This window comes from Dicentrarchus labrax, unplaced genomic scaffold (genome assembly GCF_905237075.1).
Source record: "Dicentrarchus labrax unplaced genomic scaffold, dlabrax2021, whole genome shotgun sequence".
NCBI lineage: Eukaryota > Metazoa > Chordata > Actinopteri > Moronidae > Dicentrarchus > Dicentrarchus labrax.
The window spans coordinates 3,936,221-3,997,168 of NW_026136721.1; the positions used below are offsets into that span (position 1 = coordinate 3,936,221).

Here is a 60,948-nt window from a genome sequence, read left to right on the forward strand (position 1 = left end):
TAAATTTAAGTGCGGCTGATTTGACCACGGAGATCGGACTCACGGCTGGATTGACCGCAGTCTACTAGCCTACTGTTTCTTCTACACAGCACCGTCCTGTAAATGACAACATCCGGTCTCAGAATATGAAAAAACAGGCCTTTTTTCCGTTTCTGTTTTCTAGTGATTTTAATTTTTGTTATATGAAATAGAAAATGAAAACCGAATATTTTTTTTAATTTCGCTCATCCCTTTTTGACTATGAAAAAGAAAATCGCCTTGTATTTCGATTTTAATTTTTGTATTTTAAAACGAAAATCAAATAACCACTCGTTTTCAGTTTTTTAATACCCGTTTCTGAAAGGAAAATCCAATGACCAAAACATACACGGACCCGCCTTTCTAGTCTTCTGACTCACATTACGTGCCACATTCACCCTTTCATACACATTCACACACCGATGCATATCTTGCTCAAGGATACTTCGACGTGTGGCACCAGGAGCCGGGGATCGAACCCACAAATTTCTGATTAAGGAAGCTGCCTCTAAGCCACAGCCACCTCTTGTGCTTTCTGGTCTTGCAGGTTCTCATGGATCCTGGTGGAGCCTCCTGCAATGGTCGTGCTTGACTCCCACTGCTAATATTACTGATATTATTAGGGCCTGAGCACTGACAAGTGCGAAGACCCTATTGTAATTGAAGGAATTGTCTTTTTCCTCCCAAATGAACGCATATTTGGAGGCCTTCCCATGCTAGAAAACACGGCGCACATGTCATTCGTGACGAAAAATTCCGTAATTTCTAACACCCGGGGCCCTTTTCACCGATATGCATAAAAATCGGTACACGCGTAGATCTTATCCAGACGAACAAAAAAGCCAGTGGGCGCCATATACCAAACCCAACAGGAAGTCGGCCATTTTGGATTTAGCGGCCATTTTTGGTGATTTGCACACGTTGTATTTGAACAGACTCCTCCTAGGAAATTTATCGGATCGACTTCAGATTTTGGACACATCTAACGACAGCAATTGTGGCAGTTCATCGAATCAACTTCAAAATTGATCAGTCCAGTCAAAAAATATTGCTGATTAAAAGTTGGGCTGTTCGTGCATGTATGTTGAAGGGCGTGTCTGTGGCGTGGCGTCAAAGTTGGCCATTTTGAATTTCGTGGTCATTTTCAATGATTTTTTGCGTTGTATTTGAACAAACATTTATTGGATCAACTTCAAATTTAGTCAGTGCAATCTAAAGACATTCATGATCAAAAGTTGTGCTATTTACAATATTCGGTCGAACAGCGTGCCCGTGGCATTGCGTTGAATTTCAACAATTCGCCATTAAACAGATAGTACTTATAACCTCAGTGTACATGGTCCAATCTCAATTAAACTTCATGTTTGCTATAGCCAACAGGAAGTAAGCGCTGCATGGCGATTCTGATCTGATTTATGTTGTGGGCTGCATGTGTTACGACGGCACGTGACACAGCTGCAGCACACCCCGACACGCGTCGAGTATTGATACTATTGTATCTCTAGGAATTATTATTTGCTGCACTTTGACTGCATATTTGGCAGCCGCAACATGCTCAAAAGCTCATGGAAATTTGCACAAAATTCTAACGTGGCAAAACTCACATATGCAATTGTTCCTGTGCACAGGCGGCGCCAAATGGCAGAGCCCTCCCCCGAATCAGCCCCTAACACGCGTAAGGCCGACATGTACGAAAATCTGTAAAATTTGGTCAGTATGATTTTAACACCATTACGATTAAAATGTGTGCCATTTGTGACTGTGCGTCAAACTGTGGTGTGGCGTCCAATTTAAATGACTCGCCATGAAAATGGAAGTTATAACTTCAGCGTTCATGTTCCGATCTCAAAGAAACTTCACATGTTTGATAAGAGTCCCGGCCTGAACACGTGATAATGTTCAGTAATAATGAGAGCACCACCTAGTGGCAACAGGAGGTATCACGTTTTATACTTTCATGTTCTACTCCTAGCAGGAGGATCAGATCCAGCTGAAATTTATTTATGAAATGCAAAACACATTGTTGATGATATGGGATGAATGTGTGAGTGGGAGTGTCTGTGGTGTGGTGTCAAATTTTGATTTACTGCCACAAAACATGAGTTTGCTATAACTTGAGTGTACATTGTCCATTCGGCTCTAAACTTCACTGGTCTGATAAGAGTCCCGCCCTGAACTCTTCTATGTGATAATATTCAGTAATAGTGAGAGCACCACCTAGTGGTGAAAGGACATTATTATTTTTTATTTTATGTATATCTCCTAGAAGATTGACCAGATCCAGCTGAAATTGTCTGTCAGCGGTCCCTTAGGATGATGAGGATGACATCTTATGAATCTTAGCAATTTGCGTGGCGACGTGGTAAAAATCTGCTTTTTTTGTTAACATTTTAACACTTTTTGGGGGACCAAACATGCCCAAAACTTCATGAAACTTTTCTCAAAATTCAGCCGTGGCGAAGGCTAAGGTATTGTCTTGGTCCCGCAGATGGTCGTCGCTAAATGGCTTAGCCATGCCCCCAGAATCAGCGCCCAAGACACGTAAGACTGACATGTACGTAAATTGGCATGCATGTCTATCATGATCCAACAAGCAAAAAAGCCTCTTGGATCCATGACCCAAACACAACAGGAAGTCGGCCATTTTGAATTTCGTGGTCATTTTCCGCGATTTGCACACGTTGTATTTGAACAAACTCCTCCTAGGGAATTTATTGGATCAACTTCAAATTTAATCAGCACAATCTAAAGAAAGTCATGAATAAAAGTTGTGCTATTTATGACATTCCGTCGAACGGCGTACATGATCCGATCTCAATGAAACTTCACATTTGATAAGAGTCCCGCCCTGAACACATCTACATGACAATATTCAGGTAAAGTGATAGCGCCACCTACTGGCAACAGGAAGTAAGCACTGCGTGGCGATTTTGATCTGATTTACGTGAAATGTTCATGTTGTGGTCTGCATGTGTTACGCTGGCACATGACGCAGCACACCCCGAGTTGCGTGGAGTGGGAGGGCCAGTTCATCGCTGCTTGCAGCTTTAATAGTTATTATTATTATTACTATTATAATTACTACAGTTACTATTATACTATAATCACTGCTCATTGTCCCCCATTGTTGTGTCGTCGTCGCCATGCAGCTTGCGTGCTGGTATGTTAAGTGCATGTCTGCTCTTCCTTCATAGGGGTATACACCTGGTATTCAGTCATAATGAAATCTGTATGGGCTGTGAGCTCATTAAAGGTTGTCAAATACAGATGCTTTAGGAGTAAAACAAAACAATCACCAGCCACCAACCCAAAGCATCTTTCAATCCTTCTTGGCTCTGATTGGTGTTTTTTGTTAAGGCCCGGTTGATTCTTGCAAATACCATTAGGAGCACTAGGAGGAGCCAGAGGAACCTGTTTTTTTCACAGATTATCTGTCTCATGTACTACTGTCAGGATATAGTGAAGGTTCCAGCAAATATAACAGAATATGAACGTCCCTATAGAGCCAGTGTTTGGTTTGTCCATTCTGGGCTACTGTAGAAACATGGTAGTTCAACATGGCAGACTCCAGCTCATTCTAAGGTAATGAAAACACATATTATAATAGGTATTAGGTAATTACACACTAATGAAAACATATCTATGAATATTATATTTCATTTCTGACAAAATGACTAAATGTTACACTCTGGACCTTTAAATGAAGCTTCTCTGACCAGCAGACACTCGCATTATTTAAAAGGATATTGTCTGTTACTCTTTCCAAGAGTTGTCCCCTTCAGACATGTTGTGTACTTAATAGCTCCCATGTTTTTGTACAGCAAAATATGTAAAAGGAAGCAGGCTCTCCAACGACCTTGGAGGGACTGTAGCTGTTGTGCTTGCTGTCTTTTTTCAGCTGTTGGCAGCCAGGTGCACGTCAATATTCAATCCATAACGTTACTCGATGGGATGAGACAATTCCATATAGTCAAGGAGCTGCATCAGCACTTCTGAGTCAGGTCCTCCCTCATTGGCCAAGTGCACTCTGGACACACACACACACAGAACACAATTTCTCCGGTTCAATTTTACTCTACTGAGGTTCCCAACAAAATCAATGTGCTGTAATTGTTCTCTGGAAGGAGCTGTGCTAAGGATAAGAAAGACCAAGATGGAGGGATCTGGTTACTGTTGTTATGAATACTGTTTTTGATGAAACACCCAAAATTCATGGTCCCTAATTTTGTCAGTTTTTGTCATTTTCCAGTTCGGGGGAAGGGGCTTATTGCATCCGGAATTAAAACGAATATGGGCCAGGGGTGTATAGAGTGCATTTCATTTTGATCTCAACTACACACTTTTGAAGCTTTGTGAATGCATCTTGCAAAATCTTGATATCACAGACAGACAGACAGACAGACAGAGATATAAATATAGTATAATATATAGTATTTAAAACTGCTTTTCCTGCTACAGTAGGTGTCTCCAGGACCACACACACAGACTCACAACGTGATAACTATACAGCCACACACTGGTAACCATGAAACAACACTTCTGAAAAACAAGGGAAAAAAAGAAAAAGGTTAGAAAGGAGACAAGGATGTTCAGGGTTCATGGATCCTGGTGGACCCCTCCTGCCATGGTCCTGCTTGACTGCCATTGCTAATATTACTAATATTATTGTTGTTGTTATTATTACTATTATATCTACTACAGTTACTATAATGACTATAATCACTGCTCATTGTCCCCCATTGTTGTTGTCATCTTCTTCTTCTTCATGTTCATCATCAGTCACTACTATTAGTGTCTCTCTCTCTCTCTCTCTCTCTCTCTCCCTCCATTTCTCTCCCTCTCCAATTCAAATGGCTTTATTGGCATGACGTAACACTGTACATATTGCCAAAGCAATTAAAAATAATAATAGTAACAATAAAGGAAAATAATATTTACAATAAATTAATTATAATCTATACTGTTGGTAATACTGTAACTATGATTGACTCAATCACATCACAATCAATCAATCTCAGTCCATAAGTAATTAATTACAATGAATCAATCAATCAATCAGTTTGTGTTAACTAAAAAATGTCATTAAAACAGTGGTAAAGTAACTACAGTTAAAACAAGTAGTCTGTTGTCAATATAACAGTAATAACAAATTATTAAATATAATATATATAATATTAAAATATATTAAAATTAAATATTTTTTTCTCTTAAAGTTTTGAATTCAGGGCATGAGGTTAGAAAGTGCAGCTCTGTCTCTACCTGTCCTCTGTCACACTGGGAGCAGAGTCTCTCCTCTTCTGGTAGCCAGTTCTGTCTGTGGCGACCCGTTTCTATGGCCAGGCTGTGTTCACTCAGTCTGCACATTGTCAACATTTTTCTTAATTTAGGACATTTTATTGTGCTCAGGTAATTTGCCAGTGTGAATTCTCTTTTTAGGGTCAGATAACATTGTAATTTACTTTGTGTTTTGGTATTTTTTATATATTTTTTTTTTTTATTGTTTGGTTGGGGGGGGTTTGTTGGGGGGGGGTTTTTTTTTTTATTTTTTAAAAATTTAATTAATTTTTTTTTTTTTTAAGAGGGGGGGGGGGGTTTTTTTTCTCTGCTCACCCGCAGGAGCTCTTACGAACTCGGTGTCTATGATTGTTTTGTCCCTTTTATTTTTTTTTCCAGATCCCACCTAGAGCCAATAGAATTATGGTGTAAATGGAAATTTAGGATTATTGGATATGATTTTATTTTTTTTTGTAAGTGTCCCGATCTCTCACAGCCATTTGAGGTTTCCTGCCTCTGTAATGTTGAGGCAAGGTCAGTTTTTTTTTATTGTAATTTTGGGGGGTGTGAAAAAAAAAATTGTGTGAAACTTTTTTTTTTTTTTTAGAATCATTTTGTCTTTGCTGTTTGGGCCCGTAAATATATTCTCTCTCTTCTCTCCCTCCCTCCCCCCCCCCCCCCCCTCCCCCCTCTGCCTGAGTTTCTGCCTCTTAAAGGCAGTTTTTCTTCCAGTGCTTGCTCATGGTGGTACTGTTGGGTCTCTGTAAATAATATTATAAGGAGTTTGGTCTAGACCTGCTCTATTTGAAAAGTGCCCTGAGATAACTTCTGTTATGAATTGGCGCTATACAAATGGAATTGAATTTATCAACACGTGTCCTGCTGCCTTCAGATGCTGCAATGATTTCATGCACTGAAGGAGAAGCCTCTCATACAGTATGAAACCGCTTCTTACATATACTTTAAGAATTCAGTTTTATTTTTTGATGCCGAAATAAACACATCTCAAATTTGACTTTTTACATTTTCAGCATTATTCCATTATTGCTCCATTCCATTAGTTTGCTCCTGTTTACAAAGTCACCAAATTGATTGGTTGACTTGGCTTGAAACAGACTTGGTTCTGAGATGTCTCAACACTGTTGATGTTTAATGTTGATGTCTCTCAACAAATTACTTTGTGCCAGGAGATGTTGCTTTGCAGATTTTAGAGCAAGGAAAATGCTTGTGCTGGTTGTTGCACTGCCACACAAATTGGGCCCGTAATAGACCTTTTTCACAGCAGCCATCTTGGCATGAAACAGTAGGATAAACACAGATGTTACCCATTATACTAATTAAAGGACCAGTGTGTAGGAGGTCATCTAGTGGTGAGACTGCAGATGCAACCAACTGAATACCACTGGCCTTCTAATCATGTAGGATAAACTACAGTGGCCCCGAAACCTGCAAAAAAATCTGGGTTTGCTTATTCCAGTCTAGACTACTGTAGAAACATGCCAGTTCAACATGGCGGACTCTGTAGAAGCATTTTTTCTTCTCATGCATTTGGTCTCGGTGCTGAACAAAACTTATGTTGTTACTAATTATGTTTTGGGGAGTTAACTGTAATATTATTACTGAAATGTATTAGTAATGAGTTACACTAGTAGTTACTGGGGACAGTAATATTATTACTGTTATACTAATGTAATGCCTATGAACACTTCTCATGAACATGATGAACACAACCCAAATTACATCACCTAAAATGCAGGGGTTTGTCTGACTTTGCCACGTTTTACACACCACAAAGGGCCAAAAGAGGAAGATCAAAAATATGTGATGAAGGAATTCAGTCCAACAGAATATTCTACAAGATGACACAGACAGATAATAATGTTAGGGCTGTTACCATCAGCCTGCAAGAGGCAACAATAAGCGCATTTTGCATTAACATTTGACTGATGGATTTTTCCATCTATTAAGCAGTGTCAGATGTCTCCTTATAATGAGAAGGCTCAACTAGAGCTGCAGCTTAAAATGTCTGTACTTCCAGACGCACTGTCCCCTCTCGTTAGGCCTTTGTCATGTACAGTGTCTGACCTTGTGAGTGTGTCAGTGCTGAGCCTGAGCTGTAAGGCCTGCACTGTGCGTCACTCTCTTCCCTAACTTTGAGAAGAGCAGCGACAGCTAGAGAACGAGGTGAGCCGGGGGCAGCGCGTGTGTCATGCTTTTGAATGATTCATGGCACGTCCTAGGAATCAGGATGTCAACAGAGAGGAAAACAGGACAGCTTCACGTACTGGATGTTCATCTGAACTTAATCATTTAGGAAACTCACTAAAGTCTAATTTATATTGCACATCAGAGTCGGTCTGTAACAGGTTTCTGACTTAAAGGACCAGTGTGTAGCATTTAATGGAATCTCACACTGAACTGAACATTGCTCACATTTGTATTTGACGACCTGGGAATGAGAACAAGCTGTTCAGTGTGTAGGAGAAACTATGGTGGCTGCAAAACTTACAAAAAACACAGAAGACCCTGTCAGTGTTTGGTTTGTCCCATCTGGGCTACAGTAGAAACAGGGCAGACTCCATGGACTCTATTGGCATCTGGAGATATAAAAGGCTCATTCTAAGGTAAGGAAAAACACAATGTTTGCCTTCTAATCATGTAGGAGATTCAGGTAATTATACACTATTGCATTTCTGACATTAGAAATACAATATTATACACTGGACCTTTAAATTAGAAAATTAAATGAAAGGTTCTCAGAAAAATCTTAAACATGTCATCAACATTTTCATTAGGTCAGCTTGTTTCTCTGGTCACTTATGATCCAGACGTTCCGGAGGTTTCTACCGGGAGCCCAATTATCTGCAAAGGTCTCTCTAAAACAAACAGACCAATTGATTAAAACCGCTAAAAACAATCTTCTCATAACTAAAGATCCAGATGCCAATGACTAAAATCCTCAAAAAATAGAGTTAAAACCCACGAGATCTAAACAGTGGATGGTTAAAATGTGGCTTCAAACTGGAAAAAAAGTCAATGTATTTAGTCATTTATCATTTATATTATGCACTACAGGTTTTATATAGTATAAATAATATAATATCAAGAGTTATGATCTTCAAGACCACCCCCACTCCCCTCAACCTTCTGCCATTTGCTGTAAATGAACATTGATCAAGAACAGGAGCAAAACAGAATGGACTCCACTAGACCAATGAAGTTGTGCTGTGGTATCTTGCACTAACATGTTAGCAGTAGATCCTTTAAGTCCTGTAAGTTGTGAGGTGGCGCCTTCATGGATCGTACTTATTTGTCCATCACATCGCAGAGATGCTCGATTGGATTGAGATCTGGGGAATTTGGAGCATTGGCAGTGGACAGGGGTCAGCATGGCCACCTTGAACCAGCATTAACTTTATGCAGTTTGAGCTACAGTACCTCATCTGTTGTATGGGATACACAGGCCAGCTTTCGCTCCCCACATGCATTAATGGTAAATGGTAAATCAGTCCTTCCAGAAAAATGCGGAGTTTTTTTTTGATTGTTGCGGGCAAAAATACTTGATTATGTGGCACGTTTTCTTAAAAAATGCGAATGAATATGCGGGATATTGCATAGTCAATTTTATGCGATTAAATTGCAGGAACTTGCAAAAATTGCGGTTTGATGAAAAAGAGAAAAAAAAGTGATTCCCCCAACACCCTGTTCTCACTAGTCTACTACCTTAATGTAAAGAGTCATTTCTTATTACTTCCTATGATAAGCAAGCATACTACATCACAGAAAGTGCTGGGAATATTTAAGTTCTCATCTTGTTTTATTTCAGACCTTAATAAACACATGGCTCAAACTTACAAAACATTGATGAGTCAAACATGTTCTGTAGCTTTACAAAAGGAATATGTTACAACTTCTGTAAAAATGAATAAATAAAATATTGTTATACAGATAGTGTTTTACAGAGGTAGCTATACAAAACAGACATCTTCTGTTAAAATAAGTCCTTCCAATGCACAAAGTGCAATCTTTTACTGTAATGTAAATTTACATACTACTAATATCATCGTGGGGTTTGCAGCTTTTCGATGATGTTCATGTTGCGTAATTACGTCACTTCATAACGTTCCCATGGCAACGGGAAAATGGCTGCTCTTGTGTTAAATAAACGAAACATTTTTCAACTTTCTGCTAAGATATATGTGACTTTTTTGCAATGAAAATGCAGGGATTATGAAATCATGCAAGCCCCGCATATTTTGCGCAGAAATCGGCAATTTATGCGGTGAAAGTGCGGCGTATTTGAAAAAACTAGTGCAGTGCCCGTAGGAAGTATGTATTGCTATAGAAAAGTGTGAGGTTAAGTAGCTTTTTAATGGATGGCTAAATGAGGTTGTGTTTGAAGGTGGGACGTCAGGGACATTGAGGACATATTATTTAGTCCTGTAATATAGGCCAGCATACATCAGAGAGAGAGAGAGAGAGAGAGAGAGAGATATTCGGGGATCCAGCACCAATTCTCCACACCCTCCTCTGTGTGAAAGTTTCAGATGCGGCGAGGGGGGAAATGTCGCTCCGTCCCTGATCCTCGTATTAGTATCAGGGACGCATTATTTTTGAACTGACTACAGTGTGAACGGATAAGCCAACGGCGCAGAGCGAGAGCGTGTCGGTCAGACAGTCTGATAACTGCACAGGGGTCTCATTTATATCCGTTGGGTACGCACAAAACTCGGCTGAAAGTGGCGTACGTGACTTTCCACGCCAAGGTTGTGATCTATAAAAAACAAACTTGACGGGAGAATGTGTGCAGCCCTTAGCAAACTCTGACCCATGCGTATGCATGGTTTAGAGGAAAAGGAGAATTGGCGACACAGACGGTGTGGTGGTGAACTGAAGTCAGACTGAAGAAATGTAGAGTGAGAACGATTATGTTTTATCATCGCCCTTCATAAGTTTAATTTCAACCCGTATCATGCGTTAAATCTATGTAATCAGAATGATTTAAGTTAACTGCGTTATTTCTCAGTTATTACTCCAGAAACATCTCCTTAGAATCGAAATGAAAATTCAAAATCAAAATTCTCTATATTTAATCCTGTCACTCCATAGCCCAGGAGGTGGAGAGGACGGCGCGACTGCATGGAATAAAGCATCTGTCCAACATGTGTCAATAAGTGTAAACACATAATCAAATGTCAATTAAATCCCAAGTGTGGAAAACCAAGCCACATACTCCTCAGCACAATCGTTATATTATTGTCCGTTCCTCCTGATGCTTTTCATGACAAATCAGACATTAAAAAGGGGTTACGTTCAAGAACATTTTACGTGGGTGATTACAAACTGATTATCCAACGTGTTCTCGGTCAGTCTGATTACCGTAAACCTATAAATACAGCGGTGAGCCCTGTGCGTAATGCTGCACCATGGCACTGCTGCCACTGCTGGAGGACCATGCAAATGGCAGGATTCGGAGGGAGAGGGTCTTCAGGGACCATAACGATTTATTGGCCCATGATGATGACTGGCTAATGAGCCGTTTTAGATTCCCTAGAGATATGTTCTTGGATCTATGTGCTGAACTGGGTCCAGTGTTTCATATAGCTACATCTTAGAACCTGATTTCACATTTAAGCATAATTGGCTCAATTCTGTTTTTTTTGTTTTCCACCCTGTAGATCCGGTATATCACAGCCATCTCTCAGTGCCATAATGCCTAGCGTTTTGAATGGCATCATACATATGGGCAGTCGATACATAAGGTTTCCCTACACAGTGGAAGAACAGGCCAAGATTAAAAGGCAATTTGTAGCAATGTCCGGTTTCCCAAACGTAATCGGCGCAATTGACTGCACTCATATTGCTATATGGGCTCCATCTGAAAATTAGTTTGTTTATGTCAACCGAAAGCACGTGCACACTATTAATGTTCAAGTTATATGTGATGCCCATATGATCTTAACAAACATAGTGGCACGTTGGCCTGGTGCAACACATGATTCCTTTATTCTGACACACAGTAGTGTAGGGAACAGACTACAGGCAGGCGCGGGGCGGGATGGCTGGCTTCTAGGTAAGTTTTAAAGAGAGGAAAAATGTAACATTGTGGTTCTTGACATAACTAATGATTTTCTGCCTTGCAGGTGACAGTGGATACCCCCTGAGACGCTGGCTCCTCACCCCGGTTTTGAACGTGCACAGCGCAGAGGAACATAGGTACAATGACGTCCATGCCCGTGCTCGATCAGTGGTGGAGCGCGCCATCGGCCTCCTGAAGTGTCGGTGGCGCGCTCTGGATGCATCGGGGGGAGGCTTTTATACCAGCCTGCCAGAGTGTGCCGCATTATAAGAGGCTGTGGCGTGCTGGATGACCTGCGGCTGAGGGCCCCTCGCCGGCATCATCGCAAAATAGCTTGCACTATACATGATCAATAATAATAATAAAAAATCTATAAAAAACAGAAATCAGCTTTACTTTGTTCTTCTGTGTTGTCAGTGTCTCCTTCCCTTTCAGACACGATGCCACTCACGCTTGCAGTGCCAATTATGGATGCTACTTTTGCGTCAATTGGTGTTAGGTCAGGAGTACTGGGTCCCCCCCCAGTTGCAGTCACGCTCTGGCGGTGTGAGGACAGCCTCCGCTTTGCATCCACCTGTAATTAACAATCTTCACTATACGATCAGTAACATTTGAGCAATAAATTATAAATGTGCAGTGCGTGAGGAAATAAAAATATGTACCTTTATGTCAGACCACTTCTTTTTTAATTCTGGGACTGTGCGCTCTGTGCCACTGACAGAGTTCACTGCTGCAGCAACATGTTGCCACTCACTCTGCTTTTTGTTGTTAGTGATCCCAGTCCCGTGATCGCCGAACAAAACTACTTTTCGGGCCTCCACCACAAGTGTCTCCACTTCAACCTCCGTGAAATTTTGCTTTTTTGCTTTTCTCAGTCCTTCTGCCATTGTTTCCGACAAGACATAATACTTGCATCTGAGTCTGTTTTATATGCAGATCGCATTCATGAGATCGTTTGCATTGACCATTTATGGTTAAAAAGGGGCGTGTACAGGGCGGGACGTGAAGCTGATTCAGCTGCACACACTTGTAGGCACTCTGTGATTTATAAAGCAAAGATTGCTTACAGGTGTGCGTACGCAGGGTTTTATAAGTCTGAATATTTTTTGGCGCACGCAAAACTTGGCTTTTGGGCGTACGTACACTTTTAGTAACGATCCCACGCACAGTTTTATAAATGAGACCCCAGGTCTCTCACTCAACTTAATAAAGAGAAATGTCCCACAAAGCAACGTTACAGGACCAAACAACAGTAACGTAGTAACTGTAACTGTCTTTGGAAACTTATATGAGGAAAAAAAATACCACAGCTGTACGTGGAGGAGCGTCTGTCCTCCTGTCTGTCCTCCCGCCTGTCCTACCGACTCTTCGTCACATTTCTGCCCGAAAAACAGCATCTGTCACCAGCGAAAGTGTTTGTGATCAAAAATCAAAAATCACCGCGACCGCCAGCCCTCCGGACCGAGACATCAGTTTACTTTCATTTTCCAGGATGTTTGGGCTCTGCAGTGATTGGCTCTGGTGTGCATGTGGCTACGGTGGCTGTAGTTGACAATGCTAGTGGAATTCGGAAATAATTTATGAAATAATTTATGAAATAATTTATGAAATAATTTATTAACGGTATCTTTATATCGCATAATCGCGTTTTTCTGAAGGGACTGGTAAATGGACTGTACTTATATAGCACCTTTCAAGTCTTTAGACCACTCAATGCGCTGTACACTACATGCCACATTCACCCCATTCATACACTGCAATGCAAGGTGCCAACTGCTCACCAGAACGGAAACTAATCATTCATATATGCACAGCATCGGGAGCAATTTGGGGTTCAGTGTCTTGCTCACAGACACTTCGACATGCAGCGAGAGGAGCCAGGGATCGAATCTCCAACCTGCCGATTAGTGGACGACCCTCTCTACCTCTGAGCTGAGCCTGCTAACCTACCAAAAAATTGCAGATAGTTAAACACAGACCAAATTAGATGACACAAGATAAAAACACAAGCTGCTCATTCATCATCCACATGTGAGATTTAACAGTTATTTCTAATTCTTCTTAATTTGGAGACATTTTCTTCCAGGAATAACTCTTCCCCTCCGTGCCTCCCTCTCCACTCTCGACTCCAGTAGATCAATGGAAGTGCCCAGCACAGGAATGTTGCTCAGGCTGACTGCATGACTGCATGACTCTAGTCTTGAGTTGCAGTTTGAACAAAACCTTCTGTGAGGCCTGTCACCTTCATATGCAGTGTACCGTACAGTAACATCCATTTGGGAGGAAACATCAGGCAACCTAGATTATCTTTTCCTTGGTGTAAAAAATATGGCTTTCAATCTCTGTGTCAAATAATGTATGCTTACGGTAATAGCAACACATCATTCTTGTTTTAACTTAAAAATACGAGTGAAAGGGCTACCTTCAAAGTTAAGTGAAAAAATACAATTTGTTCTTCCACCTTAACCAAATGTTATCTTGATTGATTGAAAAGGGAATGCTCATTTGAATTAAATTCATGAATTCATAAAAAATTATTCAGCAGTTGTTTGAATTTAAAAAACATCAATTTCAACATAACTAACACAACCTGTTGTGTTTGGGCCATTTCATTTAAATCTTTACCTTTACTTAACTCCATTCTGAGTTGTTTAAACTTCAAAATCCATTTGTACTAATCATTTAAAATCATGCTTAGCCAAATCTAATTAATATAATTACAATTTTATTTAATAAAATAAGTGTTAGTGACCTACAATAAATGTCTGAAGCATGTTTGTTTCAAAGAGAGACTTGAATGAAAATTCAGAATGGAAACTTGTCTGGTCCTTCCATGAAGTCCACCATGTTGAACCTTACCTTTCTACAGCAGCCCAGAATGGACAAACCAAACACTTGCTGTAGAAAGGGCCATTACTCTTATGTAACATGGCACTAAACCATACATACACAGAGAGAGAGAGAGAGAGAGAGAGAGAGAGAGAGAGAGAGAGAACCAACAAGATGCTGCAAATTCAGATGATTGGCCAGTGTGGGAAAGCCGAACACATACATTTTTTAAAAACAATATCAGAATAATGCTTTGAAATGTTGTTGAAAACACTTTGAATAAAATTTCTTATATTTTTCTTATATGTCTTATCTTTCACCCCCTGTACTCAAGATGATCAGTAGCGAAGCCCATTAGGGAGCGTAGCATGTACCAAATAGACATTGTATTCCTGTTGCTGAGTGAAAATGGGAGATGGCCAGTAGAACTGCATGATATGGTAAAAACATATTGAAAATATTCTGACTCATATCACAATCGCATTGTGATATGATTCATGATCAGCGGGAATGATCATTTTCACTCACAATCTACAAGAAGGGCCTGAGCCGGCTTTCCTTCCTGAGGAGGCTCAGGTCTTTCAATGTCTGCAACAGGATGTTGCAGATGTTTTATCAGTCTGTTTATCTGAGGTGTCCTGTGGTGCGGGCATCAAGGTAAAGGACACCAACAGACTGAACAAACTCATTAAAAAGGCCAAGTCTGTTGTTGGCTCTAAGCTTGTCACCCTGGAGGAGGTGGTGGAGGAGAGGATGCTGGCAAAACTGCTGGCAATCATGTACAATCCCTCTGTGATGGCCACAGCCATCTTAAAAGCGGTAACCTCATACACTTACACTTTCCTTAGTTCATGCTGTTTTTCCTTAAGATTGGTTTATGGACCTTTTCAGACACATCATACATTTTGTTGTAAACATTTATTTAGTTTAAATAACGTACAGGACACTATATACTTTATTTAGTTGACCATGCAAGGGTATCTTTTTGGAGTGCGCACAATTAGTTGTTTTTGGATTGTTTTCCTGTTATAACGGTTATCTTTTGAGCTTACCAGTGCTGCGGATTCCACACCCTGGAAAGGATGCATGCAGTCTGCTGGGTCAAAGGGGTGGGGCCTGGAACAAGAGCAGCTTTATAGGAGAGGTGGCCAAATTGGACACTGCCACTATTTGTTATGTCCGGGGGGTAGCTTTATTTTCTCCCAAGATATTTGAGTTTTGATTTATATTATATTAAGTATATTTATTCGGTTAATGTTAATTAAGATTACATTTCTTTTGGAATAAGTGTTTAGTTGTTTTTTTTTGTTATTTGTAGTTTATGTACTAGTGTTATTGTTAGTCTCCCTCTGTGTGTCAAACCTGGTCTGATCAGCCAGTATAAAAGTCCCCTTTGTTTCTCTTATGTGAGGTCCGTTGTATTTTTGAGTTTGTTATGTTCAGAGCTTAAGTATGGTCTGTTTGTCTGACCTCTTTTAAAGGGCCCAAACTTTATCTTTATTTTGTTGTAATGATTTTTTTTGGTAAAATAAAAAACCCTTCTTGAAATTGTCTTGTGACTCCTCTTGCCTAAATGCTTGGTCCCTCACACCCTCTCACCCCCTCCACACAACACAATAAAGAGCAGTTTCAGCAACAGACTCATTCAACCCCGCTGCTCTAAGGAACGATACAGAAAATCGTTCCTCCCCCACTGCAATAAGTCATCTGCCTCTGTCAGATCCACAATCACAGAACTGGACTAAATCTACCTGTGGAACATATACTTCATATCATATGTGATATGTGTTAATATATACCATGTTGATATTATATATCATATTTATACGATATTGTAACGGGCTGTGTATTGACTGTTGTTGTTTGTGTTCAGTTAGGTTGTACTGCAGTGTATGGGTTGCGGGAGGTCTGAGGGGTGGCGCTGTCAGAGGCTGTGAAGCCTGTCAGTCAGTACGGTTGCCATGGCAACAGGATGTGTGCGAGAGCGCCTGTGATTGGTGCATTGTTCGGGCGGCTGTGGATCAGAGGCAGAGCGGGTCGTTCCTTAATCGGAAGGTTGTGGGTTCGATCCCAGGCTCCTGGTGCCACATGTCGAAGTATCCTTGAGCAAGATACTGCTGAACCCCAAATTGCTCCTGATGCCGTGCATCGGTGTGTGAATGTGTATCAATGAGTTAGTTTCTGTTCGATGGACTTTGCCACCACTGAGTGAATGTGGAGTGGAGTGTGTGGAAGGGTGAATGTGGCACGTAGTGTAAAAGCGCTTTGAGTGGTTGGAAGACTAGAAAGGCGCTATACAAGTACAGGTCCATTTACCATTGTTGGGGGGCTCTGAGTGAGAGTTGGGAGAGACGTGGAGTGTTAATGTTGATAGCGATATTTGCCTGTTTTTATTGTTTTGGCGTTGGCTGCGGCCTACAGTAGCCTGTGTTCAAGCTGTGGAGAATAAAGACCAGCTAAACCAGCTCCTGCTTCGTAGCTCATTATTCCGGGTCGCTACAATATATTATTATTAATTACTCATTATAATATATAATATATTATTTATTATATGTATATCTTTCTTGTATAGTCAAGTTTCTATTATACATATGCTATATATCATATCATATCTCGTATATATATGTGTGTACATATTATATATACATATTATTATTATTATAATATATTATTATTAACAATAACACTACCTTCATATCATCAGTACTATTGCCACCATCTTGCACTTACAACTTCTGTCATCCCCTTTCTCTCTTAGTCACATTTCATGTTTTACTTTGATGTTTTTAGTTTAAAGCTTTGGGATGTTCAGTGTAAAACAAGCCATCAAGAGCAAGGAAAGTCTACATTATCCCTATCACATGCTGTTATGTTGCTAGCAGTGAATTAGTGGTGAATAAACCAGCTGTGGAGTGCCCTGGTAGTTCACTTGGTAGAACTGGCGCCACATGTACCAAGGCGAAGTCCTTGTCTCAAGCATATCCTGCTTTATCTTCTATTTTACTTTAAATGGATCCATAATTTACTAAATGAACATCATGCTGTGCGAAAGAAGACTTGAAACTACAGATTGAGACCATAAACTCATTAGGAAACTGTTCACTGAGATAATAAAATCATTTCTCCATAAGACTCAATATATATGACTTCTCTTTTCAGCCCATTGAGCTGTCCCCAACTGGCCATTAGAAAGAATGCAAGTTTAAGACACTCCACAGACCAGGAAGCTCAGTCCACTAATTATATACTGTCAACCCCATAGTGTATGAAGGTGCAGTATAAAAGGTGATTTTCATTCAGGAGACTGCTGTTCAAGTCTTGTGAGAAACCAGTCACTGTTGACTTTTTTAAGCTAAGCATGTTACCATAACATTCTTAACATGTCAGGTACATAACATATCCTAGAGTCTTCTTAAATTCAGTAAGTAAGTAATTTTTGCCAAAAGTAACCAAAATTGGTTACTCAGCAAGCTTCATTTGAAAGTGTAACCGGATGTTGCATATTTATTATTGTTAACTTCACAGAATGACAGAGAACATGTTGAAAATGTGACACTGGCACAGTGGACTGGTGTGTGTATTAGGGTTTGGCAGGTTGAGTATTTACTATATTGAACTGATGCATTTTATTTTAAAGCCTCTAACCGCTCAGATACCTATAGATGTTGGAATCTTCTTACATGGTGTTTAATCATAAAGATTACTCAGCCTTTAAAAGTGTTCATGTTGCCCTACAAACAGCAACAGGTATGGAAGTAAATCTGTGCCATCGAATTTGGAATTAGAATTTTTAGGACTGAATTTTTTTTGCCAATGACATTTTTTTCAATGTTTAAAAACATTCAATGTAAAAAAATTCAACGTCTCAAAAAATTCAGTGTAAAAAAATTCAGTCAACATCCGGGTAACCAAGGAGAAGCAATCGATCCCTGTATCAAATCATCCAACGTCCAGCCAATCAAGTTACGCTCCATTGGTCATGTGATGCCGAAACAGGAATGCGATGAAGTTCAGGTGAGCTCCGGTCAGAGCTCTGGTCGGAGCTCAGCATGGCTCAGAACACAAATGATGGCGCTTCGGTGAGTGTACTCTTTATTTACCTTTTGTGTTTGTAAAAGTCAATATTAGTTACAGACACGTTGCACATTAACACAATTTGTTGAACAATGTCTACATTAGCCAGCGTTATGTTAGCTAGCTATCGTTATGTTAGCTATTAGCTAACGTTATGTTAGCATGGTTTACTGTTGGTAACATTACTTACTGACAAGAAATGTCTGACTACAGTACATTTAACAGCTGGTCAGTTACGAGCCGCTTCACTTTACTCAAAACAGTTTTAAAAATAGTACAAATGGACAGCCAATAATATAACTGTCACCAAACTCCTATACTGCTTATTAAAGTCTAGTAACATTTAGATGTTTAAAACATAATTTTTGCGCTGCTGGTTTGTAATATCTTTTGTCCTGTATTTGTGATGACAGGATAGTCAGGCTGATGAAATTGTGCAGTCAGCCAGGCGCTTATTGCATTTAATCAGTTCGTCTGAAAGACAACGGGGCGCAGCCAGTGGTGGAGTAACAGATCAAGTCCTGAGGTTTAGTATTAAACTTTAGTTCATGTACATATGGCTTATTTTACCTATACATTGCAGATAAATTGATGATTAATACATATTCTTGGATACAATCCTGCAGAGAACAGAGGCAGACGGTGAGACAATCACTTCAAATGGAAATGACCAGGTAAAGACTTAAGGGAGATGTTTGCTATTTTAAATGCAAGCCCTATGTATACACATTTTGACATGCTGCTGATTTGTACAGGCAAAATTCCACTTAAGCGTTCAAAAAGTTAGTAAACTCTGGAAGAAAGTATCTGATGTTTTGTGACTATTCAGTAAAATATATAAAGGCCTGTTTCACTTAAGGCTAATGTGAAATTTGTTTATGAAAAGAAAAAAATATAAAATGGGATATGAAGGTCTACACGGTCTACAAGGATTTGCTAGTTTTTCATGCAGTGTGATGATGCTATTTCTGATTTGAATGATCTCTCTTTGGAGAGGCTTACACTTGTATCCATTTTTTTGCTTACAGTTATGTGATGCCCTCAAAGTTTTATTTCCAAAATTGGGGGCCGTGACTGGTGGGTGGCTGCTATACAAACATGCAGGTAGGCCAACACAGGTTTGTGTATTAGTGTTGCCCAGTCATAAAAAAGTAAATTTGCAGCAGCTAACTTACCATTATGCAATGCAAAACACTGTTACTTATTGAACAGATGGTACCTAAATAAAACTTCAAAAGATTTCCTCAAACTCATCTCTGTACATTTATTATTAAGCCTGTTCAATTTAAGACATTTTGTTAACCTTAGGTCATGCCTAACTGCAAATTAGCAACTAATTGTTTGATTGTAATATTTGTATTTGTAAAAGTTAAGTAAAAAAAAAAGCTGGACTTGTTGTTTTAGGTGACTCCATCAGCCTGGTCTGTTGTCAGACAAGGAGTCTAGTTGCTTTGACTTAACTTCTAGATATAATCTATATTTAATATACTGTTTAGTCCTAATTTTCCTCTCCTCTTTTCTATAGGTGGATGGGGTAGCCAAAAACTCTCTCTTGTGGCCCCTGATGAGACTGGCTATACAGGCATGATCTTGAAGTCTGTAAGTCGTGGGGGTAAAAATCTATTCATAGCCCCAATTCAAGAGGAACACAGCACAAATCCCCTACCACTAACTGATGAAGCATTCAGTAGCATGCCAAAAGCCACATGTCAGAAGTGTGGAGTTGCAGTTCCTCTTCCATTCCTCACAGAACACATCAAGTCTTGTGATGTCATGTATGTATGGCAGTGATGGTAACCTGGCTAATGTGGAAAGCAGTGAGCCTGAAGACAGAAAATGTAAGAATTCTTCATTTTAAGCTTTTGTGAGCATATTGTATAGTTTTAAACAGAAAAACTTTTTTGAAATTGACACTGCTCTTGCTTGTAATTTCTCAACAGCAGATATGGAGGAATGTCCTGTCTGCACAAAAATGTTTCCTACTGACTTTATTGAGGTACACGCTTCTTCGTGTGTGGAAAGGTATCCATTTACTTTCTATTGTTAATGGTTTTTCTCTTGTCAGCAATTCCCACACAATATCAAGTAAACACAAATAATTTTATGTGGGTAGGGCAGGAAAAGAGGTGATGCATGAAAGCATTGTAATTGAGGAAGAGGAAGCAGCAATGCCTGGACCATCCGGAACTTGTGCAACTGTTACAGATGGTACGTGCTGTTCAGGGTTAGCAGTGGCATAGGAAAGTTAAGTCATAGTGAAGGAAAATTGGCATTTATAAAGCATGGCCTACTCTTGATGTAAACCATGAATTGATTACCTTGCCGTTAATAATATGAATACTTTGACCAGGAATATCTATATTTTGACTCAAGTAATGGTGTTGTGTTGTGAACTTTGTCATTTGATATTACGCATTTTTGAAGTATAATACTTTATTAATGTTCATATATATATAAAAAAAACCTTCCCTCTCTTGGGGTGGTATCTGTGTCATCCTCAAGCTCGGGTCCTCTACCAGAGTCCTGGAGTTGCCTGAGACATTAACTTAGTTCATCCTTTGTGGCCATTTTTCTGATGTACATCTGATGCTCACTAGTCCTCGGCCTCCCTCTTTCCACTTAGCGTACAGTCTCAGGGTGCTGGATTTGGGGTGAAACCCTCCATGCATGGTGAGGAGCTTTCTTGTCTTGATATCTGTGGCTTCTATCTCCTCCTTTGGCCAGCTTATGATCCCAGCAGGGTATCTGATGACTGGTAGTGCGTACATGTTGATGGCTTGGATCTTGTTCCTGCCATTCAGCTGACTTTTCAGGACCTGCCTTACTCTCTGGAGGTATTTGGTTGTGGTTGACTTCCTTGCGGCTTCCTCATGGTTTCCAATAGCCTGTGGGATACCAAGGTACTTGTAGCTGTCTTGGATATCACCTATGTTGACCTCTGGTAGGTCAACCCCTTCAGTTCTGATCATCTTGCCTCTCTTTGAGACCATCTGGCCGCACTTGTCCAATCCGAATAACATTCCTATGTCGTTTCTGTAGATCCTGGTGGTGTGGATCAGTGAGTCAATTTCTCGCTCATTCCTGGCGTACAGCTTGATGTCATCCATGTAGAGCAGGTGGCTAATTGTTGCTCCACTTCAAAATTGGTACCCGTAACCACTCTTTGTGATGATCTGGCTGAGGGTGTTCAGGCCTATGCAGAACAGCAGTGGTGATAGCGCATCTCCTTGGTATATGCCGCATTTGATGTTGACTTGGGCAATTGGCTTTGAGTCGGCTTCTAGGGTTGTCTTCCACATTCCCATCGAGTTCTGGATGAAAGCCCTTAGGTTCCTGTTGATCTTATACAGTTCCAGACATTCCAGTATCCACGTGTGGGGCATTGAGTCGTAAGCTTTCTTGTAGTCGATCCAGGCGGTGCACAGGTTGGTCTTCCTGCTCTTACAGTCTCGGGAGACTGCTCTATCGACCAGTAGCTGGTGCTTGGCTCCTCTGGTGTTGCTACCAATTCCCTTCTGAGCCCCGCTCATGTATTGAGCTACGTGCTTACTCATCTTAGCCGTGATGATGCCTGATAGGGCCTTCCATGTTGTGGAGAGACAGGTTATTGGCTGGGATGGGTCCCTTCTGGGGGTCCTTCAGGATTAGGACCGTCCTGCCCTGGGTTAGCCACTCTGGGTGGGACCCATCCCTTAGCAGCTGGTTCATCTGTGCTGCTAGGCGTTCATGGAGTGCTGTTAGCTTCTTCAGCCAGTAGGCATGGATCATATTCTCCTGGCCTCTGCCTCCTTGGTGTATCTCTTCAACCGGGTGGCCAGTGCTGTTAGTCTCTGTTTGGCAGTTTCGAGTGCTTCAGGTATGGAGAGCTTGGTGTATTTCCTGGGTGCCCCTTTATTCACCATGTTGCCCTTCTGTAGCTCTGCTAGCTGGCTAACTTCTCTCCGTGTTGCCCTTATCTTGGCCTCTAATCGTATTCTCCACGGTGGATGCTGCCTGTTATGGTTTGAGCCCATCCTGTATCCAAGCATTTCTAGGATTACTGTTGCTGTACTGTGTATCAGCTTATTGGTCTCAGTGATGGTTCCCATAGGGATTGTTCTTAGTGCAGCATTCACATCCACAAGCAGATCTTCTGAAGGTACTTTACAAGTCCGCTTCGGTATTCGTCGGGTGTTCCAGGTTTCTAATTGGGCCATGATTTTCATTCTCAGGTCAGCAGCTGTTGTACTTAGGCTGTTGGTATTTGTTGGGGCTTGGTACCCAATCTCTGATTGTCGGGTTTTAGTGGCTTCCCCCCCGCTGACCTGTCGTCCTGGTGCCCCCTTGCCGTAGCATTGTTGTTGTATCTCATCGATCTCTAGTTGTGATAAGAGTTTTCGATTGCGGATGTTGGAACACTGGGCTAACAGCTGTTTCGTTGTTAGCCTTGATTGTGGGTTTCGAAGTAACCATTGGTCCCACATTCGCTGCATGTATCCCTTCTCTCTGGGGTTGCTCATATAGTGGCATTCCAACAGTATATATATGTATATATATCTATATATATACAGTCAATGATTATTAAGTTGCTTTGTTTATTCCTGAGTAAGGCTTGATGGCTTTTACTTGTGATTTGAATCTACATGTTAAAGTTTTTTGTTATCTTAAACTTAAAACTTAAGTCATTCTGATCAGTTCTTTCACAGACCAAGAAACTGCTCACAAAACTGAACAGTAGCAATGTAAGTATCGCAGCCAAAGGACTGGGATGCAGCTCTTGGGTTAACTGCATCTCTTAAAGCTGTCATTTGTCCATCGGTCAGGGGGCATGGTGTGTCTAAATGATGCTTGACTGGTCATCAAATGGAAGACGGCTGTTTTCCCACTCAATGTCAAGAATATCCATGCCCTACAAATGGAGAGCATTTTGAGTTGTATGCAGTAAAAGTAGGCACACTTTCAAATACTACAGAATGTGCTCTTGGCTTCTAATTAAATTTCTTAAGTATGTGAACCACACTATTCATTCAAATCACATTATATTTGTATGTACCTCTGTGTTATCTGGCCCTGGAATTGGGTAATGTGTACGACCCAGCTCCCACAGCTGGTTAGGGGTCATGTGGCTTCTGTTCTCAGCGGATGATTGTCCCAACCATTGCAAAAAGTATCTAGGTCATCCTGCAGGCGTGGGAGAAACACGAAGTGACAGCAGAAGAGGTGTGTTTCATTGACGATGCTGAGGAAGCCCTCTTCTTCCAGGTAGTGGAGAACATCATAGTAGATGCATGTTACAGCTGCCCACAGGTCCCTTCACAGCCGCTCAAGCCTGGACAAATTTTAATTGAAAAAAATTTATTTTATGAAAAAGGTTTTTATCCACAAATGCACAAAAATAAAAATTTAAGATATCAAACTGATTTAATAGTTGAAACCGTGTCTTTGAATTTCTTCTTTATTTTGTGTTTATGCATAACCCACTATATTTGGAATTAGATCTTGTCACATACTATACTGCATGTCATTACACCTTTGCAAATTATGGTACTCCTGCTAGCAGTTGTATGTTAACATACTACCACTACATGGCATCAGTGAGGTGGCAGCTTTAATTAGCAGTATCTATTCCATCGAAGAAACCTTTGGTTGTGAACACTCTTCCCAGATACATATATTCTCTGCACTGGCTCCCTGTAAAATTTAGAATAGAATTCTGTCTCTCTCTCTCTCTCTCACCCGAACTGGTCGAGACAGACGCCAATTCATAACAGAAGTTATCTCAGGACACTTTTCAAATAGAGCAGGTCTAGACTGAACTCTTTATAACATTATTTACAGAGACCCAACAGTACCACCATGAGCACTTGGCGACAAGGGCAAGGAAAAACTGCCTGTTAAAAGGCAGAAACCTAGGACAGATCCTCCGGCTCTAGGTGGGTGGTCGTCTGTCTCGACCAGTTGGGGTGTGAGAGAGAGAGAGAGAGAGAGAGAGAGAGAGAGAGAGAGAGAGAGAGCGACAGACAGACAGACAGGTGCACAGCAACAACAGTATTGGCAATGGCAGTCAAGCAGGACCATGGCAGGAGGCTCCACCAGGATCCATGAGAACCTGCGAGACGAGAAAGCACAAGAACTCCGGGGAAGAAGTGGAGTTAGTAACATGCATTAAAGGGACATGAATGAGTGCAGAAAGAGAGAGGAAGAGAGTAGCTCAGTGCACCATGGGAAATCCCCCGATAGTCTAGGCCTATAGCAGCATAACTAAGGGATGGTTCAGGACTCACCTGATCCAGCCCTAACTATAAGCTTTATCAAAGAGGAATGTCTTAAGCCTACTCTTGAAAGTGGTGAGGGTGTCTGCCTCCCGAACCACAACTGGAAGCCGGTTCCACAGGAGAGGAGCTTGGTAACTGAAGGCTCTGGCTCCTGTTCTACTTTTTAGAGACTATAGGAACCACAAGTAGCCCAGCATTCAGAGAACGTAGTGTTCTAGTGGGGTAATAGGGTACTATGAGCTCTTTAAGATATGAAGGGGCCTGACCATGAAGAGCTTTATAGGTGAGGAGGAGTATTTTAAATTCAATTCTACATTTTATAGGGAGCCAATGCAGAGTAGCTAGTACAGGAGAGATGTGATCTCTTTTTCTAGTTCCTGTCAGTACTCGTGCTGCAGCGTTCTGAATTAATTGGAGCGTTTTAATGGACTTATTGGGGCAACCTGATAATAAAGAGTTGCAGTAATCCAGCCTTGAAGTAACAAATGCATGCAATATGCAATATGCATTTACCTGAGAGGAAAACCAAACTTCTCAACAGATTCTAGGAAGAAAGCCAGGGTGGTTGATGCAAGGTTGTTGGAGGCTGCACCAAGATACATTATCTGCAGCACAAATGCAATTACATGTCTATGAGACACTCAAGTATTTAATGATTACATAAATGTGTACTCTAAGTCCAAACAACTGTGCTTACCTTACGGGAAAAACCGTCAATACCACCAAAGACAACAATGTTGTAGCTGAAAGAGAAAAAAATAATTTGTTAGCTGTATATAACATACTGCAAGAAAGAAAAAAAGTGTTCTACATACAGTTGCTAAATGTAATAGACTAAGTGTATACAATTTTAAGAGGTTAGCTGTGATGGTGCATATACCTAACATGAAAGAAGCAGTATAAAAAATGTGTTATGGTGCATACTGATAACTACCACATACTTTACAAACACACTTTGAATGTATGCATTTTGTAAAAAAGATTGCTTAATAAGAATTTACCGAATCAATTCATGGTTTGTATCTATGTGCATCAAAGACTGGGGTCCTGGAACCGAGTAGGTCCGTCAAGCAATACATCCTACATGGACCATACGGCTTATGACACCAGTGGTGTTAACACGGTGCATGGAGGCTCTGACACGGTTATACTGCACCCTGAGTCCTCTAGCTTGCAGAAGGGCCTTCATCATTCAATATCCCGAGTGAGGCTGCCTCGACTTAATCTCTCTCACACACTGATCTAACTCTTCATCTGTCATAGTGCTGTATATATAATGCCTTCACTGAGAGATCAGTCTCAGCCATGCGTCGGTATACTGTGCGCCTGGACATCCCCAAAAGTTTAGCTATACATGAAACAGACAGATTAAGTTCCAGAAGTTTGCTAAGGTACTCTGGGGATATGACCATTTGTTGTTGCCCAGCTGGTCCTTGCTCAAACTGCACAACTGCAATGTGTTGCTCCCTTTTGTCTTTTTCCAAATTGATAAGACTGTGTAGCTGTGTCAGTGAATCTAAAATAGCTGGACAAACAGTTACTTGACTGGATACAGCATTTAAAAACACAAGTTCTTGTGTGCAAGTGAACTCTAAGAAGTCCAGATCCAGAGGCATGCGTCCCAGAATATGCTCCAATCGAGAGCGAAGTCTTTCTAAAAGATGATTAAACAGGAGTTCCTAGGAGAGAAAAACAAAATCACTGTGTGAGCACATTTTATTGAAAAATAAAGATAACCATGATATTCTTAAATTAAACATTTTTATGTTATCTTTTTATTGTTTCAAGTAAGTTAACATCTCTTGAATATCTGAGTGAGTTTTAAGAGCTGAGCTTATTTATGAGGAAAAATGCTAATTTATAAATGTCCTCTGAAGTGGACGTCAGGACTTTGTACTTTCCCCCAGAAAACAGCCTCTGTCCCTGCGAGTGAGGGAGTCAGACAGCGTCCAGTTTACTGATGGCGATTATGTAATTATGTAATTACGTAATTTAGCGCGAAAAACCTAACTTTTCAAATGGCAGTGTGAATGGGGCTACTAACTTATGAGCAACCACGACCCAAGCTGTTACCAGTTAACACTGTAATGAAATAATTTGTGCCTTCTTTTAATGTTTTGGGTAAAGTGAAACAGCTAGTAACTTAATATGCAGCTGTTAAACAAACTGTCAGTCAGATATTTCTTGCCAGCCACATCATAAACCATGCTAACATAGCGTTAGCTAGCTAATATAACGCTGGCTAATAGCTAACACACTTTTAACTAACGCCACCTCATTAAAAGTTCCCTGTAGACATTGTTCAACAAATTCTGTTAATGTGCAACGTGTCTGTAACTAATACTGACTTTTACAAACACAAAAGGTAAATAAAGAGTACACTCACCGAAGCGCCATCATTTGTGTTCTGAGCCATGCTGAGCTCCGACCAGAGCTCTGACCGGAGCTCACCTGAACTTCATCGCATTCCTGTTTCGGCGTTACATGACCAATGGAGCGTAACTTGATTGGCTGGACGTTGGATGATTTGATACAGGGATCGATTGCTTCTCCTTGGTTACCCGGATGTTGACACTGAATATTTTTACACTGAATTTTTTGAGACGTTGAATTTTTTAACATTGAACGTTTAAACATTGAAAAAAAATGTCATAGGCAAAAAAAAATTCAGGCTAGAAATTCGATGGTTTTTAAAATTCAAAGTCTGATTTAGATGCAAAAAAAAATTCTGTGTTAAAAATTCGATGTAAAAAAATTCAGTGCTAAAAATTCGAATTCAAAATCCGATGGCACAGATTTACTTCCATACAACAGTACACAGATACTCGGAGCTGACCTGGGTTTACCCAGCACTATACATCCCTGTTTTCCCAGTGAATATTTGTTGAGGGTGTAGAAACGTGATCTCTTCATTTTTTTTCCTTCATAATGAGGTCAATTTGAAAAAAACTGCCACATGTTTTACATCAGACAGGTGTCAAACTATTCTCAACAGAGCAAGCACAATAATGATGAGGCAGGAAGAGGCAGGGATTGAACCATGAACCTTCCAATTAGGGGACAACCCGCTCTGCCTTTGCACCATAGCAGCAGAACTGCCCCTCACTAAACTTGAATACCACCATCATTGAGTCAATCCTCATCTCCTCGATCACTTGGTACACTGTTGCCACAGCCAAGGACTAAGCAGACTGCCCTTCCAGGACGCTGAGATTGTGGCTGACCCCTCCCACCCTGGATAAAACATTTTTGAGATACATGTATGCATGTATTCTTTATACTTAAAACGCACTCCTGCACAAACTGTACAATTTCTATTAAAAATAACAATCATATTGAATATATTGTCTATTAAGAATTATTTTTTATATTTTTGCTTCTTGACTTGCAGCCCTTGTTTTCTTTATTTTTCTTGTTTTATGTTTAATTGTTATGCACCAATATACTATGGACCAATATACTATGGAGAGAGAGAGAGAGAGAGAGAGAGAGAGAGCCCTCAAAAACACATCTCTGCTGACCACCAGCCTAACAACGGAATCAACAAATCCACATACAAAGAAATCACATGACCGTCTGTTCCTGGCAAAAAAATCTATCAAACTCCCCACCACAGAGAAGGCCATGGAACACCTATCCAGTGGAGAGTCTGTAGGTGTAGAACATATCATCATCCATACCAAATTAAATTACCTCACCAGGAGAAATGGTGATATCCCCACAGCACTATGGCAGCTGGCAAAAACAGCAACCAAGGACTTCCCAATGGCAAAAGTAACAATATTCACACTACTTCCTCGATCAGACATTCCCCAAAACATTTACCCAGGAGCACCCAACGTACCCTTATACACTACAGGACCACCAGAGAACCAGCAGAGTTATGATAGTACAGTGAATAAGAGTGGAAAATCAATTTTACAAATGTGCAAAGCCCTGGGATTATACATTGTTAATAGTAGGACACGAGGAGACTCCCTTTACGTATTCCTCTGTGTTTGGAAATAGTGTCATTGATTATGCAATTGTAGATGTATGTCCAGGAAACATTAATGCATTCACAGTTTTACCACAACGTCCCATATCAGACCACAACCAGATTACACTCTACTTGAAAAAAATAGACCCAAATCCAAACACATAAACCTTATGACAACCTGTTATCTCTCCCAAAACACTACAAATGGACAGACAAAAGTCTCACTGATTACACCAATGCATTTAAGAACACTAAAATCCAAAACATGCTCAATAACTTTCTAAGTAACCAATACCTGGAAAACAAAGCTAACAGAAATCTGGCCACAAAAGATTAAAATCATATATTTATGAAACTGGCAAAAGATGAAGAGACTAAACTCCAAGCAGAAAACAAGCAAAAGAACAATGGTTTGACAATGAATGTTCCATTCTCAGTCCAATTACACTGGAGGAGTGTGGTATCTGAAGGCTTATAAATTTAAATTACATTCTGTTATAAGTTCAAAGGATATTTTGTCAACATATGCAGTGTTAGTAGTGCAGGAGGTTAAATGACTAATTCTTACTATGGAATGTTTATGGCTTAATGGCCTCTACTGTTTTTGGTTGAATGGCCTCTGACCTCTACCCTGATAACCCCCATCTCCCCTTATCACCTTAAACATCTGGACTGAGTAAAAACCAACCTATATAAACCTGTGTTCAAGGTGAAATAGACAGAGCTGTTCATTTGGCAGGATGCTCTCCAAGCTCCCTGGGCTTGAAATGATGCTGTATCTTTTTTGTAATAAACCTTTTTTATATACAATCTGACGGTGTCAGCAGACTTCTCTTCAACACATCTTCACGTCATTCACTTAATATGCAACAGGAGCAACAAGAAAACTGCCTGATCTTAAAAATGGAAAGGCTTGTGGTACTAATGGTATCAGGACAAAAGTGTTGAAATATGGTAGCAATAAACTTAAAATGGCAAAATTAAAATGATTAAATTTGGTATTAAAAAGTGGTATATATCCTGAAATTTGGAACAAGGGACTGATAACTCCTATTTTTAAAACCGGAGACAATCTAAATCCCAATAATTTCTGTCTGTGTGAATTCTTATTTGGGGAAACTATTTGTAGTATGTTAAATTTATAAATACTGTCCTATTTGAGTGAGAGCAATATACTAAGTATATCCCAGATTGGCTTTATACCCAAACATAGAACAACAGTCGTAAATAGCACAACTTTTAATCATGAATGACTTTAGATTGCGCTGATTAAATTTGAAGTTGATCCGATAAATTCCCTAGGAGAAGTTAATTCAAATACAAAACGTAAAATCACAGAAAAGTAGCACGGAATTCAAAATGGCTGATTTTGATGCCACGCCACGGACACGCAGTTTGACGGAATGTCGTAAATAGCACAACTTTTAATCATGAATGTCTTTAGATTGCGCTGATTAAATTTGACGTTGATCCGATAAATTCCCTAGGAGGAGTTCGTTCAAATACAGGGTGACAAATCACAGAAAAAGAGCACAGAATTCAAAATGGCTGAATTTGATGCCACGCCACGCACGTTTGACAGAATGTCGAAATAGCACAACTGTTAATCATAAATGACTTAAGATTGCGCTGATTCAATTTGAAGTTGAACCGATAAATTCCCTAGGAGGAGTTTGTTCTGATACAGGGCAACAAATCACAGAAAATGAGCACGGAATTCAAAATGGCTGACTTTGATGCCATGCCACGGACACGCCGTTTGACGGAATGTCGTAAATAGCACAACCTTTAATCAGCACCATTTTTTGACTGTACTCATAAATTTTGAAACATATCCAATAAATTCCCAAGGGGGTGTTCGTTCAAATACAATGCGAAAAGTTGGCCAAAAGTGAAAATCAAAATCAAAATGGCCGACTTCCTGTGGGGTTTCGGGTATGGGTCCAAGAGGCTTTTTTGTACATCCCGGCATGTTATACGTGCCTACCGAGTTTCGTACATATCGGGGAAACGTGGCGCCGGGGCTGCTTTTTTTTATTACTGTAGGGGGCACTACAAACACGACAAACACGATTTTTGGTATGTGAGCTTCAGGCACAACTCTACAATTGCCCTGTGAATTTCATTACAGTCTCCGCACAGTGATTTACCATGCCACCAGACTTGTTGACACATTTTTTAGTGAGCCTCAGGGAGCCATGGGGAAGCATCGTACCAAGTTTCATCTTAATCACACATACCGTTGTAGAGATATAAACTTCTTCATTTTAAAGAGCGTCATCTTGTGGCGATGGCCTGAGATTGTGCATGATGCTTAAGGAAGACAAGTGGAATTATGGACCCCAGTTTGGTGTCAATGGGACATACCAATGTGGAGAAATGGTCCACTTCCTTTTTTGACGAAAATCCACAGGAAGTGCTAATTTTATAAAGTGCTGGTTTTTTAAAATATCAAAATTCTGTTAATCACTTTTTTATTATGAGGGTCCTCAGATGCTACGTGACAAATTTTGTGCGAATCGGACAAAGCGCATGGGGGGAACATGGAAAAGTAGTTTATGGACATTTCACACTCTAGCAGAGAAAAATTACAGGCAGAAGTGGGGGTGGCCTATATGGGGAGATTCAGCTCTATTCACCGAACGAGTGGATACAGGGTTTTTGAATGTGCGACAAACTACGCAGAAGTTATTAGCCTAAACGCATTTTTTATGATACTATCGCCACCTAGTGGTCAACCCGAAAGCGACCCATAGAATATCCCCATTTTCACCAGGCCTGACAGCTTTGCCAAATAAAATTGACTTCTCGGTGTTGTTATATGTTCAGGGGGGCAAAAATGCAGTCAAAGGGGGCTAAAAATAATAATAGGTAAGAAGAAGAAACATAGCAAATACAATAGGGACCTCCAACGGTCGCTGGCTCGGTCCCTAAATATATGCTTGTTTTGTTGATTACAAGAAAGCTTTTGATTCGATTTGGAACAATATCTTTTCTATCAGTTACTCCAAAATGGGATTGGAGTTGATGAGATGAGAGTTCATGACTTGATTAAATGTAAATAAATAGAAAATAATAGAAAATGAGTGCAGTGTAAAAATTGGACAAAAAAGAACAGAATCAGTGTTGTTGGGTCCATCAAGGTTGCAATATATCCCCAGCACTTTCAACATATACATTCACTAGTTATTAAAACTTCTTGAAAACTCTCAAACTCTAAGACTTGACTAAGAAGGAAAAGAGTGTTTTTTATGCAGATGACTTATTACTACTATCACAAACAGAACAAGGAATGCAAGACCATTTGAACATACTCCATGATTACTGTGAAAATTGGGCAATCAATTGCTCAAAAAGTATATCTAGATAAAACAAATATTTATATATAAAACAAAAGCAAAATCACAAACTAAAAAGCCTCACTATCACTGCTTCAGGACATTTTACCAAGGCTGTAAGTGCATTGGCAGATAAAGCTCGTAGAGCTTATTACAGTATAGGGAAATTCCTATTTAAATTAAACCCCCAAATAAAGATTTGGCTTAAAATGTTCCAAAATGTTATTGAACCACTCCTTTTATATGGAAGTGAAGTTTGGGGCCCATTAATAAAAGTATAAAAAGACAAAACCTAACCAAATATAGACTCAGTGACCACAAACTTGCAATTGACACTGGGCGCCCTAAAAAAGAATACCTAGAAAGCACAAAACAAATTTGTACCCATTGTAAAACAGGAGAAGTTGAAACTGAAATTCATTGTCTCAAAAGTTGTCCAAAATACAAAGAAATTAGAGAAAACATCTTCCTCAAATTCAAACAAAAGATCCCCAAAAGAGTGACTGATTAAAACCCTTGTGGGCGAAGACAACATGACATTAGAACTGGAAGGAGAATATGTCACTGCATGTTACACAGCAATTCCAATGTTCAATGGTTGTTTTTGTTTTGTTTTTATTTATTATTAGGGCCCGAGCACTGACCAGTGCAAGGACCTGTTGCAGTCTTAATTAAAATTTTTTTATCTATTTTCTTCTCTTCTCTTTTCTTTAATTTCATTGTTTTAATAGTATTCATATTTGCTTTGGCAACATGTTTGATTTAAATGCCAATAAAGCCAATTAAATTGAAATTGAATTAACAGGTCATTCTCAGTGAGTCCTCCAATGCACCAAAACGCTCAACGCACCAAACTCAGATGAAACTGTCAAACTTGGCAGTGCTGACCAAATATGAATTAAGATTCTGTTACTGCGTTGTCTATTTCGAAGCCAGGGAGGCTGGGTGACTAAACGGGAGCATAGCCGCAAACTGAAGAAGCCCACAGTTCACCACCAACAGGTTTATGTGTCCAACAGATTTTCCCTACTCAGTGATACACATAGTGAGGAACCAACTTTGGTTATTGGCAGCTCGATAGTTAGGAACGTGAATTTAGCGAAGCCAGCTACCACAGTTAAATGTATCCCTGGGGCCAGAGCGGGCGATATTGAATCATTAAAACTGCTGGCTAAAGATAAGCGTAAATATAATAAAATAGTTATTCATGTCGGCGGTAATGACACCCAATTACGCCAATCAGAAGTCACTAAAATTAATGTGGAGTTGGTGTGTAGATGGAAAGACAATGTCGGACCAGAAAAACTAGTTCATGCATTTGTTACTTCTAGACTGGACTACAGCAATTCCTTATTATCAGGCTTCCCCAATAAGTCAATTTAGACGCTACAATTATTCCTCACCTACAAAGCTCTTCATGGTCAGACACTTTCTTAAAGAGCTCATAGTACCCTATTACCCCTCTAGAACACTGTGTTCTCTGAATGCAGGGCTACTTGTGGTTCCTATAGTCTCTAAAAGTAGAACAGGAGCCAGAGCCTTCAGTTACCAAGCTCCTCTCCTGTGGAATCAGCTTCAGTCACTAGCTTATTATTATTATTATTATTACCATTATTATAGTTACTATTATTATTGTCCATCGTTCCCCATCGTTGTGGCTGTTGTCGTCATCATCGTTATCAGTATAGTTGTTGTGGTGCTCCTTTGTCTCTGTCTTTTCTCTTTACCCCCTTGATAGCTGATTGTTAAACTTCCACAATAACCTTTAAAAAAATAAAAATCTCTCTTTGCTCTGGTTGTTTTTGTTCAAGGCCGGTGGCTTCTTGCAAATACCCCTAGGAGCGCTAGGAGGAGCCAGAGAAACCTGATTTTATTATCTGTCTCATGTACTACTGTCAGGATATAGTGAAATCTGGTTCCATTATATTGTAGACCTTACAACAAAACTTAGCAACTCACACCAAAACAATCTAGACAGATAAACATTACTACAGGGAAGAGGAAAAATACGTATCTTTCATTGGGTGTGAATTCTCCGTAAAAAATATTTTTTCTGTATGGTGGCAGAGACAGACTTCACCATGGCTGAGGTTTTAATGAACTGAGATCCTTGTTAACATATAGTGTAAGCAAATGCCTCGACTTGTCTGTTGAAGAAAAAAAAAAGAAAGGAACAAAGATTTTACTGACAGCTTGGCTGCACGTCAGGGGTCAGGAAACGGCCACTAAATTTTCACACAACAGCATGAATGCACACAGTCCAGGTCAGAAGCTGTCTATCCATCTCCACATCCTCTCCCTCACTTTGAAGTTGGGTTAGCAGAGGCTTTTCGTCTTCCCTTTCATGACCTGCCTTGTCAGATTAACTCAAATCTGGGAGGCTGAGATTGAGTCTGAGGGCTGTCACATGTTCACGCAGAGTGCGGCTATATGTGTGTGTAAAAAGCACAAGTTGTCTGCTACCCCATCTATTTAGATTTCAGAATAAAAGAGAATAGGCCGTGGTGGGTGGCGGAGGTGAAATAATGATTAGAGAATTTGGGCTGAGTCAGCAATTAAATGAAATTTCAATGCCATGTACAGAGACTACACCCAAACAGCGTTTTTTTCACTAAAATCCCTATTTCAATTAAATCCAGTCCAGGAGTGTGTTTATTCAGCTCATTTGGCCTCATTCACTAATAAGGGCATGTAAATGTTTTTACATAATGCACAAAATCAGTGTGTACACAAAACCACACTGATTTATAATCGTATCACTGTGTGTATGTTAGTGAATCAGAATCATTCTATATTTGTCACTAAGTCAGTATACTATATGATAGAAAAGTGGTCACTAAAAGAAAAAGGTTGGGAACAACTGATATAGCACCTTTTAAGCTAATCTAATGCAAATCAATGTGACAAGCAACTGACAAGATGTACTGTTCAGAAAAAAAGGATTCAGTGCAAGACTAATGCACGGCAAAACGATAGCAATACATATAATATTACAAAATAAAATTATTATACTAAAACAGTAAAATGTAGATAAAAAACATGATACAATAAATGATGATAATAAATAATCATAAATATTAAAGCCATAAAATCATAAAACACTACATAAAAGTCAGACTGAATAGTTTTTTGTTTTGTTTAAAAAAACTATTATTTTCAGCTCCCGAAGTTGTTGGAAGAGAGAAACATGGTCATAAAGGATGATGAGGATGACAGTTATGTTATTTCATGTTATTTAATACATCAGGCCAATGCATTAGTAAATTAACTGTTTTAAATATTGTTGACTATTAAAGTCTTTTTTTTTACTGATTGAAAGTTCAAGACATTATCATTTGTGTGTATACAGGGTCTGAGGCAGTTCTGAATTTGATCACAGAGCATGTATTTATGCATGAAACATTGGTACATACAGTTTGAGCACAGATTTGTGCATACGCACGAGAAGGAGGCCCACTGATCCCAAACATTTGTTTGCTCTGTATGAGCCCTCTGTATTTCTCTATTTGAATTTATGTTCTGTGTGACACTATAATGAAGCCTCATAATGTACAGAAGCACTCACATCAAGGTTATAAATATTGCGCTGACCAAAGCGGGGGGGGCTTTCTCTCTCTCTCTCTCTCTCTCTCTCTCTCTCTCTCTCTCTCTCTCTCACACACACACACACACACACACACGCCATGATGTTCATTTGTTTAATAGATACAGGAACAACTCCAGGGACAGAGGCCTTTCTATAAGTCAGCAAAACACTTCAACCTGGACACCAAACCTTGGGAAATGCCACATCAGTGTGTAAGTAATTTATTTATGAGAAATATCAACAAACAAAAAACTGCTTATGTCCACCTCAACCTTGCATTGCTTTTTAAATAAGCCCAATATTATGACAGATATGACGTAAGTTCTAACATTTTAACAGTTCCATCATTAAACATCAGTTAACAGATATTTAAAAACAAATTAGGCTTTGAAGATAACATAAGATGTTCCGTTATTTGATTCCTCATAGGAGAAATGTGTGGTGCAAAGAGCAGAAAAAGGATAGAAATATAGAGAAAAAATATAGCAATATAAAACATATATACACTATATACAATAAGTGGAACATGGTCCAGATGGATAACTGGAATGGATAACTACATGTTAAATGTTACAAGGTATTGGGCGCCCGGATTGGTCAGTTGGCAGAGCTGGCGACCAAGGCTGAGTCCCAAAAAAAAAAAAAAAATGTTACAAGGTATTGTGCAAAGAAAGAAAGAGTTTGTGTTTAGCAGGTTAATAGTTCAAATGGATGGAAAGGTTGAGTAAAATCTGTAAAAATGATCAGTGTGAACTGAGCTCTTGAATTGGATCCTTGTAACACCAAACAATGGCTTTGATGAGCAATTTGATGTTAATAATGAGTTCTGAATCATCTATCCACATTGTGATTTCATGTAACTCTCAGCTCATTTGTCATCACCTGTCTTCATCCATTTGGCATTTCCCTACTTCTACCTCACTGTCAAACAGGACAAGACACTGTTCCGCAATTAAGATTTTTCCAAGCTGCACACTGCCATCTAGTGTTGCTCCTAGAGCACTGGTGGTTCTAAAGGAGGGCAAGGGGGGCCAGTACCCCTGTAAAATCAAGCTTAACTGCTGCAAATATTTTCATAAAGCAGAATAAAAATGAAATAAATGTAGAATATATGGTAAAGTCAGACAAACATCAAACACTGATTATCTGGCTATGATGGCACCTGTCAGTGGGTGTGATATATCAGGCAGCAAGTGAATGTGTTAGAAGCAGAAAAATAGACAGTTGTTGGTTCTGATAGAAAGGTGTCAGAACACACAGTGCATCACAGTCAGTCAGTCAGGGTGCCCATGCTGTCCACTGCCGAAAGCGCCTACACAGTAAATTCTCCAGTGTCAAATATGAGTGTCAAAGTTTGTGGACTCTTTCAGAGTTATTACAACAACAGGAAGTGTAAGAAGCCGCCCCATTTTGCCCAGTGTTGGTGTCAATTTCAAGTTAAAATACATAGTGTAAAAACTACTCTGTGTTTGACACTGGTGTGCAGTGTCAAAGTACAAGTACTCATCTAGAGTTATTACAACACCTGAGAGTAAAAAGTCTGCTAGTGCTGGTGACATCACGTGGAAAGCCCCGCCCCCCGTTTCAAATCAAGCCGAGCAGAAGACAACCAGACGCCATTTTCTGTCATCGAAAAACTCCGGTAAGTTTTTGCTCCTAAGTCTATATTAACCCATTTTTTAACTTTAAATTGCTGTTCCCCATACACCCTAGCTGGTTTTGTGCCTTAAAATACAGAATTACAAAGGGCTAACATGACCTAGTTGAAAGCTAGCTTAGATGTGCAAGCAATTTTAGGCTAAATAACGACATTATTTAATGTCAAACTATACAATGTTGGGGTAAACTTTGTTGAGGTGTTCCTTTTTAATGTCCATAGATTTCAGTCAAATAGTGAAGATTGCACACACACGTGGAGAGTTGACTTTAGGGCTGCAGCTATCGAATATTTTGGTAATCGAGTATTCTATAGAATATTCCATCAATTCATCGAGTAATCGGATAAAACATACTTTTGCTTCATTAAAGCCCGATTATAAATATACAATAGAAAACAAGACAGATCACTGTTTTCAGTTTTCACTCCCGGCGTCTGCCGTTCTGTACAGCAAAGCTGTCCACACACGTTACAGAGCCCGCTTCCGTCTTCTTCCGCGTTGTAGGGGACACACAGCCTGTGACGTAAGCACGTTGTGTCACACTAAAAAGAATCCGTGCAAAACGTGAGCTTTACGAGGCTTCGAGGCAGACGAAATTCCTCGATCATTCTTTGTAATCGAGTTACTCGAGGTACTCGAGGAATCGTTGCAGCCCTAGTTGACTTTACTAGCTAATGTTGGTGACTAGCTGTGTGTGGCTAACGTGAAGTTTATTTGAGCGGGCAATTCTGCATGGATTAAAGTCAACCCTGAATAAAAACTCTAATGCTAATGTCGTGTTGTCATATTAGTAAATTTGTCACTGTGTTTATTTGTTTGTTTTGTCTATTTTTGGCTCGTTACCGTTACACAGGCGCTATCGTTTGTTTTATCTGTACACCTCCACGCACGCACGCACGCACGCACGCACGCATGTGGCAAACATTGGTGCCTTTTCAAACATGGAACATTGGAGACATCAGGCAAAGCAAATAAAAATACTGATTTCTTCCTGTGAAGCCGACACAAAAATACTTCGGATCAGTTGAGTTAGCATTTTGCTAGGAATGGTTGGATAGTGAATTTATTGATGTGTCCTTTGGATAAAAGTCTAAATTACAAACTGGGCGTGGGGTGGGCGATATGGGCAAAAATAATATCTCGTTATTTTTGGGAATTTTGGCGATAACGATAATCAGTCGATATCCTTTAAAATGTGATTGGAATTGTCTGAGTTAGGGCTTGTGTCCACCAAACGCGTTTTTAGTGCTGAGCGCTCAAAAACTCATTTTCCGAGCGCCCAACGGTGTTAAAAGTTGAACAGATTTCAACTTGAAGCTGAGCGCTGCGCTAAAAAAGTATTTTTCGAAACTAAACCATTTCCATGCCAGAGAGGTAGACCCACGTCTCGGCACTAAATCATCTGAAGTACCGGTAGCTTCAGGGACTGGAGGTGCTTGCATTTTCTCTCTACCATCATAACGCGCTGCTAAACTGTTGCAAGGAGGATGCTAGCGAGAGGTCATGTGATCACGTCATGTGATCATGTAGGCCCACTAGTCGTGTGACGGAATCCTGCCATGCTGTAGAGAGCGTTGCTGCAATGTGTATTAAGTGGATGTGAGGAGTTTCCGCGGGCGTTTCAATATTTTTGGCGAAGTCATTTAAATACTCGATAATGGAAATTTGCACATCGTCAAAACAACAATGACGATGTTATCGCAAACGATATATATCGCCCACCTCTATGTTAAACAGATTGAATGTCAAATTGTTGTGAAGTGATGGCGATGCATGGTGTTCGGAACGTATTTATTTTTCTACTTTTCTCAGATTTGTCCATTTTGTGCTGTGGTCCAGAGATGGTAGGTAATATTTCATATATGTTAATATTTATAGTCTTTGTTTATACACATGACCGAATGGGTTTTGCATGCAAAACTAAGAGAGTGCACAGTCCAAAGGCTCTAAATTTAAAGTGAGACAAATTGTGATAGTGTTTTTTATTTTTTAGGCTCAAATTGACCAGTATGATTTCACTATTTAAAATATTATGTTAACAGACACTGATGCTACTGTCAGAGTAGGTTTGGGTTGTAGATCATAATGCTCATTAGGTTTTACTGTATTTACAGATTCCATCATGTTGATTAAAACAAAAACCAATAATGAACAGAAATATGTCAAGATCAGTGAACCAAGTCTGGATGAATTCTTGAATTCTGGTAAGCCACCAGTCACACACCACTATAAAAACAAAATTAAAGTAATTGTCAGTTTATGACTTTTACAAATGCATATCATTGTTCAGGGTTATTTTGTGCATAAAGATGGAAATTGAAGTTTTACAACTTTTTTTTACTTTTTTGGGTGTGGGATGCCTCGTGATGTTTTTTTTTTTTTTTTTACCTAATGCATGTTTGTATTGTATTTTTTTCCCCCCAAGCTTTTGTGAAGTTCTCCATCCCACCCGTCAATGAAGGCATCAGAGTTTATGATGAAACAGGAACTGAGGTGGATGCAGATGTCTTTGCAGAAGTGGCACAGCTGCCCAATGCTGGTGTATTTACTATTCAGTTTGACAATGGTAAACTTGTTCTCTCAATTTCTTTCAGCAAAATGCATTAAGACTCGGTTACACTTAGGTCGTGAAAAACTGACAAATGGTTCTTGTTTATCTTTTTCTGTCCTCCCTTCTTCTCACTTAGGTTCACAGGGGAACGCTTCATCTGCCAGTCCACCAGTCCAAACCAATTCAGCATTGGCCCTTTCATCATCAACCAGCTCTGATGATACAATCATCCTGGATTTGGACAGCGGTCCTTCCAGAAAACGGCAGAAGGTAAATCAAGATGCCAAACAAGTAAGTCAGTGTAGAACATATTTTGTGCCAGCTTCAATTTGTGCATTGCATACTTTTTTTTATTATTTTTAAATGTATTGACTGTCAATTGTTCAAGGTTATTTAATTTTAGTGAATAATGGCTTGTCTTTTATTCTGTCCTTTCACAGGTGGTTGAATCAGCGTTGACCAAGAAACCCGGTGGAGATCGTATTACTAAGGAATACAACCGGACAAAAGGCCTGACTGATTCCTCGCGGCGACAGATGGTTAACATCCTTGCAGCAGATATGACTGAAACTTATGGGTAATATGGATATTTGTGTTTCAAGCAGAACATTTCTTCCATGTTTTTTTATTGGGAAAACAAGTGTCATTATTTAATTCTTGACATTTATTATAAGCATTGAAATAAATTGTATTCACTTTCTTTACTTCACTCTCATTTTACAGAGAAATGTCCATTAGGCCAAACAAATGTAAAAAAAGAAAAAGAGAATGCTGTAGTTATGTCTTAACTTGTGGTATGTGATTTATCTTTTGCAGATTGAGCAAGACTTCATCTTGCAGTTTGGAGAAGATGTAGCTGCCAAGTTTTTGGAGAGGTTAGTCCTAACTATATTTGTCTTTACCCAAAAACCCTGTTATAGATTTATGAGGTGATCATCTGTAAGGCACTTGTTTTACTCTCATTGTCTGTATAACATCTACACATTTACCTCTTATTGGAATACTTGAGGATGTAGCTGTTTTTAGAACTTGTATACAAGTTGGTGCCTTTTTAGCATGTAAATAACATAGTTACCTGATGGAAACATTTAGTTTTGTTATTCTGATCTTTGATACATTTTATCTGCTTTTTCTTATGTCAGCTGGTGGTGTATGAATTTTTCCATGTTGTATTAATAAAATATTTCTCTATCTAGGTGGCCTACAACATTCAAGAAAAGGGTCATCCAGCAGAGTAAGGCTCTCCCTTCCTCAGGCGACCTTGAAGATCTGATCTATTGTGCAAAAGTTACATCAAATGAAGAGGAAATGGATAATGACATTATTGCCTCTGGTACTTTATTTTCCTAATTATTTTCTTCAAGGTTTTTGACTTTGACCAGCTTTTTCTTTAGTCAGCTTTAACTTTAAAGGAATGGTGTTTTTAAATTGTAAAATAATTGTACAATCATATAACATTTAGCTCTTTTGTTTCTGTGTACAGGATGGGACAGTGATCTATCTTCAATCATTCTCCTCCACCTGATTCCTCCAACAGCCCAGGGGCAGAAAAGGCCAGGCAAGGTGTCTGCATCCCAAGCTGAGAAGCACCTTGTCGTGTTCAAGAAGGTTTGTATTATAGCTTATATGGGTGTTTTTCTTTTTCTTTTTCTTTTTTTATTTACTTTTTCAGACAGCTGGGGTTCTTGTAAAGTTGGAAGAAAACACAATATTTTCCCCTCATTGTGTCTGGGGGCAGCAGTAGTTCAGTCTGTAGGGATTTAGCTTGGGAACCGGAGGGTGACTGGTTCAAGTCCAGCATGGACCAAAGTATGGAGGGTAGACTGGTAGCTGGAGAGGTGCCAGTTCACTTCCTGGGCACTACCGAGGTACTGAAGGTACCGAACCCCCTAACTGCTCCCAGGGTGCCGCTACGTGGCTGTCCATCACTCCACCATCTCTCCACATTTGCATGTCTATGAGCCCTTTGTGTGTGTTGTATTTTGGGCCAATGAATGTAAAAACTTGAGTGAAAAAAGAATTTCCTCTTGAGGGATCAATAAAGTATTTATTCTTTTCTGTTCCTGTGTATAGTATAGTGTAAGTAAATTAACTAAATGTTTTATTGTTTTGTTTTTTTTTAGAGTGGAACAAGCATCCAGGAATACATTGATATCATCAACAGCACCACTCAACCCTATCTACTTGCTGTTGGCATGAAGAGGAGCGCAATCCATGAGTTCTTCATCGTTCTGGACAAGCAGGTCATACCATGCAACTCAACCACTTCACTTGGAGCTTTTGATGAACTTGTGAAGGCACACTTTGTATTTGGGACTCATACAATCAGATGCTCCACAACATGTACTAGGGGTGTAAAGATTCACCAAATCCACGGTTCGGTTCAGACCTTGATTTTTGAGCCACGGTTTGGTTCATACCGCGGTTTTCCCCGTTTCCCCATTTTGCAGAGAAACAGAGAGAGAGAGATGTTATCTGATATTACATTAAGCGGATACGGCAGAACTCTTACATTACGGACTGTCACTGAACACAACACTGCAGATGTCACTCACTAACGTTAGTTTCGGTTTGGACCCACATGCACTTGAAAACTGAATCACGGGTGAGTTTATGAAATGTACTGCTGATGGAGAAAGTCAGCAGAGACACACACAGGGAGAGAGAGACAGAAAGAGGCGGAGCAAGCGGGCGTGTTTGCCGTGAGTGACCAGAGGTCCAGGCTAGGTGTGTGTGCTGTGTGTAAGTGTGGGGAGAAGAGAAAGGGAGCAGATTAAAATAGTAAATAAACACTAAAATAAGGTGGAAAATGACCTAGAATAACCTACTGTCAATACAAATACAATATAGGCCTAATACCCCATGGGCCGCCGCCACCGCCGCAGTTGTCTGCACTGTCTTAACGAGAGCTCAACAGTCCAGGGAGCGAGTGTGTCGCAGTTCTGTCTCTCGGATCCGTGACACGAGACCGTGGACTTTTGTGTCACCATTTCGGTCTCGGTTTCAGAACCGTTACAGCCCTAACATGTACACCTTCATACAGACAACTGTCTACGACATTGATTTGGGCCAAGTCCAGGAGAGCCCACGTGTTGCTGAGATGAGGGCTAGACTTCTGCATTCTACAGGCTAGTTCATGCATACACTGACATATGGAACAGGCAACATATTTTCTGTTAATTTATCAATAATGTTGTCTTGAGTTTTGGATATTGTGAGATTTTCTTTGACCCATTTCACCCATTTTTATATCACACTTTAACATCTTACTTGATATCATGGAGGTTATTTGTTTTGTTTGCCAGATTCATTTTGTGAGCACCAACAGTCTTGTGAGGCATATGCGATTAATACATGGTTTATATCAGGGCAAATCACTTCGCTTAAAATGTGCTCAGGCAGGATGCTGCCAGGTTTTTGGCACATTTTCAGGCTTTAGGAAGCATCTAAATACAAAGCATGCTGATCAAATTGAACTTGAAGTTGAAACTGACATTGTAGACACTGATGTTGCAGATGATGCTCAGTTGCCAATTAGTGAAGAAGCTGCCAGTACGTCTCAAGTTCTGCCCGTATCCAACACAAGTACTCATGATTTGTGTGCATCTGCTATTGCACAGCTTCAGGTTGCTGGTGTAAGCCAGTTTACTTTAAATGGTTTTCTATCATCCATGGAAGACGTCGTACTGGAGGTACAGAGTCAAGCAAAGCTGCAGCTTTAACATTTCTATCATTACAGGATACTAGTATGAAAGCTAAAATTGAACAAAGTTTTAAAAAACTTGAAAACCCTTTCACCTCATTGAATTCTGAAACAAAACATAACAAGTACTTTCAACAAAAATGGAAAACAGTTGAACCTGTCGAAAAAGTACTTTGTGTCAGATTCGAAAATAGAAGAAACAGATGTACTGGAACTTATGATCAGGTTGTTGTAACTGACAAATTTGCCTATGTCCCAATTCTAGAAACACTGCAGTCTATTCTCAGAAATCCAGACTTTGCAAATATGTTAACACCTACCCACATTCCCAAAGATGGTGTATATTTTGATTTACAAGATGGGTTGTATATGAAGAGACATCCCCTTTTTGCACTGCAAATTCAATTATTTTATGATGATTTTGAGACTGTGAATCCACTGGGATTCCCACCAAAATTAAATTCGTCTTTAGTCAATATACATTTGTGTGCACTTTTTAATGCACAGGACATTAAAACCTATGGGTTTGACACCATATCTGAGCCAATCGTCAGTGACTTGAAGGTGCTTGAAACTGGTGGGATTACAGCTCCCATGTTCAAAAGTCCTGTTCTTGGTAGCATTGTGCAAGTCACAGGTGATAATCTTGGTAAACATGGACTGTTTGGGTTTGTGGAATCATTCAGTGCTCAGAACTGCTGTGGTTTTTGTATCATAGAGAAAGGTGATTTTCAAACTGTGTTCTGTGAAGATGAAGAAAGTGTGATATTACGAACAAAATACATGCATGCAGAACATTGCTCTACTATACAGACAAATCCACAACTACCTCATGTATATGGTGTGAAGCGTTCATGTCTGTTGAACAGACTGCAGTTTTTCAACACAGCTAATAATTTCTCAGTTGATATCATGCATGACATTTTAGAAGGAGTTGCACAGTTTGAGGTCAAACATCTGTTGGAGTATGTGCTGCTGAACTTTTTAACTGCTAAAGAATTGGCTGGTAGAATAGAGTCATTTAACTATGGCCACACTGAGAGGCGAAATCGTCCTCCTGCAGTTAAGTTATTTGATGGAAGAAATGATTTGGGCCTGAATGCTATACAGTCCTGGTGTTTGTTGCGCAACATGCCATTGATATTTGGTGATCCATGGAGCCTGTCATGGCAGCTCCTATCATTGTTGTAGTTTCAGTGTGTTTTCAGTCTGTTTTTTGCTATTTTTAACTGTTTTCTTACTTTCTTACTACTTTGTTCACGTCGCCTAAATACTTTTTGGGCGTTTTTGAGCACTTTTTATTTTTTGTTTGCACGGGTCTCCATGGCGACGGCGAGTTGCATTGTTTACACCCGCGACCAGATGATCGCCCTGAGGTACCCTAGCATCCTGACTGGAGAGAGACCCTCCATACCCGAGGAGCTGAGGAGACGGCGAGGCTGCAGAGCGGGGGTTAAACGGAGGATGAAGAAGAGGAGCTTTAAACCCTACAAACGTGGCTACACGAGCAGATACCGGACTCCAACGTCACCATTCCCGGCTTCCAGACGGTTCGAGCCGACAGGGACACCACTGCGTCTGGTGTGACAGTTTAACTGGAGTTGAATTAACTGGTGATACTGAGGCAGATGTGTGTAGGCGTGGCTTCTTAGGACCCCTTATTGCCGAACCAGGAAATAAAGATTCTGACTACTTCTATGACATTCAGTTGTTGGTGACTTTTAAAACACTGCAATAGAAACTCTTTACTGGAACAATAATGTTGGTGTCTGCTCCTCACTACGGAACTATTATTCGCTGTCATGGAGACATTAACAGCTGCTGATCGCTACCGTTGTTTCAGTTCTTTTCCCGAGTATACATCTAAGACTCCTTTGGATATCATATATAGTAATCATACAATAGGTTTACAATACATCTTAGAAACACTAACTATTTAAAATAATTTAAACACACCAAAATGAAATTGTGTAGGCCTATAAAGGCAACCACACGCTCGCACTGTTGTAAAACCACATTAACGGAGTAGCTCGAGTTTGGATTAACAAGTGATATTCTCCTGAGTGAGACTGGTTGAGATGATGAGCTCAAAGCTCGTAGTTTCTGATGTGATAAAAAAAAACCTTCACAAAAACGTCTCCACAATGAATATTTATGTATTCCTCAGGAACCAGTAGGTTCTCAAATCTGTAAGAGTATAAAGTGAGGACTATAGGGAATGGTAATGTATGTGATAACACTGATAACGTCAATAAAACGTCCAAAATCCTCATGTTATCGGTGTTGTGTCATAGTTGTTTTTAATGTGTGTAATTCATCCAGCCTATAAATGAATCAGTCTGAGTTTACGCTCCAAGCAGTGTGGAGAACTGTGTAATACTAAAATCTAGACGTTTCGCTCACTCATCCCAACAGTCTACAAAATTCAGTCAACATGTTTGCTGGACATGTCACAACTCTGTGGATTTGAATAAGTTGTGTTCAGCTGGGCATCCAACTTCTGCTCCTATTTGCCAAATTAATTACAATATCTAATTTGGTTGAAAGACTTTGCTGACATGTAAAGAATATAAATAAAAGATAAAAGTTTAGATAAACTTTAATATGAAATGTGATCAATGGTAGACAGACGTTGCATCACAAGTTAATCTGGTCATATAATGCTTTGCCACAACTCTACTTCAACACGGTATTAAACATATACTGACTGTTTCTATATATAATACCACAATTCTATCACATCTTATAATCTCTGTCCCATTTATTCAAAATCCCACAAAGTTGTGACATGTGAATCGGATTTGTATAGTGTAGCCCCTCTACTGATTAAAGTTTTAACTTTATCCAATTTCTGTTCCTATTGCAAAATGAGATTTCACAGTTGTCTAACTTGGAAGAAAGAGTGTGCTGTTGTGTAAATAATATCATTGTGATTGGTGAGATTAAAAGTGAAGACGCGACATGATCGATGGTAAAATGTTGTAGGCTATCACCAGTTGATCTGGGCGTATCACGCTTTGCCACAGCTGACTCCACAATGCATTAAACATATACTGCAGACTGTATGTTTCCTTACAGACTGTGTGACAGTATAAACTCTTCTCAAATAGACTGGACATCAGATTAATAAGAATTCGTAAAACGACAGCAAAGACATTTTCTGAATTGCTTATTGACATTTGCAGTGTTTGGAACAGGCATCAACACAGTCACCTACTGTGTCATTCTTTTCAAGCGTCAGGAGATCTCCATCGCAAATAAAATTAATTCAAACTCCAGGTAACTCCGTTAATCTTATTTGAAATCAGAACTGGAGTGTTACAGTGTTACAGATTTCATTCTGGTTGGTTAAAATGATAAAAAGAAGTAAATTCAGTCAGTATTTCTAGTGTACAAATCTGCAGCAATGCTCTGGAATATCACCAGTTAATTCAACCACCAGTTAAACTGTCACACCGGCATGAAGAAAGGAGGGGGAATGTCCGTGCTCATAAACAACAGGTGGTGTAACGCCGGGCACGTCTGTGTGAAAGAGCGTCTGCAGCCTGGACATCGAGCTCGTCGCCGTTGGTCTTCGTCCATGTTATCTGCCATGGGAACTTTCCAGTGTTATCGCCATCACTGTCTATATTCCTCACAGTGGTCTTCATCACCATCACTGTTTACATTTATGATGTCTTATTTATTCTCCTGTACAGCACTTTGGTCAACTTTGGTTGTTCTTAAAGTGCTTAACAAATAAAGTTGGATTGGATTGGATCTAGTTCAGAGAGATGATGAGTACTGGCATCTTTTGTTTTTTGTTGCTTCTGCAGATAGTTAATATTGTGTTTTCCCCAGTTATAACTGATGGTATGACTATTTTTCTGAAACACATTATCGTTGAGCATCATCAGCTTTTTAAGCGTTTGTTTCCTGCTAGAAATCTCTTGTCTAAGCATTATTTCATGATACATTATCCTAGATGTATAAGGAATATTGGACCAATTCTGCACATGTGGTCTATGCGCTACGAAACAAAGCACAACTTTTTTAAGACCCAACTGAAAAGTTTCAAAAATATCACAAAGACATTGGCCAAAAAGCACCAAAGATACATGGCCTTGTATTGGGAATCTTTTAGTCAGTGCAGATTAACTGTTGGTCCAGGAAAGATGTCACAACTTAGAGAATTGAAACAGGGTCCTGAGCTTGCTGCCAAATTAAACACTGCAATATCCACCAATGTTCTGACTGTGAAGTGGGTAAAACACTATGGCACTGAATATCGTCCTGGCTTAATAGTATGTGTTCAGGTAGCTGAAGAGATGCCAGTATTTTGTTAGATCAGGACTATTATTGTAAAAGATGAGCAAGTTATACTTGCTGGTTCTGGTGTAGAAACCATTTGTTTTGATGAACATAGCAATGCATTTAGAAATCCCCTGCAGGCAATTAAGGTGTTCAATGTTCAAGATTTGCTCTACTTCAAACCACTTGATATTCAAATGGCATATGGACCAACAGATGTCTCCCTTTTTATAGTTCCATATTGCCATCTAATGCAGCCTTGACCAGTGTTTGTGACTTTTTTAAGGGCAAATTGTTAACAATGTTATTTATATTCTATGAACATTTCCTTGTCTGTTAAATTGTTTTTATATTCATGTTTAATAAATTATTGTTAAGACATGGATATAATGGTCTTTTTTAAAAACCTCTACAAACATTTTAGGTTTTACTTGTAAGTGTCAGCAAGACTAAAGTAGAAAATTGCAAAAGACAAGAATTGGTTTTATTTTGAAAGTCCAGGACTTAGGTAAGAATAACACTACACAATAAGTGCAGAGTAATCAGCTCTTAACACTAGCACTAACACCGTCTGGAGTAAATGCTTAATAAACACTTAAGTAGAAGTAGTAGAAGTAGTAGTAGTAGTAGTAGTAGTAGTGTTAAGTAGGTTTAACATTTGTGGAGAGTAAAGTTGAAGAGTTAATTCTGATTGACACTTAAAAACTGTTAGTGTAAAATGTAAATAACACTATAGGTGTTGTTACCGTCTTAGTGTAAAACTTAATTAACAATTTTCAGTGTTAAATATTTTGGTATAGTGTTAAATATTAACTCTTACCGGAGTTAAATTAACTCTGAAAATTCAACACCAGTGTAAGTGTTACTTTAACTGTTTAACTGTAGATAGGGACCATATGTTATCTGACCCAGTGTTAAAATTTACTCTTTAAGTGTTAAATCAACACTGCTGAATTTACTGTGTACAACAAGCACATCAGCATGAGCATCAGAACTGGACCACAGAGCAATGGAAGAAGGGGGCCATTTTCTTTTACATCTTGTGGATGGCTAGGTGCATGTGCGTCACTTACCTGGGGAACACATGGCACCACGATGCACTTTGGGAAGAAGGCAAGCCGGCAGAGGCAGTGTGATGTGTTGAGCGATGTTCTGCTGGGAAACCTTGGGTCCTGCAACGTGGATGTTTGTTTCTTTGACACGTACCACCTACCTAAGCATTGTTGCAGACCATGTACATTCCTTCATGGAAATGGTATTCCCTGACGGCAGTGGCCTCTTTCAGCAGGATAATGCACCGTGCCACAAAGCAAAAATGGTTCAGGAATGATTTGAGGAACACAACAAGTTCAAGGTGTTGACTTGTTGACAAATTCCCTAGATCTCAATCCATTCGAGCATCCGTGGGATGTGCTGGACAAACAATTCAAATCCGTGGAGGCCCACCTCACAACTTACAGGACTTAAAGGATCTACTGCTAAAATGTTGGTGCCAGATACCACAGCACACCTTCAGAGGTCTAGTAGAGTCCATGCCTCAACAGGTCAGAGCTGTTTTGGTGGCAAAAGGGAGACCTACACAATATTAGGTAGGTGGTCATAATGTTATGGCTGATCAGTGTATACATAAATATGTATATATTTCACCATTTTGTAATAAGCTGAAGTGATGATCTTCACTTTGTTCTTACATAATTATCACTATTACTGCTGTCATCGTCATCCAGCTCCACCAACAGACTTAAAACCTCTTTCGTCCCCTGGGCCATCAGACTGTACAACAGCTCTCAGTAAAGGCAGGGAGGACAATAAGATAGGATGAGATAAGAAAACCTTTATTTGTCCTGCAATGGGGAAATTGCAGTTTGCAACAGCATACAGAAAGGGAAGAATAAAAAACAACAAGAACACAAAGAGTAGCTTATAAAAGATAAATAATGAAATAGAATAGCAATAGACAATTTCTACCTCCATTTGCACTGTTTACTGTGGCTACTGTGTTATAAGTTAATTTTATTTTTATTTCATTTTAATATAGGTTTAATGTTTGTTTAATATGCTACTGGATACTTGAATTTCCCTCGGGATAAATACAGCATCTATCTATCTATCTATCTATCTATCTATCTATCTATCATCATTAGGCATCTTCCTACTATTATAGTTGTTATTGTTATTAATATTGTTGCTGTGCATCTCTGCCCCCTTCCTCATGCTTGCTCATGGTGGGAACTGTTGGGTCTCTGGAAAATTTTTTATAAGGAGTAAAGTCCAGACCTGCTCCAATTGAAAAGTGTCCTGAGATAACTTCTGTTATGATTTGATGCTATACAAGTAAGAAGAATGAGAATTCAACTCTTTAGCATGTGTGATATTTGGTTGATAAAGATGACACAGGCAGACTGGACGGTTTCCACAGGGACCATAGTTTATTTGGTTTCATTTTAAAAACAAGGGAAAATGAGAATCAATCCCAGATGTCTAAATAAATACAAAACTGCAAACTACCAGAGGTCATATTCAAACGTTCCTCTTTTAAACTTGAATAAACAATCTGACTCCCTTTGATGAAACCTCTGTATTAAACTTTGAACAATACTGAAATAAATGACCATCGGGCAGCTAAATATGAACAGAAAGTAAAATCGAGTTTACATGATGAAACTGCTTTCTTTAGGAAACAACACAACACTGAAGGCTCCATAGTCTTAATGGTGTGTGCTAACTATTGTTGCTGCCTCCATTCTCTACAATCTTCTTCCCCTCCGTTGAGGCTTTGAAGACGTTGGCTCTGTAGTACTGCAGCTCTTTAATGCTCTCCCAGATGTCGTCCAAGGCTCTGAAGGAGACAACCACAGTTTGAACTGTACTCCTTGTGTTCTGCATATTCCTCTAGCCCAGTTGTTCTCAATTATTTCCTGTCATGCCCCCCCTAGAGGACAGAAATTTTTTCACGCCCCCCCTGAATTTTAATACTATTGAGAAACTGATAATATTTATTTATTAATCTGTACAAACCACTGTATGAGTTGCTGGCACCAGCATTCTGCATACAATCACCTGATTATCAAAATAGATTAATAAAATGAGCTGAGATAACATCTGCAACAACTAAACACACCCTTCAACTTCATCAGCTTATTCCTTTTCAAAAAGGTATATGACTTTTTAACATTTGGTTTTTTTGTGTGCAAAATTTGCAACAATATTACTTATATTTAACGTTTGTCTGTTAGATGTTCTGTGAGTTCTTCTTGGAGGTCGTATGAAATGTCAAATATACGTCTCCCGATCGTGTCATTGGAGAGAAAGTATTCAGTGTCTCAGCACTTTTCTCACCTATGATTGTGACCATGTCCAATGCTGCTGGAGTATTAGCTCCTCTGCTATTGTGATTGGTTTTTTGCACCTTGCGATGTGGCGGTGTTTGTACGAGGCTAACGCTGCGTTTTTATTTAGTGATGCCGCGCTCACTAAATGACCGGCCTGTTGGCGATACTCATCGGGCTTTCGATAAAAAAAAAGTCCAGTGGGGTGTAAGGTCTCCAGGTGCCGTCTTAATTAGTTTGGTTTCATGCTGTCCGCTGCCAGAGTTTTTAAACATAAAACACACACACACAGGTCTTTCCTCATTTCCGACCGTATTCACGGTAAACCCAAAGGCTATGTAGGCTTCGTCCGGTTACCGTTACTTGCTGTTCTTGCCTGACGCCTCCTCCGTTTTTCTTTTTACTCCTGTCAGAAACTTCTCCATCTCTCCTTCTCGGTCAGTCACTCCTGCCTGTCGCGCCCCCCCTGACACCTCACTGCGCCCCCCCCAGTGGGGCGCGCCCCACTATTTGAGAAGTACTGCTCTAGCCTTAGCACACGCTAAACTTAAAGGATAATTCAGAATTATTTCAACATGGATCTTATTTTGGCAGGTTTTGTCAAGATCTCAGAACATAGCAATATTGTAAAAAGATGACCAGATAGGTTGGAAAAAGAGTAAAAAAGCTAAAAATGATTACCCAGACTGTCCAGTGGTAATATCGATCAGTTTAGCCCACGCCAACAGTCATGGATTTTGTGAAATACATTTCTAAATAAATGCGACTTATAGTCCGGTGCGACTTATATATGGTTTTTTCCTCTTCATGAGGCATTTTTTGACTGATGCGACTTATACTCCGGAGCGACTTATAGTCCAGAAAATACGGTATATAACTTTATATGCAATCAGCAGTGTGACTTCCAGCCCCGGTTTAAAACCGTGTTTCTGTTCCAATCACTAAATAAATTTTTTATTCATTGCATGTCAAACAATATTCATATCTCAATAAGGATGAAAATAACATTTACTGGTTAAATTAGTTTACGTGTTTACTTCATACACTTGTGGTAGGCTATTAACTTAGCAACCACACTGCCTAAATGTTACTGATAGCCTCTAACGTTAGTTAACAATGTGACGTGACCTCTTCATCAGTCAGTGTTAAGAGAATGTTCTGAAGGCCCTGAAACTGAATGATGAATCCCTGACTAAGGCTGCTCAATTAATCGAAATTTTATCATGATTACGATTTTGGGGCCAAACGATCTCAAAACTAATAGAATCGGGGGGAAACAATTTTTTTTTCATTTTCTGTTGTTGCAACGTTGTATAGGAAAAAGCTGTGTCCCAATTCAGGGATGCAGCCCCTGAAGTGGGACACAGCCACAGTCTGCGTATTTCACGAGTCAGTCACGTTGTTTTCATTAGAACAGGTAACGCGTAACAGTAACAGGTAATTTCAAATGTTGTGGCAGTGCACTAAAATTTGAGAACACAAATTGTTTTTCTATGGCTTATCTTCTGTGTTATTTTATTTAATTTCACTTTTTGTAGAGATTGCACTATGTACACTATGACTGTCAATGTAAAAAGGAGACTTGCAAATGTTTATGGGGAAGTGTTTTTGACAAATGTCAAATAAATGCAGCATGTTTCTGAAGTTTAAAAAAATAATCGTTTGAATAATCGTTATTTCAATTTTGACCCAAATAATCGTGATTATGATTTTTTCCATAGTTGAGCAGCCCTAGCTCTGACCAGCTAATAGTTACTTTTAAATAACTAATGTTTAAATAATTATATAAAATAATAACTCTGTGTGGAATTTTTACACTGCTCGCATACCTAACATACCTGAGAGGGATGGGACAACAAGAGATGAGCTAAGAGCTAGGTAGTTGAAAACTGTGTATTACTCCAGCTGTATGTGATGTAACATTACTTTGGTTAGATGTTTGGAATGTAACCATGCTCAAAGATCTCAGCAGTTAATTTGGTGAATACAGTGTAAATCATAACTGACAGCAACAAAGATAAAAGCGACAAAAGTAACCCACAACCCGCTGTGCTGTGACTATTCAGATCGTATAAGCAAGAAGTCAGATACAGAACAGACAGACATAAAATATCCTTTGCTGACTCCGGATCGAATTTCCCCCTACATCAACATTATGGCACTAGGCCTGAAGTCAATCAGTCAGGCTGAAGGCTGAAACACACCTTCAGCCCGACAGTAAACAATGTCGGGCAGTAGGGCTAGGCGATATGGCTTAAAAATAAAATCTCCGATTTTTTCACACCAAATGTATTTTTTCCTTCTTAAAAACACATTACAAATGAGGGCTGCAGTCCTGTATATCTCGCAGAGAGCAACATTTCTCCAACTCGGCTGCATGCCTTTGCTTGAGGTGCTGGAATAAATTGGTCGTACTGCTACCTTTGGTTGCAACAGCTTTCAAACAAACTTTGCAGTGGGTCGTGGTTTGTTCGCTGTTGGACGCCACAAAACCAAACTAGTTCCAAACAACCGACGACACTGTGCCTTTTTTGGGGACGAGCTCATCCTGGCTTGCTGTCATGTTGTGTGCATCTGTGGAGAGGCGGGGGGCGGGGGGAGGGGTGAGTGCACTCTGACCTACGGGAAATTTGAATTAATCGATCAAATCGATTTATCGTAGGGCTGGGCGATATATCAATATAAAAAATATATCGATATATTTTTAAATGTGATATGGAATTAGACCATATCACATATATCGATACAGTTCAAATTTGCGCTGTGATCCTTGCTCCAAGCAAGCTGCTGACCCAGAGCTCTCTGCACTGCTCACTGCGCCCCGCCACCGCCCCTCCTCTTTCATGCACAGAGGGGGGAGGGGCAGGAACAGACACTCAGCCACTCTTCAACAAACATGGAGGAAGCAACATCTGCGGAGCGTGCGGAGGAGGAATTGGTTAGTAAAAGAAAAAGCAGTGGCTTAGTAATTTGGAGATGGTTCGGATTCAAAGTGTCAGATGAGCAACAAAATCACATTATATGTAGGGAGTGCCATAAACAAGTTACAGCCAGGGGTGGAAGCACTACAAATCGTTTTCACCACCTAAAACAGTGGCACAAACTGCAATACGAAGAGTGTGTGAAACTGTGCGCCGCAGAAGCCCCAGCCGCAAGCCATCCACAACCCGAAAAAGCTCCAGCCCCAAAACAAAGCTCACTGCAAACTTCATTTTCCCGCAGTGTGCCTTATGAAAAGAAAAGTGACAAGTGGTGGGAAAATGTTTGAGTTGATAGTCTGTTTCTTGTGCAACTGGTTGAGACTGTTCAGATAAGAAATTGAGTTAACAAAAAGGAAAAGGTAATCTCAAGCTGATAAAAAATGTTTTCTTAAACTGAGCACTTTATTTTGTTCTTTCTTTATATATAAATGCTGCCCTTACTAGGGTTTGTCATATTTTATTATTTTGTAATGTTTGTTATTTGCATCTGTGGATTTGTTAGAAAGGAGAAGAAAATCAGTAATTTGATTTTAATAAGCCATTTATAGTTGTCAAACTAAAAAAATGTTGATATTGTACTTTTCTCATATAAATATATTTTTTTCAGAAAAAGATTGGCCTATTTTATTTTATAGGCTATTTTTATTTAAGATATTTTTTTATTTAAATGTAAACCTTATAGAGCTTTGATTTAAAAAAGGTACACTGTTGTTATACAGTATTTATGTTTACATTTTATTGTTATTTGAACAGCTGAGCATTTAATCATGAACCAGGTGAAGAAACCTGTTTATTATTTATTTATTTGATTTTGCAACTGTTCACTGAAATAGCCGGTTTCAATAAAACTACTTGTGACATGTCATATTTGACTTTGACTGAACATTTGCTCTCACTTTGCGGAAAAAATATTGGGATATATATTGTATATCGATATTCAGCCTAAATATATCGGGATATGACTTTTGGTCCATATCGCCCAGCCCTAATTTATCGCCCAGCCCTATCAGGCAGTAAGACTCTCTGAAGACGCTCTGCTTCCAAACGCTCTCGGTGGGATAAGACACGATGCCATAAAGCCATGTCTGGTGTAATTGCGGGCTAATATGTCAGTTGAAATACACCAGAATCATCCCAAACAATTGTCAATTTACAGCACTATGTAGATTGTTTTTACCTGTGGGATGCTTTCTTGTGAGGAACCATCTTGTATACCTCTGGAAACCACCGTCTGAAAGTTTTTGTAGAACAAATGTCATCCCACATTAATCCCCTTTTGGGGATGAAGAGAATGCCATGCTAGCTTTTATTTCTTCTGTATTACTGCTACGTAGAGATACTCTACTCACTGAGTTACAAAACCTACTCAGCAATGCAATAATAAAACTGGGCCTTGGACATGCAAACTGATGAATGGCAGAGAGGACCATTAGTGGGGATTGCATAAACAACAAGGTCCTTATGAGATAATGGAAAGTATCTATTAGGCAGGCCAAATAGACTGGGGAAAAAATCTAATTACAAAAGATTGTGTTTATAGAAGAGTTTCCATATCATGGCTATAACTCCGGAAGACAGGGAGAGAAAATGTGGAAAATATTCAAATGCTTATTCAGATACACTGATACAATCTCATTTGAACAAAACAGAAAAAGGCCTCATTACAATGAAAGCCAAATCTAACAAAGTCTCAGACACTAACCTACAAAGCTCCTTTATGGTGCTGACATCAATGATTCTGTAGTGAAGGTGATACATAAACTGTGGCATGTACTTGTCCAGGAACCTCTTGTCTGCATGCACAGAGTTACCTGCAGGAAGAAGAATCATAGGACGTGACTGCAGCAGTAGCCAAATCATCAGAGCAACATCACAGTTCTGCTGCTGCTTCTAAAAATGAACTCACCAGCAAGTGGACACTGTCCAGGCGGGGTGTGCTGTCTGACAAAGGACAGGAACTCGTACTCTGCTTGTTCCAGGGTGATTTTGCTGTCCCGTACAGCCTGGGTCAGTCCTGACTGAGATACAATAATACAGACGATATGGATCTCTAAACACTATCAATAGACGCATTCTTTTACATACTACTTTAAAAGAATGCCAGTTTGCGAAATATACTTATTCTGTTTCTTCCCAAGAGTGACGACATGAGATCGATACCACGCTCATGTCTGTATGTTAAAAGGTGCCCTGTGGGGTTTTCATGTGAAGAAGAAAATGTTACGTTCACTCTGCAAAACACATTGGGCCTCATGCAAGGAGTGATATAAACAACTAATTTTCTTTTTAACAAATCAATGATTTCAGAATCCCAGAATTCAATTCACCAATGTGTTCTTATTTTGCTCTTCTCTTAGGTAAGAGAACACTTTACGAGTGGTTGAGAGCACTCTGACCAAGATAAGGACAAAACTCATTTTTTTCAGTCCTCAAATTGTTTGTCCAACAAAAAGAAACATAGGTTTCAAATGTTACCAACGTAAAAAAAAAAGGCATAAATATCATATAACCAGATTAGATTATATGCTTTAGAGTAATTATAGTGATTGGATTATTAAATTTGTGGGCTAAAGAAATATTATTGCGTCATTGATTATTTTTGCACATGGCACACCACCTATTATGCTAATAACAAACAATCAGCAGATTTAAAAGAATTAAAGAGAATGTTGTTGCATTAGGCCCAGTGTATGTACTGGAGGTCTAACAAATATGTGGAATCTGTTTCACATATAGTCATTTATTTATGGTAGCCAGCCAAAATACCAACATTGACCACATCTTTTTTTTTTACTATTTAAAATGGGTAAAATATTATTTAATTGTAGAGCTGCATTGATTTGCTCTCTCTCTCAGTCAAACACAATAACAACGGACTTTTCTCTTGGCTTTTCCCCACTGATGAGGCTGGTCAAATTCTTGAATGGAATAAATCCCATGAATGGTTAATATCATAAACACCTCTGAACTAATTTGTCTAAAACGGATGCATTCAAGGAACGCTGATAAGTTAGTCATGATCTATGATCTTAACACAACACTGTCAATCTTGGAGACCCAACTCCCCCGGTCAGCTTCCTCCACAAATAGAACCTAGTTCTATAAAGCTGAATTTTTCTATTAGTATTTGAAAGCCATCAGTTGATAAGTGGAATAATGTTAAACCGTTGGGAGGGATGAGTATGGGGACATCCGTCTGCACACAAGTAAATCCATGTGAGCGTATGACATCAACAAAGCTAGTGGTCAACCGATATGGGATTTTCAATGCCTGATGCCGATATACAGAGAGCAAAGCTGATATCAAAATAATTCAATGTTATCTCTCCCTACGTCATATAAGGACAAATTCTCATATCATGATATTGTCATTCAAAGGTCACATGTCTAATAAGTGATGTGTTACATTTTACTGTCACAATGAAAATTCAAACATGCAGTATTTGTTTTAAAGCTGCAGTAGGTAACTTTTATGAAAACAACTTTTTGTCATATTTGCTAAAAGTTCAGTAGTACATGACACACATAATCTGTAAGTTCTGCTACGTTCCTCTGGCTCCTCCTAGTGCTCCTAATGGAACTTGTAAGAATCCACCGGGCCTGGACGAAAAACCACTCAGAGGTGAGCAGTTATAAAGGGTTGGAGATTTGAAGATTTATGTAAGGTTTATTGTTGAGAATTCGCTAGGCCTGAAGGAAAACAGCCAATTAGAGGCGAGAAAGATAGTGATTATTGAGTCTCATTCCGAAGGTGTCAAATACAGATGCTTCGTGACTCTGTGAATGAGACTCAATAATTGCCATCTTTCTCGCCTCTGATTGGTTGTTTTTGTTCAGGCCCAGCGAATTCTTGCAAATGCCATTAGGGGTACTAGGAGGAGCCAGATTTATCGCAGATGATCTGTCCTGATAAAGTCAAAAGTTTCTGCAAATATGACAAAAAGTTCACTGTCAGACAAACTAAACAATCCCTCGTTGGGACTGTGTAGCCCTGCTCTGTGCTGTTTGTCAGTTGTCACGGGCAGAATGCTTTCATTTGACATCACTGACTGGGGTGTGGCCAAAATTGCAAAAGGCTTTCCAAGCCCCTGACCACAAACACAGCTTACCTTTCCATGATGCTCTTTACACCACTCTGACATGCCTTCCAGCAGCTGGTCCGGCTGCTTAATTATCAAGTTGGGCCCCTGCCAACCGAGACCAGATGAGTTTTAATTCACAAGACAGATAGTAAACAAGAGGCAGCCTAATGGTGTTGATGTTTATATTACCTCTGCCAAAACGTTCAGGTCAGAGTCTGTGATAATGCATGCCATCTCAATGATCTGGTCCTTCTCAATGTCCAGACCTGTCATCTAAAAAACACACAGGGACTTAGTTAGATCACTAACATGTACATCAGTTTACTACTTACTTCCAAACAGCGTTGATGGGTACACAACAGCATCAACCAGAGTCAATCAGAATAACATTTGAACATAAGTAGTATTTTGTATGAGCAGGCCTGCATCTAGTATGTTTTCATGGAGGCAGCATCATCCAGACCACGGAAACTGAGCCATTAAGATATTTTTACAAGCAGGCATGAAAAAACAACAAATATTAAATTAGTGACTCTTGGCAGCACAAAGTTGTGACGAATGTGGATCTAGATTGACGTGAAAGTCACATGAATTCTGTTGACTGTTCTCACCGAGGTCACATTACAGAAAATTAGACCTGTATCTGTAGCACATATGAAAGTAGCCCAAATCAGAACTGGAAAAGATCAGGTTCCCTGTGGTTTGTGCTGTTGACGCTGCATGAGACAGATATGAGCAAAAACTCTGACCTTGGCCACTTTTGCCTGCGTGTGAACACAGCCAATGTTGCTTCCAACTGCAGTAAACAAATACAAGTAGCGTAACGCCAGATAAATATCTAGCAGGCTGAATATCTCGTCATGTCACAGACTCAGGGAGCCATGCAGTGAGCTACAGCCAGGGAGAGCAGACAGCCTCTCTCTCTGGCACCAGAAAGAAAGCCGCAAACTTGGTAGTCAGCCGGAAGAAAAATTCCTAAAATACACACACAGAAATGGATGGTGAATAAACAGTGTTGTGAGTCGGTGTTCAATTCAGTGTGTATCTGATCCACCAACCAGCTCTTATTTTAGTGAAAAACCTAAGGAATTATTGAAATGGTCTACCTCTTATTCCCACGGTCTTCTCACACTGAGAGAGCTACTACGGAGGTTGAATGAGCTGAGGCGACAAAATGTAAAGGCTGTACAGAATACAGTTGTCATTGACCGATGTTAGTTATTAGATAGATTAATAGTTTAATAGTTGTATTGATTACTGACACTGGCTGATCAGGTTAATTATCAGCTTATTTCACTCAGTTTCTAACAGCACTATGCTGTACATGGTTGCCCAACTATTTACCAAATTAAACATAATGCGCTTATATTAATGGTGTTATTAATGACTCCTAATGAAACGTAGTTAGGAGACAGCTAACTGTAAGGTAACAATACAACAATTCTTATTTTCTTCTTATTTATTATATTACACACTAAAACATACCTATGCATATATTATATTCCATTTCTGCCATTTAATTGTGCATGAGCACAATATAAACAAGCTTGTAGCTCTATAACAACATAGGCTGATTCGCCATGGTAAGCATTTTACTTAATTAGACTTCAGCCCTGTAGTGCCTAAAATCATCTTTGGATACTATTTGCAGACTATTAGCAAATAAATGAATGCGCACATTTAGACAAATCTATTCTCTGAAGTGGTTCTTTTATTTGGTAGAGGCATCTCTTCATCAAAGTTCAACGTAAATATGTTGGGTTTTATTGTGCTTCTCCCATAGGCTTCAATAGAACTTGAACCAAAGTCTGGCACAAAAAGCATTAGAATGTTGGCGTAATGAAAAGTTGTAACGTTATAATGTGAATAATTAATGTTGGTGTTATGATGTAAAGACCCTTCGTTCTTTTTTATTTTCTTTGAGCTCAGCCTGAGTCATGTCCAACTTTGGTAAGCTAGCTAGCATGTACTAGCTCGCCCGCCTGTTTTACTCAGTGAACTGACAGCTTAGTGAGCCACAGGAAGTCCGGTTGCTAATTCAAAACAACATATTCATGTCAGTTGTTTTGTGTCTGGTTTTTTGCCTGCACGTCTCTTATAACTCTAAATAAACCTGCTACGTAGTTACATTTTGTGGTTTCCCTTCATTATTAGCTCAACCTTACTGTCACTTACAGTCCCCAACTACTGCCACATGCTGTATAACGTTACCTGTTTCCACATGTGGCAGTTATTTAACATTATAACGTTACCTTAGCTTAGCGGCTGAATAGTCGCATCATTAGCTACCTCTGGTTAGCAGTAGCTAACGTTACCACACACACATACAGCAACGTTGGCGTTAAGATAACTAACGTTACACAGCTAACGTTACATGCCGGTTTTAGCCCCATGACTTGCCTCCAGGTCCACCCAAACCATTCTCTGGGACATCTCGGTGGACGACATGCTTATTCTTCTGCACACCGGAACGTCACAAATGGAACGGAGTCTGGAAGTAACGTCGGTGGCTGTTCCCGGTGGTGTGAACGGGGTTAGCACACGGCTAAACGGTCCTTTTTTCTGGAAAAAACTACTGCAGTGTGAGTGATATGCTGCCTTGCTGGACCGGAGGACGAGCGGTCTCCTCCTGCAGAGAAACTCCAGCGTGACGAGAGCCCATGTTGAGGTCCGCAGATACACCGGCATCCTAGGTTGACTTCCGATCTGAACTGTCGTAAAAACATCACCCCATCATCCCCCATCTACATGAGTACACACAACAATCCACGAGAGGTCGCGCTTCTGCAGCGATTTTTTCATCAACTTCTGTCATAACACACGTAAAGTTGGAGGACGGTACAAAATACTGTAATGTAAGGAGGCCAAGGCCCAGGTGTGGATCTAGAGGGGTGGCATGTTGGCAGCTACCACCCCAGTTTGC

General features: G+C 39.7%; 3 protein-coding genes across 3 annotated transcripts; 1 reads left to right on the plus strand and 2 right to left on the minus strand.

Annotated features, from left to right (window-relative positions):
* Positions 1 to 8,546: 8,546 nt before the first annotated feature.
* LOC127355510 (nuclear apoptosis-inducing factor 1-like) lies at positions 8,547 to 12,843 on the minus strand. Its single transcript, XM_051386469.1, has 3 exons — positions 12,034 to 12,843; positions 11,768 to 11,945; positions 8,547 to 8,642 (listed from the first exon to the last, which is right to left on the minus strand). Exons 1-3 carry the CDS (start codon positions 12,256 to 12,258, stop codon positions 8,599 to 8,601), a joined length of 447 nt encoding a protein of 148 aa, XP_051242429.1. The 5' UTR covers positions 12,259 to 12,843; the 3' UTR covers positions 8,547 to 8,598.
* Positions 12,844 to 37,036: 24,193 nt separating this feature from the next.
* On the plus strand, positions 37,037 to 45,620 carry LOC127355484 (uncharacterized). Its single transcript, XM_051386423.1, has 11 exons — positions 37,037 to 37,073; positions 38,902 to 38,933; positions 39,204 to 39,293; positions 39,515 to 39,655; positions 39,777 to 39,931; positions 40,081 to 40,217; positions 40,364 to 40,395; positions 40,455 to 40,515; positions 40,837 to 40,973; positions 41,124 to 41,248; positions 41,764 to 45,620. Exons 3-11 carry the CDS (start codon positions 39,212 to 39,214, stop codon positions 42,196 to 42,198), a joined length of 1,305 nt encoding a protein of 434 aa, XP_051242383.1. The 5' UTR covers positions 37,037 to 37,073; positions 38,902 to 38,933; positions 39,204 to 39,211; the 3' UTR covers positions 42,199 to 45,620.
* Positions 45,621 to 50,040: 4,420 nt separating this feature from the next.
* On the minus strand, positions 50,041 to 60,738 carry smfn (small fragment nuclease). Its single transcript, XM_051386451.1, has 7 exons — positions 60,426 to 60,738; positions 58,215 to 58,298; positions 58,053 to 58,130; positions 55,850 to 55,961; positions 55,646 to 55,754; positions 55,121 to 55,174; positions 50,041 to 50,472 (listed from the first exon to the last, which is right to left on the minus strand). The coding sequence occupies exons 1-7, from the start codon at positions 60,711 to 60,713 to the stop codon at positions 50,355 to 50,357; spliced, it is 843 nt and encodes a 280-aa protein (XP_051242411.1). The 5' UTR covers positions 60,714 to 60,738; the 3' UTR covers positions 50,041 to 50,354.
* Between the last annotated feature and the right edge of the window lie 210 nt (positions 60,739 to 60,948).

What these genes read in the sequence shown, in the direction of transcription:
- LOC127355510 (XM_051386469.1), bottom strand. Translation starts at nt 12,258, where the DNA reads ATGGCAGAAGGACTGAGAAAAGCAAAAAAGCAAAATTTCACGGAGGTT. An exon ending in AGAAGTGGTCTGACATAAAG is followed by an intron (nt 11,946 to 12,033) that starts GTACATATTTTT and finishes TGTTAATTACAG; the next exon opens with GTGGATGCAAAGCGGAGGCT. An exon ending in TGACAACACAGAAGAACAAA is followed by an intron (nt 8,643 to 11,767) that starts GTAAAGCTGATT and finishes CAAATTCCCCAG; the next exon opens with ATCTCAATCCAATCGAGCAT.
- LOC127355484 (XM_051386423.1), top strand. Translation starts at nt 39,212, where the DNA reads ATGTTGATTAAAACAAAAACCAATAATGAACAGAAATATGTCAAGATC. An exon ending in GATATGACTGAAACTTATGG is followed by an intron (nt 40,218 to 40,363) that starts GTAATATGGATA and finishes CTCATTTTACAG; the next exon opens with AGAAATGTCCATTAGGCCAA. An exon ending in TAGGCCAAACAAATGTAAAA is followed by an intron (nt 40,396 to 40,454) that starts AAAGAAAAAGAG and finishes TTTATCTTTTGC; the next exon opens with AGATTGAGCAAGACTTCATC.
- smfn (XM_051386451.1), bottom strand. Translation starts at nt 60,713, where the DNA reads ATGCCGGTGTATCTGCGGACCTCAACATGGGCTCTCGTCACGCTGGAG. An exon ending in TGGTTTGGGTGGACCTGGAG is followed by an intron (nt 58,299 to 60,425) that starts GCAAGTCATGGG and finishes TGTGTTTTTTAG; the next exon opens with ATGACAGGTCTGGACATTGA. An exon ending in ACCTGAACGTTTTGGCAGAG is followed by an intron (nt 58,131 to 58,214) that starts GTAATATAAACA and finishes CTCGGTTGGCAG; the next exon opens with GGGCCCAACTTGATAATTAA.